We start from the raw sequence: 72,089 nt of genomic DNA on the forward strand, positions 1-72,089 counted from the left end.
ACTATCCCACAACAATCGCAAATCATCTAAAAGAGGTTCCAAATATACATCTATATCATTTCCAGGTTGTTTAGGGCCGGAAATTAACAACGACAACATCAAATACTTTCTTTTCATGCACACATATGGAGGTAAGTTATAAATAGCCAACACTACTAGCCAAGTACTATGTTGGCTACTCATGTTTCCGTGTGGGTTCATTCCATCTGTGGACAGCGCTAGACGTAAGTTTCTAGGTTCATTGCCGAACTCGGGATACTTAGCGTCGAACGATTTCCATTGCATACCATCTGCCGGGTGTCTTAGCTTTCCATCATTTATTCTTCCTGTTTCATGCCAAGTTAACATTTTTGAATCATCGGGATTCGCATAAATCCTTATGACTCTTGGTATCAATGGAAAATACCACAACACCTTAGCCGGGATCCCTTCCTTATCCTTATAATGCCACAACAAACATTTAGGGCAATTGGTTAAGTTTTGATATAATTTCCGATACAATATGCAATCATTTGGACATGCATGTATTTTCTCATATTTCATGCCCACTCCTCTTATTAGTTTTTTCGCCTCATATGTCTTAACAGGTAGAACATTACCATCAGGAAGCAACTCCTTTATCAAGGCTAAAAAACTAGTGAAACACGTGTCACTCACCCCATTTGCCCTCTTGATATTATACAACTTCACCACAGCCGACATTTTTCTGAACCTACAACCAGGATACAGAGGTGCTTCAAACTCACACAACTTATCATACATGTTGTTAAGGTCATCCCAATTACTAGTGTCATCACCTGCATCTTCAAAAGCAATCGACTCATCATCATTCTCTTCATTATCTATAGACCCAACATTCAACTTCTCTACTTCCAACTCTTCCAACTCAAAAACTCAAAGCAAACTCGGGATCATCGTTAGTCTTTCGTGTACCTCAACATCATCTTCTTCAGAATTATTCTCTTCCTCTAATGATTCCCCATGAAAAATCCAACGTGTATAGGATCGACTAAATCTCCACTTTTCTAGGTGTATTTTAACGTCCGGAAAAGCCATATAGCTAATATTACCACATCTTTCACAAGGACATGCAATACTAGAAGAACCTTTCAAATTGTTCGAAACGAATTCATAAAATTCAGCTAAACCATCCTTGTAGGTGCGGTCACTCATATTTGCATCAATCATCCAAGTTCGAGTCATTATTCTACATTCGTAATAATAGGCAACTAATTGAGAAAATACAATAATAAGCAAACAAATAAACGAAATTCAGGAAAGCAATTAAGCTAAATTATTAACAAATTAGATAATAACCCAAAAAATCCTATTTCTATAAGCGTTGCTAAGAAACATATATATATATCTGATTGATAAACACGATGAGGGAGAGAAGACGTTGACAACAGTGACGGAGATGAAGACAGAGAGACGATCAGGGAGGAATGGAGGATGATATAGTAGCAGTATTAGCTTGTGTTTGTGTTTTGTAGCGTATAGCAGAATAAAGCAATCTGTTGTTTTTAAGATCTTCATAACATTAATAACAACGGTTATTGAGTCTACAACCGTTGTTAAAACGTATTAAAAACGGGTTCTAAACAAACCGTTTTAATTACTTTTCACTAATTTTGCGCCAAATTATTAACAACGGTTAAAATGTAACCGTTGTTATTAGTTTTTATATTAACAACGGTTTTGAAAGTATGACCCGTTGTTAAAACCAATAACAACGGTTAACGACACAGAACCGTTGTAATTAAGTTTGGTAAAATTCGCGGCATCAATTCTACAACGTGTTTTGATGATTTTCGTGAATAAGCGTTGTTAAAGGGTCGTTGTAGTTGCCTGTATTTGTAGTAGTGGGCGCAGTGGTCACTGCGTCTGTTCCTGAGGTGAGCTCTGGCTGTGAAGCCGGAACTGCGAATTGTTAATGTTCGTTGGTAATTTTAACGATTGATTACCGATATTTGACTCAAGTGAAGGTAATTTAACATATTATTTACATGTGAATTGGGTCGTAAAAGCGATAAACATGAATTAAAACGAATTAAAACTAACTAAAACAAATTAAGATTAATTGATTACAAATTAATTAAGGTTATTTAACGAATTGGACAAACGCGATAAACTAACGGAAGCATATACAAAAGTCGAATTTCAGAGACTTGATATGAACAAATCGAATCTCCAAAACTCGGGTTTGATTTAATGACGAAAACCCGCAAATATTGATTATAAGGGATTTAGGTCGAGATTAAAGTGATATTTATTAATTAATAGTAAAATAGAACTCGTATTAGAATTATTAGGCATAAAATAAAAGAAGAAAACGAGAAAAGGCGGAACCAAACAACGAACAAAGGAAGAAGAAGAAAGACAGGAACTGTGGCAACCTCAGGAAGAGGTGCAGCAGATGCTGCGATTCTTCGAAGCGGCGCAGCAGTTGCTGCGTTTCTTCTCGACGTCTGCCTGCCGTTGATTCGTAAAAATAGTTTAACAAAAGGGTTTTAGAAATCGGTTTTAAGTATACTTTTGACGTATATCTTACATTAATTAGTACAAAAATAAAATACAATAATAAAAGATGGGATTTACACCCTCAGACTTACATGTTTGACGAAGCGAGATTAACTAATTTAACGTTTAGCGATTGCTCGACTCGAATGTATGAAGAAAGTGCCCTCGTTAGAGGATTTAGATTAAATTGATTGATTAATTGAGGTGGAGTTGGAGTTGGTCAAATTGGTCGGTCATGCAACGTGACTGGTACTCAGAAGGATCCGAGCTTACGTGGTCGATTTGATCAAGCACGTAGACATCAATAAGCTTAGAGCACGGTCTTAGAATGCAAAGGGAGAAGAGAAGGGCGGAAACTCGCGTGAGAAATATGAGGAACGAAGATCCCTATTTATACTAATCACACGGAGGAATTAGGGTTAAGGTAAAACTTTGGAAACAAATCTCGAAAATATTTGAAAATATGCAGAAAAGAGCTGGGGAAGAGGCGCAGCAGCTGCTGCGATCCTTCGAAGAGGCGCAGCAGTTACTGCGTCCTTTCCCCGGAGGTTTCCTCCAGCGGAAGAATGATTTTCCGCGTTTCTTTTATGGAATTGCTGTAGATCTCGACTTCCTTATTCTTTATCATAAAATTTCAGGATATATTTTGCCAAAAGATTAAAAATTTATTTTTATGGAATAAATATCTGGAACATTCTAGGACATTCCGACTCGGCATTTTAAAACGTTTATTAGACAATGAAACGGTTTTCGACCCGGACTCCAAATGAACTCTAATTACTGTCAAAACGACCGCACCGGCGCGTAGATGACAACCAAGGGGTAGACACAAGTATTTGAGCTATCACTTGATGATAGACTTACGAACTATCATAGATCGTTCCGCGTACCAAACATGCGGTCCAATCATCACCGGGTGTTTGGCGGGACGTGCAGAAATGAGGTATCTACAATTTATCATAACTTAAATCATGCCACAATCAAGCTCAATTTACATCAATCTCCACACCATAATTTAATTCATGCTTATACCAATAATGCTACAACAATTCTCCTTTCACTCTGCCTCAAGCCCTTTTCTTACACATTCATCTAAAAATTTTTTACCTTTAAATTTCATATCTTGCAAGCAAGGTTAGTATTTCATAATTTCAGAACGTATGTATAGACCCTTAAGGTACTGCATCAACGCTAACTAATCCACTCTCTTATCCTTTCTCGAGGTGACCAGTTCAAAGCTAAAAGGGCCATAACTCGAATTAAAGATGTCTCCCTAACCGAGTTAAGTAGGGGCTCCTAATAGTTTCTACCCAGGGTTCATTTTATTAGACTCATTCTAAGTTCATTAAATTCATTGATTTTAGGCCTTAGGAACGTTCTCTCTGATACCATCTTGTAACACCCTCATTTATCCAAGAGCCTTTAACAAGACATTCTCAGATAAGTAAGGCTGTTACCATCTCAGTTGTCGGAGGTAGTAAGTATAAAAGATAAACAGATACCAAGTACTTTAAGATAAATAATATAAACTGTCTCAATTGGTTTTATTACAAATCTCCAAACTGAAACTTATTGATAGATAAATTATTATAACGCAACGCAAAAACTAAATAATGTTTAAATGTCTTAAGGTAAATAACTAGACTCTGTGTGCTAGCCAACTCGCGTCCCAGCCTAAGAATCCATCGAAGCATCTCAAAATCTAACATGTAAGTTAATCTACTCCCCATTTAACCGGAAATATTAAATGGTTCATAACAGGACGCCGTCAATTAAAGCAGATATCAATTTTATTTGACATGACAACAAAAACACGTTAACCAAAGGTTGAGTAGGATAGCTAACAGTTTATATAAAGTACCTAACCCAAACCTGCAACAGAAAGTATAACAACAAACAATGAAAGGCACACGACCAGGCCACACCAGACCAAGTGTAACACCCCCATTTATTCAGAAGCCTTAGGCTAGGCTTCCCATGTAAATAAGAGTGTTACCATATCAATTGCCCGAGGTAGTAAGAATATAAGACAAACAGATACAAAGGTAATTTAATTAACTAAGTTTAAATGAATAATAATGCGACAATGGTTTTATTACAATTTCCAACTTAAATAACTTAAGTAAATTACTTTAATACAAAAAACCGGAATTAAAACTAGTGATTAGACAATGTAAATGTGGCAATCTAGACTTTAAAGACAGTGTGATCTCGCTCCAATCCCATCCCGGGCATCCAAGACAGCTTCTAAAATCTAATCTGCTATATAATCTGCTCCCCAATTAACCGGAAATATTAATTGGTTCATTACAGGATGTCATCAATTAAAGCAGGCATCATTTTATTTTATGACAAGACACACAAAACACCGTCAACCAATGGTTGAGTAGAGATAGACAGAACAGTAAGAAAACACAATTAATAAACTTAAACTGTCTAGAACTATTATAATCACAGACCGTTAATTAATGGCATTACCACACGGGCCGATTAACGGCAATCACAGACCAACTTAATGGCAATCACAGACCAATTTAATGGCATACATAGACCAACTTAATGGCATACTCGGATCAACTTAATGGCATAATCGGACCAACTTAATGGCATGCACGAACCAACTTAAAGGCATACTCTTATATTATTCACGGAGCCCAAAGACCAATATTACTTATCTCTTTCCCACATCAATAACAATAGCAATACTAATCACAACAGCATACAATAATAACCATGCGAATTCCCAACTTCCAATAACACAATCATCAATTAAACACAAGATTGAGTAGAGCGTCTTTACCTTTTCGCAAATCCAGCTAAATAGCAATCCGATTAATAATGCTCCTCAACAAATCTGTCACCTAGATAAATAATAATTACACACAATCACTATCTAGACTAATTGTAAGACGATAAGCTAAAATAATAAAACCCGTCTTTGCTAGACTTGTTTCCACAAATGAAGAAAATGATAACATGACAAGTGTTGCCTTCCCATTGGATAACCAAACAAAAAATATAATTAAAACAAAAAGAATGGACCATGTATAAATAAAAGACACAGTTTGAAACCCATGTATAACAACCACAAACGCTTCCTCCTTTCATACAAATACCCACGGCAATACTAACAGCCTGACGCCTCCGTGAACCACCCATACCTATTACCGAGTCACGCACCAGTCACCGGCAATTCTTATATCCTACACCCATGTGTAGGATACTCTATACTCCCTCCTACTCCCCCCACTCCCCACTCATCCCCAACTTCCTCTTTTCTTTTTTTCTTTTCTTTTTTTTTTTTATTTTTTTTTTAAAACAAAAAATTAACTTCCAATTTTAAGAAGCAGTTACCACTATCATATTCAATTTAAGTGTTTTGTAGTATTGCATTCACGATATGACACTGTCATATTCACTTTAATTTTAGTGAATATGACAATGTTGTATAATGAATATGCGCTTTATAGTGTGATATTCACAATATAACACTATTATATTCACTTTTAGTTTAGTGAAGATGATTGTGTAGTTTGATGAATATGTTTATGTAGTGTGATATTCATCTCATGCCTCTATTATACTCACTTTTAGTTTAGTGAATATGGCATTATAGTTTAGTGAATATGATTCTATTTGTTCAAATATATTGAACAATGACGATCTTGAACGTTTTGATCCATATAAAAACCGCATAATACCAAATAATTTAAAGGAATAAAAATAATTATGTGATATGATATGAATATGTCAATTACGTGATGTGAATATATGAGAAAAAATAAAATAGATAACAAAATATATCAAATATGATCTCTATTTGTAGAGAAATAAAAATTATGAGTAATGATATATTTTTTATAATTTTATAATTTATTAAATTTAATAACTATTTATTATAAGAAAAGTTTAAGGGAGAGAGTACCATGCACCATACTCCTGGGTGCATGGTATAATTTACCACACACACACCCGACAATGCTACAAACACCAACCCAACGCCGCATTCCCCACCAACAGCCACCACCGTGATCTCCTCTGACCCACGGTAGGACCACCGGTAGCACCAAAGCCCGAGGTCCAGGTCCTAGTCAGTCACAGTGGAGGTTCAAAACCCATTAATAACGTGGTACAACCATCAACATATACACAACACCACCCTTGGGAAATTCCAGCGAGAACCACCATCGATGGCTACCACCATCAGCTACCCATAACCACCACGAACCACCAGCTGTAACTGTTGCCCACGTTGGGGTCTATCAAGGTCAGCAATACACGGTTTCAACCACACCCTATAACCCTTGCGTAAATCCAGCCACACCGCCACCCTAACCACCACCAACGACCACCCAACACCACCCCTGACCCACGACGCAACCACAACAACCATCCAAAGCCAAGGCTTTGTCCATATAGGTCACAGTGGGGGTTTAAATCCTTAGCCGAACCCGGTATAACACAATCAACAACAATCTAAACAAGCGGTCAAACCACCACCTCCCTTGGTCAACGTCGATCAAAGTCAATGATGGTGGAGTCTCACGGTGGGGGGTTAAGGCACAGTTCAGCCAAGGTGGTCAACGGTGTTAAATATTTAAAGTAATTGCGAGACGAATTAGTTATGAGACGGTTTTATACGAACCAGGGCCGTCTCAAGAAAAGTAGAGGCTCGGTGCAAAAAAAAATATGAGGCTGCAAATTTACAAAATCAAAGAACATTTATATAAAATATTAATAAATCAATAATAGGAAAGAAAAATAAAGACTAGATTTAAAGATATCGACATCATAACCCGAAACAAGATAATTAACCAATTTCACTATGTACATATAGATATGCTACTTATTTTTATTAGGTATACCAACGACCGAATCCCGTAGAATTCAAATACAAAATCCTACATATTACTAAATTCTAAGCTAATAATTACTTGTAAGGTGTACATGCATTGTTGAACTAAGCCTTACACACAAAAAATCAACACATTATTGCAACAACACTACTATCACAAGCATACAACGGCTCGGTTATGTAATGTTATTCAAATAATATTGAAAATATATGAAATTTATTAAAATTAAGAAAAATATTATTATCTATTTGACTATTTCAATCTCTTTGAAATTCAAGTATAACTTCATCTTTCCTTCAAAAAAAATTAGGGGTTTGTATAGAAAATTGAAAACTGATTGTGCTACAAAGTTTTTATTCCAATTTCTCTAATTGTAAATTTGGATGATTTGTGAGAAATTGATTTGGAATAATTATATTTAAATATTTACAAAAGAAACATTAGATAAAGTTTCTAGAAAGATTAAAGAGCAAATATAATTAATTTATTTGGGGAAGTAGATTAATTATTTGAGGAAGGAAGATAATTATTTGTGGAAGAAGATTGATGTTTGGAAATTGGAATAGTCACCGTGAATTCTGCCTCACATCATTGCTTTGATTTTTTTTTTTAATTTCAATCATATGGGTATGTTAAGATTTGGGCCCCAAAATATTGAGGCCCAGTGCCAATGCACATAGAGCATCATGCTCTAGACGGGCCTGATACGAACTTACCTTGAGACAAATAAAAGATGATGATCTCCTCTATTTTTCTCCCTTTTAATTCTCTCTCTCTCTCTCTTAACTGCTCACCATCCCCGAATGGATCATCACAGTTTTGAAAACAATATCGGGGTCAGTCAACTGTATAATCAACATAAGAACTCATAGTTCAACAATACACACAAAAATTGCAATATCAATACCCAAACTCCTTTACCAATCAATATCCGACTACACACTTAAGTGTGTAGTCCTGCCAGATTACTCATCGCAACAAGTAATCCTCACCGCCAGTGGGGGACTGCAACCGTTTCTACCTAAGCCCTGCTCGTCGCAACAAGCGCACCCAGATCATTAATATGCACATCCCCCTTGTGACGGGAGGCACAAGAGGCGAACATGGGGTTGGAACCATCTCTCAAACATGGTCTCATCACAGCAATACCAATCATAATATTACTCAACCAGTATCAATCCAATACAGCATATTAATCAATCTATCAATCACAACAATCTCAAATTAATTACGCAACCGACTGAGTAGGGAAACCCTACCTTATTCGCGAATCTGAAATCAACAAACAACAGCAGAAGCTAGAATTGTTCCTCTACAAACTCATCACCTAACAATAATCACAACAATACTATATCACAATCATACCAATCAATCCTTTTCCCCGACCTAATCAATTAGGGCAAACCCTAAAGGACAAACACAAACTAATTGACAATGTACTAAAGACTTACCAATGAAATCGATATGAAAAAGACGGATTGTAGACTCAAGATCGATCGCACTTGACTTGGGAGTGATTAAGGCGATTAGAGAGATGGTATACGTAGTTTAGGTTTTGATAAAAAAAAGATTATAGTAACTGTTAACACGATGTATAAATAATCTTTAATCACCGTAATCAAACCGCGGAAATAATCCCGTCAGACCGGGTACTCGGTCGAGTACCAGGTACTCGACCGACTACAATCTACTCAGCCGAGTGCTCCTGGACAGTAACCTGACCAAAAGTTACACGATGACCTACTCGGTCGAGTTCCACCTACTCTATCGAGTAACTGAGGACCACAAAACCATGGTATTACAGTCTTCACGCCTATTGTGATGCCGATTGGGCTGGCGATAAAGACTCTTTTGTTTCTACATCGGGTTAATTGTCTATCTTGGCCGGAACCCTCATTCATGCGCATCCAAGAAACAATGAGCTCTGGCTCGTTCATTGACTGAGGCTGAATTTTGTGTTATTGCTGATACAACATTTGAACTTTCCTAGCTTCAATCGCTTCTAACTGAGCTACGTCTCATGCAACTGGGTCCCCCCGTTATTTATTGTGATAATTTGAGTGCTACTCATTATTCTTCGAATCTCGTATTCCATTCCCATATGAAGCATTTAACTTAAGCATTTCACTTTGTTTGAGAAAGAGTTCAAAATGGCACCCTTCGTGTCCAACACATCTCAGGTGATGATCAATTGGCCGATGTTCTGACCAAACCGCTGCTTCGTTCCCGTCATCGTTTCCTTAATTCATGTTTTTTTTAGTTTCCTTAATTCATGTATTTCCTAAATATTGTATCATGTATCTAGACATCCTAGATTAGATTTAGTCTCCCATTCTTTTGTATAAATATCATATCTTGTGTGATTGTTCCAATTGTGAATAAAATCCTAACCATTTAGTCATTTTACATAAACTTTCCCTCCTAATTGCACCACCTTTGCAAAAAATTTCACTGCTGGAAACAATTTTTTAGGCCAATAACCCACATGCACGTTTGTTTGTCACCTAGGTCCCCAAGTAGCTACCAATTACCTATTTTGCGATCTGCAAAACATGACTAGTTAGTTACCTTTGAGGATGCCTTATTTACTCAACTTAATGATGTCTTGTCATCTAATAAATTATTCTCTCTATATTTTAAATAAAGACTACTTAATGAACATAGAAGAAAAACTTCTCATACACCACGCCTCACTCCCTTAGCTACTCCCCATCATCCAACAACCACCGTTATATCCACCGTCTAATGACATCACCTCTATCGCTACCTATATTATTGTCAACTTTCAGCTCAACTCCAATCAAACATAACATAATTAACTTTCAAATGTAACAGATTTTAGCTTTTATTGTATCTAAAACCCAACACTATTTATTTGGCGACAATGGGTAACGTTTGAAGAACAAATGAGTTAGTTACTTTTGAAAGTCATGTATATAAAAAGATAGTCTTACGCTTAATGTACTCTAATGAAAAATTCAGACAAACTTCCGAGAATCATGACTTTGATAGTGTTAGACAAAGAATAAAATTAAGTAGGAGAAAGTAAAAATAAGATCAAAATGTAGTATATTTGAAAATCCAAGAAAATAAAGGGAAAACCTGGCAAAATGTAACATAATTTTCCTTGCCCATTATTTGGTTACCTTTGATTACAATACTTGAACATATATGACGAAAGTATTAAAAGCACATAGAAACAATTTTCATCATAGAATACTTGAACATATATGACGAGAGTCGCAATTAGACGCATCTATCATAAGACATTTGAAGATGCTACTCCCTCTGTCCCGGTAATTTGTTGTCCTATTCTATTTTAGGGTGTCTCAGTCAATTGTCGTCCTTTATATTTTAGGATTGTATTTAATGAGTAATATTATCTTTCACACTCAATTTGGTCAACTTGTCATTTAATAATTAGCCACTTCCACTTTCCTTAGTCTTTGTGCCAAAACCAAAAGATAACAATTAACCGGGACGGAGGGAGTACTTTATATCAAAAATGTCTTTAGCATAACCAACCATGAAGTACTGATTAATTCCACCCATGGATAGAAGTGAGCATTGATTTAGTGGACTAAACAAGGATAGAGTCTCCTCCACATCCAGGGGCGGACCCAAAAATTTGTTTTTGGTGTAGCAAGATTACCGTGTTAATAAAATTAGCGTCTAATTGATTGGACGTAATTAACAATGGCTAGATTTAAATTCGAGCTCACGCTCAGGTCAAAACTAATTAAAATCTACTCTAGAATTTTGAAACTCGAATCAAAATCGATCAAATATATATTCTTTTTACATTTCTCTTTTTAAATAATTTAATTTAGTAAAAAATAAATATGTATGTAAACTCAAAATTCTCCTTAAAAAAACCGAGGGGAGCATATCCAAGCCGAAGATGGATTAGTGATAGTATTTGAGACGAGAATGTGCATTGTAACCAAAGCAATTTCTGTCTTACCATAAATTCACATTTTAATTTATGAGCGGCATTTTATTTATATAATCACGTGATAACAAGAATGAGAAGTCAAGAAAATACCGTACATCGTTAAAATTAGTCAAAATATTATTTAAAATATTTCGTAAATTGTTCAAATTAGTGGTAAAATACATGAGAATTGTTAGGAAATTGGGCTTGGCGAAAAAAAAAATTGATGACGAGATTATTTAGGAAATTGGAACGTTTACAAAATATAAATAAGGTGGGTGTATTAAATTGGCTGAACTTTGGGGAAGTAAGGGAGACCACGCATCTTTTGTGAGTATAAAGACATAATTATTAGTGAAAACATTAATTATTGAGCAATAAATAGATAATTATGGTGTAGCAAATTGAATTATTCTCATGCAATTTTTTTTCTTTGGTGTAGCAAATGCTACACCAAGCTTATATGTGGGTCCGCCCCTGTCCACATCAGAGTATACCAAAAATCGAGCAAGTTTGGGGTATCAATTCATTTGTAGCTTTCTTCCAGTATAAGCCCTTTACCATGCGAACTCGTGCAATGAAATGCTGGGAATCTTTATGCATCTTAGCATTACACATGAAAACCAGTGCAAAACTTTCCAAATTACAAGTTAAGACACCATCTCACAAACTAGATTAATTGTAATAATTGGTAGAAACAATCTCTGCTTTTGTGAAGTTCCTCAACGCACCAACTGTTAATTTCCATGGCCACAAGGAATACTCACAAAGGCCACAATGAATTAATTTTCTAAGTGTGGATGCTTTGACGTATGTAGCATTGCATATTCCGCTTGTCTCATTCACTTCTCTCGTCCAAGGAAGAGATTTTTCAAGGCCGCCTTTTCTAATATTTAAGTCTATCAAGGGACATAAAGCGACGATCTCTAAAGCGACGATTTCTAATATTTTCCATGGCCACAAGGAATACTCACAAAGGCCACAATGAATTAATTTTCTAAGTGTGGATGCTTTGACGTATGTAGCATTGCATATTCCGCTTGTCTCATTCACTTCTCTCGTCCAAGGAAGAGATTTTTCAAGGCCGCCTTTTCTAATATTTAAGTCTATCAAGGCACCCTTCTTAGGGTGAGGCGGCTGGACACCTTCTAAACCGTCAGATCTAATAACTAAAGATACTCCAGATGCTGCCACGTGTCCCTATATTATCCACTAAATGCACAGCTTACATTTCATTTACTCAACTCATTTTACTGCGTCTCCTTCTCTCTCTTCAACTCAGCTCCATCATCTTCTTCTCGTCACTCGCCATTAACGTTGAGCTTCCGACCGCCATTCCTACTAAGCTTTTCATCCGCCATTATCCTCCTCAACTTAGTTATTGTCGTCACTCTCCATTAATAACAGACAGAAGGCGAACAAAGTCCTAGAACACCAAGCTGTCAATATTTACTTTTCCATTACAAATAAAACATCAAGTGGAAGCAACAAAAATAACGACGAACGAAACCGCCTTCTCAATTTCAATTATTTGAATTTTCTACATCTTAATTTCTAGGGTTTCCGATTCTCTTCAATTATTTTCCCCTAATTTTCACTCAATTATCACAATTCAAGATGTCGAGCCCTAAGAAACGATTAGATAACAAAGGATTCTTCGCTTCTGTATCTTCTAGCCTCTCTATGTTTAGTAATGCCATGCATAGATCTGTCAACAGGTATAATTTCTCCTTTTCCTTTTCGGTTTCGTCAAAATCGTTGTCGATTTGTTCAATTATTAGCTGAAGTGCTGGAATTTTTCATTGTTGTTACTGATTTGAATGGATTTGAGCTTAATTATTTATCGATGTAGCCTAATTTATCGTGCTGGAATTCACTTTTACTGATTTGTCGCTATAATTTTCTGCCTCTTGTTTGATCATATGGAGCTAGTTACGTTTTACTCGAATTCGACAGAAATTGGTTGTCTATATTTTTTAACTTAAATTTGCATTTTTTTTGATTGATCTTAGCTGAATGATGTAATTTGCTCTTAATTACAGATTTTTAATGAATTTGAGCTCAAGTATCGATCTCTGTAGTCGTATTTGTCCCTTAGTTGTTGTTGTAGGAAAATTTCATTGCCAATTGATTAGCTTGCTTTGTCAAATCATACTAGTTGAAGTGCTAGAGATTAAGATTTATTCAAGTTTGATTTGCATTTTTACGGTTTTGGATGAATTTGCGCCTAATTATCCATCAACGGTTTTAGGAAATTTTCAATGGCGATTAGTTTGCATATTTTTGTTAAATTATATTAGTTGAAGTCCTGGAGATTGAGATTTATTTAAGTTTGATTTGCATTTTTAAATCATCTTAGTTGTATGTTGCATTCGTTGTTAATTACTGATTTTTTGATGAATTTCAGTTTAGTTATCCTTCATTGTTACCTTACTTGTAGCGTAGATAATTTTTTGCGTTTGTAGGAATTTTTTAATGTCGGTCAATTCAATGTTTTGTCACATCATACTTGTTTTAATCTTTGGTGTTGCAAGTTTTTTCCGGCTTAAATTAGCATCACTGTAGTTAGATAGTTTAAAAGTTGGCGCTTTATTATGAAAAATGAAGTATAAGGTTACATTATTAGGTAGTGTCACTAGATGCGAAACTGAAAAATGTCGCACAGTTTCATATCGAAAATCTGTAATAAGTTTGGGAGATTGGAGTCAGTGGTATAGGTAATGGAATACAAAAACTCATATAAGACGGTTGTATGCACACACTGTTCCAATGTTATACCTGCAATGGCAAGAAGGGCAGAAAAAATGCTTAATTTTTTTCCTGCGGGTAAATGCTTAGTTTTCTACAGAAAAGCAGAGGATCAGGAACACGAATGGCAGAACGATGAGACTAGTTTACAAGTTAGTGGATTGCTCCTCTTATCACCAATTGATTTAAGGAACGAACCTCACTTGACTTGTGACCAGTCTAACTCGCCCGCTTTTATGAGCCAAGCATTTGGTCCAATGACAAGTCCTACGTCATAGTTATTGACTTTACGGACTATAGGTTGGTTTAACTGTCCTTTTTGTCTAACCAAAATAAGAAGACAAGTCATTGGAGGCCTGTGCAATATTTTGAGGTGGGCTCTGACTTCTCTGGTTATAATTAAAAACGGACCTCGTCTTATTGGTATTGGATCACAGAAAGTGCTTTTGCATATATATATATATGTTGACAGATGAGGTTATCAGTTCTTTTCGTCTAACCGAAATAAGTAGAAGACAGCATTGTGGAGACCTGAATGCAATCAGATGAAGACTTTTTGTCTAACAGAAACTAGAAGACAGCATTTTGGAGACCTGAATGCAATGAAAACCAAAAGATACAAGACTTTCCGTCTAACCGAAACAAATAATAGAACTGGAAAAGAGAAGGCAGGCGGGTACTTATGCTGCAAAATGGTAGAAATAGAACTGTATTTAAGTTCGTTCCTGATGCCCGTTCTACAATCACGGAGTCATATGGTAATGAATCTAGGGCAGTTCATCACATTGACAGTCAATCGCAGGTTAGGCTTTTCATTGTTGCATATCTAAAGGCTATTAGCTTAAGGTTCCTCTTATTTAATCTTTGTTATGTACTCGTATATTTTAACGGCTATTAGCTCAAATGGGAGAGCAATGTGCAAATCTTGCACAAAGGTATGAGTTCGAATCTCATATAGCCTAGTTAATTTAAGAATCTAGTGTATTAAACTTAAATACAATAACATTGAGGATGAGTTAGCCAAATCCGTACTCAGATGTGCAAAATTGAGGATGAATAGAAAAAGCTCAAACTTAGATGTGCACAAACGGCGTGCATAAGCCAAAACGTCGTGCAGAGCCACTAAAGGAGCAAAGGATTACAATTTTGAGTCCTTTGTAAAGTCAATGTTAGAAATTATCTAAATTAGGTGCAATTGGGCATGACAGAAAAGGCCAAAACCCAAAAGGCCACTAGAGAAATACCAATTAGGCTTTGAAGTAATGTGATGGCGATCAATAACCAACATGGGAGTCGAACCCACACCTTGTGCATTGCACAACGCTCTGCCATTTGAGCTAATTGGTTTTAAAATAATTAAATCATTCCACTAGTTTTCATCATGTGAGTTGTTCCCTTATCTCTGCTCCCCCTGCCATTAGAGGAACGACTGAAGAAATTGATTCTCGAGGTGTGCTCTAGTCCTTACCTTGGAACTATCCATTTTTTGGTTAACTGCTGTCTGCTACGCTGAAAAGAAATAGTTGTCACTTTGGTATTTTGCTCTGTACTAGTATATTTGTGTATATAGCTTCTGATATTTTTCCACGTTCATGTTGAGGAACAAAATTAATTGCGGTTTTTTTTGAATATGTGCTACTTTAGTTTATTCCATCTTGAAAGAATGTGAAAGAAAATCATACCCCCACTTATTTTAACCACTTATGATGAGCAAGTTTCACAAAATAAGGTTTGAAATTCACCAAATAAGAAAAAGAGCAAAAAACGTGATTTTAACCACTTATGATGACCAAGTTTCACAAAACAAGCTCTAAGATTCACTGAACAAGGTCTGAGATTCACAAAACAAAGTCTGAGATTCACCTAATAAAGAAAAGAGCAAAATAGGTGATTTTAACCACTTATGATGATCAAGTTTCACAAAACAAGCCTTAAGATTTACTGAATAAGGTATGAGATTCCCAAAATAAGGTCTGAGATTCACCAAATAAGGAAAAGAGCAAAAAACGTGATTTTAACCACTTATGATGACCAAGTTTCACAAAACATGGTCCAAGATTCACTGAACAAGGTCTGAGATTCACAAAACAAAGCCTGAGATTCACCTAATAAAGAAAAGTGCAAAATAGGTGATTCTAACCACTTATGATGATCAAGTTTCACAAAACAAGCCTTAAGATTCACTGAATAAGGTATGAGATTCACAAAATAAGGTTTGAGATTCACCAAATAAGGAAAAGAGCAAAAAACGTGATTTTAACCACTTATGATGACCAAGTTTCACAAAACAAACTCTAAGATTCACTGAATAAGGTCTGAGATTCTCAAAACAAAGTATGAGATTCACTGAATAAAGAAAAGAGCAAATTAGGTGATTTTACCACTTATGCTGATCAAGTTTCACAAAATAAGCCCTAAGATTCATTGAATAAAGTATGAGATTCACAAAATAAGGTCTGAGATTCACCAAATAAGGAAAAGAGCAAAAAAGGTGATTTTAACCACTTATGATGACCAAGTTTCATAAAACAAGCTCTTAGATTCACTGAATAAGGTCTGAGATTCACAAAATAAGGTCTGAGATTCACCAAATAAGGAAAAAAGCTAAAAAGTAACAGCAAAAAGTTCTACTATAAAGTTCCTGAAATAGAAACTAAGCTGTAAAACCTCAAACATAGAATGCCCTCATTCTATGTGATTCACAACACAAGGACTGAGATTCCTAACACTTATGGTGACCAAGTTCTAGAAAATTATCTTACAAGTTCACAAAACAAGCTCTAGGATTCACAACATAAGGATTGAGATTCACAAAATAAAGCAAAGAACAAAATAGGTGATTCCTAACACCTATATGACCAAGTTTTAGAAAATTATCTTACAGGTTCACAAAACAAGTTATAGGATTCACAACATAAGGACCGAGATTCACAAAATCAGGAGAAGAGCAAAACAGGTTATCTCTTATCACTTATAACAAAATTTAAGAATATTAGCTTCTAAGTTCACAAATTAAGCTCTAAGATTAACAGAATAAGGTTTGGCATTCACATAATAAGGTTTGAGATTAACAGAATAAGGTCTGAGATTCACAAAACGAGGTCTGAGATTCACCAAATAAGGAAAAGGGCAAAATAGGCGACTTTAACCACTTATGATGACCAAGTTTCACAAAACAAGCCCTAAGATTCAGTGAACAAGGTCTGAGATTCACAAAACAAGAATTGAGATTCACAAAATAAGGCAAAGAGCAAAATAGGTGATTCCTAACACTTATGGTAACCAAGTTTTAGAAAATGATCTTAGAGGTTCACAAAACAAGCTCTAGGATTCACAACACAAGGACTGAGATTCACAAAAATAAGGCAAAGAGCAAAATAGGTGATTCCTAACACTTATGGTGACCAAGTTCTAGAAAATTATCTTACAAGTTCACAAAACAAGCTCTAGGATTCACTACACAAGGACTGAGATTCACAAAATAAGGCAAAGAACAAAATAGGTGATTCCTAACACCTATAATGACCAAGTTTTAGAAAATTATCTTACAGATTCACAAAACAAGCTATAGGATTCACAACATAAGGACCGAGATTCACAAAACAAGTTTAGTGTCATTGGAGGCGAAGCTGCTCATTTAGTCATTTCCTTATGCTGGATGTTGGCTAAGTAATGGCTTTTGCTTAAGATCATTAATAATTAAACATTAAGGGCACAATTAATATTGAGCACACGGCTGAACACTGAATTTGCCGAACTTCAATTAATCACGTCAAATACAAATGAGAATTCAACATAGTAACTAAATTGACATAACTCGGTACAACCTACCTATGCACAAGAGTCACCTGTAAACTTTGCAAACTGCATGTTAGAGGTTATGTTGAGAAAACATCTAACAAATCGTCGATGCTTAGTGTTTACCAGTTTGCCCACCACATGTCCTTGCGTCCACAACATAAACTCCAGCACTAACGGAACACCTTTGCCATTGTTCGTTAGCTCAAAGCCCGCACCAGCACCGTACAAAGGTATTCCTCTTCCTGCAACGTTTACATACATGTTTCTCCAGCTTTTTCTAGGTTGATAATATGCATCCAACTACAAAATTCCATAACAAAAATCAGACATGGCTATCTCAACGACGACAATAGCAACAAAGACAACATTACCCTAATGGCTCCCATTACTGGCGTTTAGGTGGCTATTTATTTATACTAGGCCTGAAGACGATACAGAGAGGTTATTTCTATGACTCATAACAAAAAAAAAGTGTGGTGATTTGCGTCAACGTACTGATGGAATTTTGTGACAAAATCTGTGACTTTCTAGGCCTTAGCAGGTGTCAAAATTGCAACGCACGGGTGTCAAACTAGTAGTTCATGAAAGCAGAGCTAACAAAACTGAATGTCAAAATTTATAAAGGACGCATCTAATCTCATGACAGATTAACCCGTGAGCACCTAACCCTCTAATTTCAGAGCAACAAAGTAGACGATTAACTTACAGGTGGAATAAGTTTTCTCATAAATGGAAAGAGGCTGACATAACCAACATGAGGTACAAACTGTAGTGTTGGCATTTCCGAACCTCTGTACCATCTCTTGACTAGCATAATTTCCATTCACAATCAATTGTTTGTGTAGCAAGAACCTACATAAAGATTGACAATATGAACATCATACTGAGAAATGAGGCGAAGACATACTCGTGCGAGAGCAAATTATGTGTAGCAGTAGTTATAAGGGCATTCTACCATAAAGCAGAAACTAGATGAAAAGAGTGACAAAAAGTCAGGGAAGGTTTAGGAGCTGGAATTTATTATCATGCCCAGTTTACTAAGGAGTAATGGAAAATGCAAGACTTTTCAGTGTGGTTTCCAAAATCAAAATCAAAAGACAACGTACTGATGGAATTTGTGGATGCAGGTAGGTCATTCAATTGGAAAATCGCTACAATTGATCTGAAAATCGCTCAATTGATCAAATTGATCGAAAAAACGCCGGAATTGATCGAAAAAACGCTGGAATAGATCAAACTGATTGGAAAATCGCTACAATTGATCCGAAAATCGCTGCAATCTACGAACAATTGCTTCAATTGATTAGGTTATGGAGATTGATTTGGGAAAGATGGCTGAGAGGAGTTGTAGCTTGATGATGAAGAAAGATCGTGTTTTGATGATGAAGAAAGAACGTTGTGTGTGTTTGTAATAATGTAATTGGGTCAATTTTGATCTAAGCCCAGTAGCGCAATATATCACAGTCCGCTCAATATGTATCATTTTGGTGAGTCCGGCCGCCTCGCCATAATGAGGTGCCTCACCTGATCCGGCCTATATATATATATATATATATATATATATATATATATATATATATATATATATATATATATATATATATATATAGAATTAGGTTCAACTAAGTCCACCTTCCTTAGATGAGTCCCTAAGTCCTATTTTACACCCTTAGATCATAGAAAATCAAAGGCTGAGATTAAAACAAAAAAAAAAGCTAAGATATAAAAGGCACCAAACCCCACTCACTCAGTCACTCTCACAAACCCTAAAACACACCTCTATCTCCTCATTCTCTCTAAACACTCTTTATCTCTCTCTAAATCCTCCTCATCTCGCTGACACCACCCCCGACGTCCTGCCACCAGTCCCTCCCTCCACCACTCGACCACCGCACCTCGCTCCTCACCATTAAAACATCATCATCCTCTCTTCTCTCCGGCATCCACTGCCACGCCACACCTTCTCACACGCCGCCTCCAATTCCTCGATGCCGCTGCCGCCACAAAATAGCCGCCCTTTCTCTTCACACTGCAGATCTACAACACGGCAACCATCTCCTTTGTCGTCGCCCACAAATCAGATCTGAGTTTTGTTTTTGAACTCGTTTTTTTTTGTCTTTTGGTGGTGGTTGGAGAAGGTTATGGTGGTTTTTGGTTGATGGTGGTAGTCGTGGGTCATGGTGTGGTGTTTTTTTTATTTTACGAATCTGAGTATAGTGGTGTTTTCGGTCATGGTGTCTGGTGATTCAGGTGTAGGGTTAAATTTTCATCCTGTAGTTGTCTTCAGATCTGCCGCCCCCGTGTGGTGTTTATTAACCGTAGAGGACATAACTCGTTAAACATTAAAGTTTCGAACATATACCATTAAAGTTTCATCATATACCATTAAAGTTGCATAAAAAAATTAGATATAAGATGACTCTAAACAATAAAGTTACAAACTATACCATTAAAGTTTCACTCATTTAACATTTAAGTTTCATTTACAAGTCAGTGAAATTCCAATTTTTATATTGAAAATGGACTAGAAAAATTTAAGTCACTCGTTACTATCAAAGTTTCACTCAAAAGCATTAAAGTTTCAATCGTAAAAAATTAAAGTTTTACTCTTGTGTCTATGAAATTACAATCACAATTACATTATTATAAAAATTCAAATTTTTATAATTAAAAACGACCTAAAAAAACTAAAGTTTCACTTTTAAGTATTAAAGTTTCACTCGTAAAAAATTAAAGTTTCACCCTTAAATTAATAAAATCAAGTAAATTTTAGTCAAAATTACATTATAACATAAATTCAAATTTTTATATTAAAAAATAACCTAAAAAAATAAAGTTTGATTTTTAAGCATTAAAGTTTCACTCGTAAAACATCAAAGTTTAAATCAAGAAATCAAATTTATATTTAAAATTACATCGTATAACATAATTTTTTTTTTATTTTACAAAACGACCATAAAAAATTAAAGTTACAATTATAAAGAATTAAAGTTACATTTACAGATTAAAGTTACACTTATAAAACACTAAAGTTTCATTTAAAAAATTTCAAATCTCAACCATCAATCTTAGAAGATCAATGGCTTAGATTAGGACTTAGGGACTCAAATATTTAGGTGGACTCATTTGAACTTCACTCTATATATATATATATATATATATATATATATATATATATATATATATATATATATATATATATATATATATATATATATATAGATTTGGGATCCCATGAGAACCACTGACATAATGAGAACCATGAGAACCATTCACAACCATTAGATCTAAGTAAATATTGACGACTCAGATTAACTCGCTTATTCTCCTAGCTAACCCACAAACTCTCCAACATGTCATTTTACACAGTTTGATTTCTCACTCCTCTTTCGTTCTCACTTCGATCTCCTCACTCCCGTATTCATCACACTTTAACATTCATCTCCACTGTACTCTCAACCGCCATTACTGTGACTTCTTCTACAATGATCAACCGGCGTTCTCTTTGTTGCATCCTTCTTCGTTTGCTGATTTGATTTACGGTTCTTTTGCTTTATTCCTTAAAATTTAGGTAATTTCTCAATTTTCCTTATTTCTTTCTTATTCCTCAATTTTTACGATTTTTATGCTTCAGATAAATTGATTAGGGTTCATTCCTGATTTGTTGCGCATTCTCTTTGTTTCTGCTTTCAAATGTCGTTTGCTTTCAATTTAGTTGCATTTTCCGCTTTATTATCTATTAATCTATTCAATTTAGGTAGTTATTCATTGACCTATCATTATTATTGTGTTCTCATTTGATTTTAATTTCCTATTTTGAATCCTAAAAAAGCTATTTAACAAAGGTAATTCAAAGTTATTGGGACGGAGGTCGAACGGAGTAGATAGAACATTGTTAGGGAAAATTGATGAACCGTCCATGTCACTCATCTAGATCAAAGAGTGAAGAGTCCTTGACACATTACCGACAATCTTGAGATAACCGGAAGTTATCCTTTGTAGATATCAGTGGAATATGCTCCAAAAGCAGACAAATAAGAGTTTCGAGGGCGTCGATCTTTGTCATGGTCGTTATGATTCTTATGAATGAGAATATTTAGGCTCTTGATCATTTCTCTGCAAGTACAAAGTAACAAAAGGTCAGAACTGAGTAAAGCATCCTTGAAGCTTATGTAGAGGCCAATTAGTTTAAGGTTGATCAGAGCAGTGGATGCAAAAACTTGCTTCCAAACGAGATTGCATTTAAGATGGCAAAACATTATCAGGGCATAAGAGAGATTGTCAGTCTTGTGGCGTTACCAACGTGGCCATGAGGATCACCAGATAACAAAAGTTAACAAGGAACATTGTTAGGGAAAATTCAATCAGGTGTTTAGGAACATAGTTAGTTTTAGTTGGGGTTGATTAATGTCTTTGAATCTGATCGCGACGTAGGCATTACTCTTTGTGAGATGGAGGGAATTTTTATTTTCATTAAATTGAAGTTGAAATTTTGCCTAATCTCTCTTATTCCGTATTCATCAACTTGTGTTGCGTTTTTACCTTCACTTTGCAACAGTTTTATTGTCTCAAAATCTAACCGAATTGATTGTGAAGTCATTATGTAACAATTTGTGTTTGTGTTTTTACTATCTTAAAATCACAATCTCACTCAAATCCTTGACAGATATGAGGCTACAAAAATGAGGCGAAAGACTGTTATGATCAAGAAAAAACCACCAATGAAAGGAGGTGAGTCAATTAAAAATTATGTTTCACCGAAATAAACAAATGCAACGAATAAGAAAAGCATGAATGGTAAGGGTTTATCCTTAAATAGCCTTATCAGTGCATAGAATAGCCTTGTAGATGCATGAAAAAACGATATATGTGCATTAAACAGCCTTGTACATGCATTAAATATGTAAAATCTGCATCGTTTCGTCTTTTTCTTTTTGGGTATTTGATCCCCAATTGAATGACTACTTGTGTTTTTTAGTTTTTGATCCTCGGCTCAGTAATAATGGTAAGAGTTTAGGGTGCAATGGCCCTATCAGTGCATGAAGTAGCCTTCTAGGTGCATGAACAAACAATATATGTGCATCAAACAACTGTGTACATGCATGAAATAAGTTTATATGTGTATGAAATAAGGTTATATGTGCATTAAAAAGTTCTTCACCTGCATCTAATTACTATTGGTTAAGGACATTAATTTTAAGTTAAACCAATTCCGATAATAAGGGAAAGGGTTTAGAGTTGGATTAAGCGCGTAGCGGGCCGCCTAATCCAACCTTAAACCCTTTTTTATCCTAAATTTTAGGACAACATTCCCCCATCGTTTGTCCCAATAATAATGGTTAGGAGTTGGGGTGCAATAGACTTATCAATGCATGAATTAGCCTTGTAGATGCATGGAAAAGCAATATATGTGCATCAAACAACCGTGCACATGCATGAAATAAGTGTGTTATATGGGCATGAAATAAGATTATGTGCATGAAATAAGGTTATATGTGCATGAAATAAAGTTACATGTGCATTTAAAAGTTCTTCAGTTGCATCATCTAATTACTGTTGGTTAAGTACATTAATTTTAAGTTAAACCGAGTTCGGTAATAAGGGAAAGCGTTTGGGGTGGATTAGGCGGCTTTGTGTAGCAATTGTGATGCTATTAAGGAGCCTGAGTTGAGCAACTCTACTTGATTTTTTTCTTCTATTACTTGCTGGGAATTTGGACTTTTATGCTAGATTAGGTCTTTAAATTTTATGCTGTTAAGGAGCCTGAGTTGTGATGCTGGTGAAGGGCCTCAAGTATGATGGAAGTGAGGGGTATGAGGGCTGATAATTTGTGTACTAATAGATGTTAGACATACATTTCTGACACTTTTTCTCTAAAGACCAACTAATGATTTTTATGATCTTTGTTTCAAGTTTTTCCTAAATATGGGACAACTGCTATGAACTTGTCACTCCCTTAAATTGTTAGACATATCAATATATCATATGTGTGTTGCTGTTTATTAATTCAATTGCTATTTTCCTGTTTGAAGTTTTAACTGTTCAAAGATATAGGCATGGTGCTCTTTAGAGTACATGACAAATTCAATGCGATTACGAACTTGGAATCTGAAAACTAATTTGTAGGCATCATGCTTAGTTTTAGAATGTGTACTGGTTACGAAAATTTGAGCAAGTTGTGTATATCTCTAATTTTATCTTTGTTTAGCGTATATTAAAGGCTATTAGCTCAACGGTAGAGCGAAGTGCTAATTTTGCACAAAGATATGGGTTCAAATCCCATATAGCCTATTAAATAACTAATTCCATGATTGCATACTGTCAAGATGTAAGCGGTACAATATAACTAATATTAAGCATTCTATAATCATAAGTGGGCAAAGTCGAGCATACCATAATTTTGGCTCGCGCTTGCAGCAAGAATTTCATGGAAATGTCTTTCTAGTGCTCAGAAGTTCAACGACTAGCTGATGCATAGAAACTATGACCATAAATTCTGGTCCAAGGCGATCTCAATGTAAAAGAAACACTGGTATTTCCTTGCCAATGTGGGAGTCGAACCCACATCTTGTGCATTGCACAATGCTCTGCCATTTGAGCTAATTGGCTTTCAAAATAGGGCAACAATAACCTCATCTTGCTCCTCTGCACTTTCAACAGTAACATGTGCAAATTTATTTCCATTTATTTCCTTCGTACTTGACACCATCAAAAGAGTGAGCTCCATCAGATAACTTATCGTTACCAAAGAGATCCATACCAGTGACATAATCAGTACCAATGACATAATCAGATAAAGGAATAAGAGAAGTAGAAAATGAGATGAGGAAGCATAATAAGTTTAAATCAGGAGCGATAAACAAGCAGATGCAGCCAATAAGCAATAGTTACAATAACTGAATTAGCTATAAATAGAGACAAACCTGGACATAAGCAGGCTGAAAGTAGAACTAATAACCAAGAACAAGTTCAAAGCTGCTTCCAAACCCAAAAAAAAAACCCAATATTGTACTCATTATCCCATTTACAAATTAAACACCTTCCTTCCTCTAATCAGTCATATCCAAATCAAAGTATGTTCACAAATACTCCACTTTACAGTAGTCACATTTGATAGTTTTTGAATTGGGAAAGTAATTAAGATTCTTGTTAAAATCTTATTATTGTATCAATAAAAAAACAAGCTGATTAGTCCATCAGTAATACAAAGAAAAAAACAAAAGTTTCTGATTTGCTTTGTGTGACACAAAATATCAACACAATATCCACTAAACAGTGAAGGGTAACATAATATTCATCTTCATAATATCCAGTTGAAGGCCAATTTGAGTGCAATCGGAGCGTGAAGCGGATACAACAGAGAGACAGATGATATTCGGCATCAAGCAAAAAAGGGGGCTATTTACTCGTCACCAACGGGTATTTGATCCTAATAGCCAAACACCGGGTTCTTTTGACACTACGTTTGCTTTCGGTTCAATAACCATAAATTGCCGACTTATAATGACACTGCAGATGAGAACCATGGAGGTAAGAACATTCCTTTAAATAGCTATCTTCATTTTTAAGGTTTGATTTTATGAAAACTAGACGTTACTTATCTTAGCTTGTTTAAGAACCAATGGTCCGAAATCTCATGATAAACTTGTCTTCTGATAAATTTAGCGATAAAGCATAAGCTTAACAAGCTTTGTCTTTCGTAGATTTATCGAAATGCCCAATATGAGGTCACGGAGTTTTGAGCTTTGCGAGTTAATTCGCTATTTATCATAAAACGGATTTGTGAATATGCGGGAAGTGGACTAACCTTCTTGATCGCCCCAGACGAGTTCACGATGTAGGCCGATCGGGGCCATGGTTAGGAATCTTTGAATGACGCTTGTGATGACAACTACTACATGTTCTTCGCCATTGAATTTGATACCGCAAAACCCCGAGTTTGGTGACCCAAATGACAATCACATAGGCATCAACTTGGGCAGCATCATATCCACTATCATCAATCAACAAGAAATACTCCGTACAAATTAAATTGATGAATATAAACCCTAATTCGACTAATTTAATTGATGAATCGTAAAATTAAAAGACATAAAAAATAAACCCTAATTTCACTAAAATAAAAATCAATTTCAAGTCTTTACCTCGACGAATCCACATACTGCTTCCATTGATGAAGAAAGCATGACAAAGTTGAATTCCCAAAGTCTGGATTGTGATCGAAGAGAGAAAGGAAAAGATTCATAGCTGCGAAGTCGCAAGATTGATGTTCGAGCATAGAGATAAAAAATGTACTGTGAGGTTTGGAGAGAGAGAGAAGAAAATGTGAATGAAAAATGTAAAATGCCGGGTTTGGAAGGTTTGGGTTTGGCTGATCTAACGGTTCTAGGTGGTTCTCATGGTTCTCATTATATTAGTGGTTCTCACCGGATCCCGACCCTATATATATATATATATATATATATATAGGATCCGGTGAGAACGATTATTCGGTGAGAACGGTGAGAACGAACTAACTACCACTTTTATTAAACACTACGACATACAAACCCCATTGTAAACCAAAATCCCATTCATCCCCATCTACCCCATTACCAGAATCCGGCGACCACCACCATCGCCGACACCGAGCTCCGGCACAGACCGCCGTTGTTAAGACGTTGGCAGAGACCACCACCGTCGTCGTCCCTATCTCGCATCTCTCCTCTCCTTTATTCCGCACCCAAATCACCGACAGTGTTTGATCGGGAATGACAGAGTCGCCGGTCGTGATCCTTTTGCCGTCGATAGAAGCAGATGAAGATTGGGGATGAGAGAAGTTCACCACGACGGCACGAATCCCCAAAATTTCGGATTCTTAAATCACAGACCCTGATTCTCCTTCCTTTGATTTTGAAATCTGCCAATCAACTATCCAATATGAACTCCTTACCTTAGCCGGTTCCCACCGATATTACTCGCCGGAAAATAAAACTAAAAAGTGAATTTCAAGGAATGAGGTATTGTACTGTATACTGTATGTAGTAGTAGTAAGGCTAACTTCCAATTCATGTTGAGAGTAGCATGTATAATTCCAAGGAATGAGGTATTGTACTGTATACTGTATACCGTATGTAGTAGTAGTAGTTAGTAGTAAGTAGAGACATTAGGGATTCCAAGGAATGAGGTAGTGATATCATAGTTGGACGCTTTAACATTCATACTGGACTTCTGTGATTTAATTTGCATTCGACAGTTTACATTTGTGTATCAAGGTTTTAGCTAGCCCAATCTCTCAAGTGTTGATCCTAACTTTGAATACTAATCCCACGTTTAATTAATGATGAAAGGGTGAATGAGATATTTCGTTATTATTTCTAGTACAGTCGAATAAGTAATCACAATTTTATTGTTATTTGTTTTTGCTTTCAGGGGAACAGTTTCATGAGAATTGTAAATGTTGCAGCTTTTGCTGTTTCAGGTTATGCATTGACTGAGGGACGGCTCTGTAAACCATTTAATCCTTTGCTAGGAGAAACTTATGAGGCAGATTATCCTGAGAAAGGGTTTCGATTTTTCTCTGAAAAGGTAGATTCTGTTACTTATAAAAATCATGCATTGCTACATTTGATGGTTTACAAGTCCGACTAAGTTTTTTATAACGCATGTCAGTAAAAGAAGTGATACTCTGCAGATGGTGTTCTGTTTTCCAGGGTGCTAATTTCTGGAGTCTCGGCTTCGTTTAGAGGACGTTTTCTAATATTCTATACTTTGTTACAGGTCAGTCACCATCCGACTCTCGTTGCCTGTCATTGTGAAGGCAGGGGGTGGAACTTCTGGGCAGACAGCAACATCAAGAGTAGATTCTGGGGTCAATCAATTCAACTTGACCCAGTTGGACTTCTGACACTTCAGTTCGATGACGGAGAAATATTCCAGTGGAGCAAGGTGCTGTCTGTGATGTTCATGATTTTGCAAATGTTCTGCTCTAATCTGATTAGTTTACTATCTTCTTATATCTGTATGAACTGTATCCGTCATGTTCTGGGAAAGAGATTTATTTATGTGCTTGCTTGATGGTTTCAGGTGACAACAAGCATCCATAACCTAATCATCGGTAAACTATACTGTGATCATCATGGAACTATGTCCATACGTGGCAACCGCCAATACTCTTGTACACTTAAATTCAAAGGGCCATCCTTTCTCGACCGGAACCCTAATCAATTCAGTTCCCTTATCCAGTTATCCTTCACTGGAACATTTCTCCTTTTCTCGGGGTCTGATGATGGGCACATACACATGTATGACGCCGAAGGAAAGAGCTTGATCGGGTCTTTGTCGGGCCACTCAAGCTGGGTTCTGAGCGTGGATGCAAGCCCGGATGGAGCTGCTATTGCAAGTGGGTCAAGTGATAAATCGGTGAAGCTGTGGGACCTTGGCATGCGAGCCGCTGTACAGAGCATGACAAACCATACTGACATGGTTTGGCGTGTTGCATTTCGGTCTCTTGGTGGGACTGGATTACGAGCCGGCAGACTCGCAAGTGTTGCAGATTATAAAAGCATCTCACTATATGATTACTCTTAAACTTGGTTATTTCTTCAATAGAATGATTTTCAAAAATTTGTGTTTTTGTTTTGGGATCTGTTTATTTGACCATCTTATGGCATTGTTTATTTTAAAAAAGCTTATTGATTGGAGCTTGCTTGAACCCGTTGATTATGTGGTTCTCCAATTATCTAAGTGCGGATGGGTAAGGCTGTATATGTTTGAGATGTATAGTAGTGTGCAAATGCCCTTTATAAAGTGTATCTAGAATTCTTGAAAAAAACGTACCTAGGAGTGTCTAAAGTGTGTATAAGATTTGGTAAAAAAAAAAAAAAAAAAAAAAAAAAAAAAATTGTATCTACTATGGAAAAAAATTGTATCTGCATCGTCATAAAGTGTGTATAGAATTTATGTAAATAACGTACGTATAAATGTATAATATTGTAAAGTGTATTTGGATTTACCCAAAAAAAGAGGCGTATTTGACATGTATTTTAATGTATCTAGTAGCTGTAAAAAAAAGGAAAAAAAATGTATTTGTATTGTTATAAAGTGTATCTAGAATTCTTGAAACAAGCGTACCTAGGAGTGTCTAAAGTGTATCTACGATTTGGTGAAAAAAAAAGCGTACCTATAAAAAATGTATCTGTATTGTTATAAAGTGTATCTAGAATTCTTGAAAAAACGTACCTAGGAGTGTCTAAAGTGTATATAAGATTTGGTAAAAAAAAAATGTATCTACATTCTTAAAATGCGTATATAGAATTTTGGTAAAAAAGTGTACCTACTTTAGTTAAAAGTGTATATGAGAATTGGTAAAAAAAAAAAAAAGAAAAAAAAAAGTGTATCTACATCCTTAAAATGCGTATATAGAATTTTGGTAAAAAGTGTACCTACTTTAGTTAAAAGTGTATATGAGATTTGGTAAAAAAAAAAAATTAAAAAAAAAATTAAAAAAAAAAATAAATAAAAAGTGCACCTTATATATATATATTTTAATTTATCTAGTGCGTTCTCACCGTTCTCATTTTGAATGGTGATTCTCAGGATCCACATATATATATATATATATATATATATATATATATATATATATATATATATATATATATATATATATATATATATATATATATATATATATATATATATATATATAGGGTCGGGATCCGGTGAGAACCACTAATATAATGAGAACCATGAGAACCACTTAGAACCGTTAGATCAGCCAAACCCAAACCTTCCAAACCCGTCATTTTACATTTTTCATTCTCACGTTTTCTTCTCTCTCTCTTCAAACCTCACAGTACATTTTTTATCTCTATGCTCGAACATCAATCTTGCGACTTCGCAGCTATGAATCTTTTCCTTTCTCTCTTCGATCACAATCCAGACTTTGTGAATTCAACTTTCTCATCCTTTCTTCATCAATGGAAGCAGTATGTGGATTCGTCGAGGTAAAGACTTGAAATTGATTTTTATTTTAGTGAAATTAGGGTTTATTTTTTATGTCTTTTAATTTTACGATTCATCAATTAAATTAGTCGAATTAGGGTTTATATTCATCAATTTAATTTGTACGGAGTATTTCTTGTTGATTGATGATAATTAGCTTTTATATTCATCAATTTCGATGACGATAATTCATCGCCGTCCTCTTATGGTTGTCGAATTATGGTGTTATGATTGAATTCTAATTTTATATCATATTCTGAACTTAAAACTGGCTAATGTGAAGTGATTTTCTACCTTGATTTCCTCCTACAATATGGGTTCTGTGAATGGTTATTGAAATCTTAGTTGTGCTCAATTACTTTCGAAGAATGAATTGATATTACTGTATTAGTTCCTTGCAGAAGGAAGCATTGAACCAGTAACATTATTTGTGGAAGCTCAAGGGGTCTCAATTTGAAAGTTGAGTGATAGTTTGAGCTTAAACTAAAAGTTTTGTTCTTTGAACCGAGCTATGTTTGCGCAACATCTTTGTTTTCTTGAATTTGTAGGAGTTCAATTATGAGAGTATACCAAGGGATGTGTTCAATAAGCTCTTATAACCAACCACACATAGTTGCTCTTCTATCCTAGTTTGCTTGCATTTTCTTTGTATCAGAGAATTGCGTGTAGCCGTGTAATCTAGTCTTTTGGGCTCCGGTTTCGAACTGAGTATTGACTTCACAAACCTATGGGAAATTGGTCAAAACTCCCGAGAGCTTAACCGCAGATTTAAAACTGTCTCATTTGGTTATACGATTCGACCTTCATTCGAAGATTCTTAGGACCATATCTTTGAGCGGTTTGTGAACCATAAATCTTATCTAAAACTAACGAAAAGCTGGACCGAATGAGAGCCGCCTCCCTCTCTCAAGCAACGAAAGGAGCTTGGCATGCGAGTGAGTGGTAGAGGCAGGGAGTCAGGAACGACTGGTTCAGCTAACCTATAACTGGTTCAGCCGCCTTCTGATTATGGTTTTCTTCAACCTTTGCCTGCACTTTCACCGAGACTTAAAAAAAAGACTCGCCTTATCCTCATTAGTTTATAGACTTGATTATGGTTGAGAATTGTTGCTGAATTTTGATAAATAATTTGCTATTTGTTGTAGAACATTTGAAATGGACGACATATACCAAGGGTGTTAGTGCCATGTCAGTATCGCTTGTTCTCTACATTATGAATGTTTACGTTTTACTTATTTTGAAAGTCAATTAGCTCAAATGGAAGAGCATTGTGCAATGCACAAGATGTGGGTTCGACTCCCATATTGGCTATGAAATACCAAATCTTTCTTTTATTCTAAGAATGAAATAATGTAATTGGTAATCCTATTTCCACTTCTTATCAAGGATCTAAAGACAAAAAAAGATGAGGAAATTGGACACTTTTTCATGCATGTACAGGGTTGTTTAATGCACATAGGTTGCTTTTTCATGCATCTAATAGGCTATATGGGACTCGAACCCATACCTTTGTGCAAAATTTGCACATTGCTCTACCATTGAGCTAATAGCCTTTAAAATACGCTAAAAAAATACGAGTATCAAATAACGAGCGTATCATATGTTTATTGAACAAAGCAAATTCCCTTATTATCGGAACAAGTTTAATGCACATAGAACCTTATTTCATGCATATAAAACCCTATTTCATGCACATAGAACCTTATTTTATGCACATAGAATTAAAATTAATGTCTTTACCCAACAAGAATTAGTATCATAAGATAACAAACTGATGTTATTGAAGAACTTTTTAATGTACATAGAACCTTATTTCATGCACATAGAACTTTATGTCATGCACATAACACCTTATTTCATGCCCATTTAATACTTATTCCATGCACATAGAACATTATTTCATCCACATAGAACCTTATTTCATGCACATATAAGGTTAAAATGCAAATGCTTGATATTGAAATTAGAACTCCTAGTACAATGTTGTTAGCCCAGACGACAACAGCTTCACGGGTGAAATACTGATAGAACTGGGTAATTGCAGAAACTTAGTTTGGCTTGATTTGAAGACTAATAATCTCACTGGTGAAGTCCAGCCTCGGCGACAGGGACAAATTCCAGATTCATTTTCAAATCTCTCATTTTTGGTGGAGATTGGTTTGTCTTTCTCTACACATGGTAAGGGTAGAGTACATTTAATCTCCTTTCCTAACCATAGGCAGGAGACTTTGCATCGAGAGTATTGGTCATGTAAAAAAATAAGCAAAACAGTTACAAAGGGGGGGAGGGGGACAAAGCATGGATCTATCCAATTGTGAATTACTTTATTAAAGGTCTCGCATGCCAAAAGAAGATATCTTAGCTGAATGATAAGAAAACCCCTGATAGCACAATCCTCAACAACTGCTCATAAATATATATTGAAAATTAGTCAATTACAACATATAAGCACCAGAAAAATAAAGCACAAACCTGTGGCACCCATGCTCTGATACTACGATCCCATTTGTACAAAGTCCCATCATCATCAATGAATTCTTGTTCTCCTTCAGGGGGTGTTGATGGTCTATCATGCTCAAAGCCCTCCAATTGACTTGATGCAGTGCCATTTTTTAGCAATTCGGCTTCAGCCTCGACCTTCTTCACTTCATTTTGCCATTTCTCAAACTCATCATCATTGCTTACTGGAGCTGTACCAGATTCAGAATATGTAGAAACTGTCTCCTGTGGACAAACATTCGATTGTTCTTTATGTCCTGAAGACAAAGATTGAGTTTTATCCCCATATACTTCAGCCATTAACTCAGGAACTGAAGAAAGTTGCTGCCACTCAGATCTTCCTTCGCTCCATACAAAGGTACTCTCTGGCAGGTATCCATTTAAATAATGTTCTGCCAAAGTGAAATAAATATGTAAGTACATTTTATAAAGTGTGATACAAACAGAGATGATTTCACATAAACGTCTACCACTGCCATTGCAAGCAATAAACCAAAAGTGAAAAGAATCGAAAAGGAGATGATTAATGATTAATCTCACCACGCAACTCTGATATTGTGTATGGCCCAATCTGCTGCTGATTTGCATCCAGGATATACCATCCAACTTCCGTATAAGCTTCGTTATTCGTTTGCACAGGTTGGCTCGTCATGTTCTATATGAGGCAGAAGTCTCTAGCAACTAAGCCACTATGAGTCTCAGACAGTTACACCAAATGGCGAACTGATTCTAGTTCAGAAATATAGCTAAATTTTTATATGAGGCAGCATGATCTTCACAATAGATATACCACTGTTCTTATCTCTATCCATTATTTTGCAGGAAAATATCACTTTACGAACATTCAAGATCTCAGGAAATCGATCACCAAAGTCTACTACAATATGATTTATATGCATCTCTTTTTATTCTATATTCATTGTAGAGTTAAAGCTAAATTGTACTATGAAAAGAGCCCAATGACCTCAACAAATAAGTACTGATGACTACCTAACTTTATAATTTCCAAAAGAAATGGCATTAAATACTTTAGAAACACAAACAAAGATGTGGAACCTTATTGAAATAGAATTGAAATGTCAGAATCATGAGTGGAATTTAGAAAGACAAATTTAGGGTTATGATTCTAAATAAATTAAAATTAGCAAGGAACACAAGAAATTATAGTGATCGATCACTAATTAAGTACATAAAATGAAGAAATTAATAGGAAATTAGCGTGCAGATAACTTGAATCGAGCAAATCAACGAAAACAAACAAAGCAAATTCAAAAGAGTAATACAACCTTAATCAACTAATTGAATCATAAAAACTGAGGAACAAGAAAAAAATTGGGGGAATTGAGGAATTACCTAATTGTAATCTACTCTAAATCAGAAAAATCGATGATGAAATCAGCTGAGAACGAAGAAGGAAGCATAATTGAAGTCGGATGTACGAAGTAATTTGGTCGAAATCACAATAATGGCGCTCGAAATTAACGAAATTGAAGAAGGAAGGATGAACATAAGTTAACGCAGAATAGAGTGTGTGATGAAGGAGGAGAGAGAAAGTCGAAGAACGAAAAGAGAAAAGGAGTAAAAAACTTGATTATGTTTATTCTCAGCCCTTGGAGAGTTCAAAGTAAGTTTAATCTCAGCCCTTAAAAGAGGTTCTCATAGTTCTCATTATCTTGATGGTTCTCACAGGATCCCAAATCTATATATATATATATATATATATATATATATATATATATATATATATATATATATATATATATTGGTCTTTGTAAAAAGATCCGTTTAACTTGGTATCAGAGCCATGGAAGTATATATAATTTAGGATAGTTAAGTCATAATTCAACATTTTCACATCTTATGAGTTTACGCGTACTTAATACGGGTAAGTCTACTGTGAAAAACAGTATGACTGAAGAGGTTGAATATCCTCAGAATTTAGAGTTGCTAAACAAATGGACAATTCCAGAAGTTAGCAAAAGAACTATTTATAATTATGGGTTTTTTGAATATATAGGGTTAAAACACAGAGTTAAAACCACAGAGGAATCTATTTCTCTAAATAATGAAGAAATGTATCTTCAACTTTTAAACAATAGTGACTTAGAACCACTAAGAAAATCTAAGCACCAATTTATTCATATTGGTTTAGTCCAAGTGGCTTTTAAACCACTAACTCTGGAAGGATTACCAGAAAGCTTTATTGCCGCCTTAAGAGATGGCAGAAATTTGAATTGGCAAAAGTCAATTATTGGAGTTGTTAAATCCAGTCTGGCTCATGGTCCAGTATATTTTGACGTTTACCCAAATTTACAATTATCTTTAACAGATGCTAATATATTAGATGCTTTAACTTTGAATGTTAAAACTCATGGTTACAATTATGCTAAAGGATCTGAATTAATTTGTATTTGCTACAGGATTTATTATAAACCTTTATATACTTTAAATCCTCACTGTAGATTAGCTGATAAAGCTATAAATGAGACTATTATTATCGAGACTAATTGTAACAGATCTAATATCACTACTAGAAAAGCTATTAAATGGGAAGAAATATCTTTCCCTGAGAATTGGACTATTACCCAGGCTATGCCTCCTCAACCTATTATGGAAACTAATTTACTTGATGTACAGCAAACTCCTGAAGGAACTGTTACTTTAAATTTTGGCAATAACCATACTAGACCGAGAAGTAGTACTTCAAAAATGACTAGATCTTTTTCTAATAGGACTTTTATTTCAGCCCTTGATCAAAATTTAGATATGCCTAGTACATCTAGGTGTTCAACTTCTCAATTAAGAGATGAAGATTTTATTGAAACAGATGAAGATGTTTTAAGAATGCATTCTGATAAAATTTTAAGACGACATTCTAAAAAAGAAGCGGACACATTGTCCCAAATAAGTTATACTGATGATTAAGAAGGCCTTACAAGATTTTTCTCCTGGTTCAATAACCAGAAAATTAATTAGTAATGAATTTCAATCTCCTATTTGGGAAAAATTTAGAAATTGGTTTTTTCATAATTTTGATGAAAAACAACAAGACATCTTGCAAGATGAGTTTTATGAATACGCAAATCAAGTAAATGCGAGTTATTTATTTTGTCCCTTGGTATTGTTCAACTTATTTATATAATCATTTAACTATTCTTGAAAGAAATTTTGAACTTCTCAATGGTAATGAAGTTAAGGGAGTTTATCCTCCTCTTAAGAAATTTAAATTAGATGGGTGTTCTTACATGCCCCTTTCAAAAATTTATGAAGACGGAATTATTACCACGACTACTAAACATTTAAATTATTTAAGTGAACAAAATAATTATGCTAATCTATCTTTAAAAATTCTTGGTGAACATGTTACAGATTTACACCATAAGGCTAATAAAGTCATAAATCTTCTTAATCAAGTCATTCAAAATACCAAGACTGAAGACCCTTCTTCTTCTTCGCAAGAAATAACTCCTATTATCAAAAATCCTCCTGAAATAAAGAATTTTAAATTTTTATCTGACATTAAAAACGAGCAACTTATAAGTCAGTTGGCTGATAAGGTTGCAAATTTAAAATTGCAAACTCTAAATGAAGAAATCAATCCGAATTTCAAAGATGATTTGAATGTTGTTTCAAAAAATAAATGGGGTCAAAAACCTATTAATACTCTATATTATAATAGAAGACCTTCACCTGTTGATATTGGGCGGGGAAGAAAATCTTGAGATTATTGGACATAGTTATAGTGGATCTCATATCTATGAATGGAATATAGATTATTTCTTTGAAAAACAAATTCATAACCATTGTCATAGAATGCTTATGTATTCTCAAGTTTGTAAAAATGCTAATAATAGTGATTCCACTGTTGCTAAAATGATAGCATCGGGATTCACCTGGTCAACTTAAAGGATGGTGGGATAATTACCTCACTAATGAACAAAAAACAGCTATTATTACTAATACGGAAATTAAAGATGAAGTGCCTACAGAAACTGCGGTTTACACTTTACTTGTCAATATACTTGATCATTTTACTGGTCAATTGGGGAATAATTATGATTCCACAAGAACTCTTTTACAAAATTTTAGATGTAAAACTTTAAGCGATTTTAGGTGGTACAAAGACACCTTCCTTAGCAGAGTCATGCTTTTACCGGAATGCAATAGCTCTCATTGGAAAGGTAAATTTATTGATGGTTTACCACACTTATTTTTGAAAGAATTAGAAAAATTCTTCGTGGAGAAAATCCTTCTATTAATTACGAAAAATATAATTATGGTCAACTTATTAAAGCTTGTACATTTGAAGGAATAAACCTTTGTAATGAGATTAAATTAAACCAAAGACTCAAACATCGAACATTATTGAAAGAAACCAATTAGGTGAATTTTGTGAACAATTTGGTATGGATATGCCTTCTACTTCTCGTAGAAAACAAAACAAAAGTAATGATAGAATCTATTCTCCTAGATATAAAAAGAAAAGATATTCTAAAGCGAAACTTGAAGAAAAAACTTATCGGAAAAATCAGAGAAAATTCCATAAAAAGCATTATAGGAAAAAGGGTTATATACCTTCAAAAGAAATAAGGTGTTTTAAATGCAATAAAAAGGGTCATATGGCAAACAATTGCTGGACCCAAAAACAAATTAATAATCTTGATATAGATGATGATCTTAAAGACAAGATTTCAAAATTATTTCTTAATGAACCAGATCTACAGAGTGAAACAGAAACTATGTCTGATAATTCTAGTAGTTCTAGTAATAATTTAAAAATCCTTAAAAATGATTCTTTTTACACAGACAGTAGTTCTGCAACTACTAATTCAGAATGTGAACCCTGTGGACAGGGAAAAGCTTGTATTAATCCCAAAAGAGATGAATTCTTTAACCTTTTATCCAATTTTCAAGATGCCAATTTACAGGTTCTCACCAATAATGATTGGTTGGATGTTTTAAAAGCCATCCCAAGTGCTGATTTAAGATCACAAATTATTGAAAATATACCTAGCACTTCTTATAATAATTTTGATTATAAAAAACAGAGTTTTACAGAAGAAAAACCTTATTCTTTAAATGAAGTTTATAAACGTCTTCAAAATAAAAATACAACTTCTAGTCCTTCTTCTTTACAAGATATTTTGAAAGAGATGGATAATTTAAAATCTGAGATTAAACTTCTAAAAATTGAAGAACAAAGAAATGATACAAGAATTTCTAATCTTGAACAACTTTTTATTTTTCAAAATGATTTGCTAATTAATGATCAAGAAGATAATGGCAAAAAAGATGATAACCATGAGATTCCTATTCTTAACCCTGATGGTAAGGATCAAGCTATGCAACTTGTTGATACTCTCCCAAAGCTTGAGAAAAATAAAAAATTTCTCCAAACTATAAATATGGTTGCTGGACAAAAATGGTATGTTAAGATTCTTCTTAGAATTAATAATCAATTTTCTAAAGAATTTATTGCTTTAATTGATACTGGAGCAGATTTAAATGTTATACAAGAAGGAGAAATTGACTCCAGGTATTTTGTCAAAACTACTCATAGTTTATCTCAAGCAGGAGGAGATAAATTAGATATTAAATTTAAACTCCCAAAAGCTGATATATGTGTTAATAACACCTGCATTCCTTTAAGCTTTCTTTTAGTCAAAAATAAACTTTCAGTTCCTATTATTCTTGGAACACCTTTTATAACAAAAATTTATCCTTTTACTGCAAATAATAAGAATTTAACTGCAAATTATCAAGGAAAAACTATTACTTTCAGTTTCATCATGAAACCTTTTATGAAAGCTATAAATGAGATTTATGATAGAATTTCTTTAAAAGAAAATCAATTAAGTTTTTTAAAACATGAAGTTAACATTTTGACTATAGATCAAAAACTTAATAATCCTAGATTAAAACAAAAAATTATTGATATTGAAAACCAATTTTCTTTATCTATTTGCAATGACCATCCTAATGCTTTTTGGAACAGAAAAAAGCATATAGTAAATCTTCCTTATGAAGAAGATTTCAGGGAAGATAATGTTCCTACTAAGGCTAGGCCTTGTCAAATGAATTCAGAATATTTAGAATTTTGCAAAAAAGAAATAAGTTCTCTTTTAGAGAAAAAGCTTATTGGACCATCCAAATCACCATGGTCTTGCATGACTTTTATGTTAACAAAAATCTTTGAAAAGGAACGAGGAGTTCTAGATTAGTCATTAATTATAAACCTTTAAATAAGGTCTTAAAATGGATTAGATATCCAATACCTAATAAAAAGGATTTATTAGACCGTTTGTATAAAGCTCTAATTTTTTCTAAATTTGATTTAAAATCTGGTTATTAGCGATTCAAATTGACCAATGAGACAGAGATACAAAACTGCTTTTAATGTTCCTTTTGGACAATATGAATGGCATGTTATGCCTTTTGGTTTAAAAAATGCTCCATCGAATTTGAAAATTATGAATGATATTTTTAACAATTATAGTCATTTTATCATAGTTTATATTGATGACATTCTCATTTTCTCTATGAATATAGAAGAACATTTTAAACATTTAGATATTTTCAAAAAAATTGTCATATCTAATGGTTTAGTAATTTCTAAAACTAAAATGTCTCTATTTCGGACTAAAGTCGATTTTTAGGTCATAATATTGAGAAAGGCCAAATTATTCCTATTAATAGAAGTATTGAATTTGGGTCTAAATTCCCAGATGAAATCATTGACAAAACTCAACTTCAAAGATTCTTAGGAAGTTTGAATTATATTTCACCCTATTATGATGACTTGGCAAAAGATACTGGCTATTTTATATGACGGGTTGAAGAAAAATCCTGTGCTTGGTCTAATGATCACACTAGAATTTTGTCGGGAAAATTAAGAGTAAAGTTATATCTTTACCATGCCTTAGTTTGGCAAACCCTCATTAGGAAAAAATAGTAGAAAGCGATGCTTCGGACATTGGTTATGGAGGGATTCTTAAACAAATAGATCCTAATAATAAAAAGGAATTTTTAGTCCGTTTTTATTCAGGAAAATGGAATTCTGCACAATCTAATTATGCAACGGTTGCTAAAGAAGTTTTAGCCATAGTCAGATGTGTTTTAAAATTTCAAAATGATTTATATAACCAAAAATTTACAATAAGAACTGATTGTAGTTCTGCGAAATTTATGTTTCAAAAAGATTTTAAACATGATGTTTCCAAACAAATGTTTGCAAGGTGGCAAGCTCATTTAGCCCCTTTTGATTTTGAAATACATTATAAAAAAGGATCTGATAATCATCTCCCTGATTTTTTAACAAGGGAGTATTTAACTCTATAAGAGTTTGTTAATTGTTTCAGGAATGGAGTTTGGTCGAGGCCGTGGTCGTGGCCGCTTTTCTTATCCTTCTAATAGAGGGAGAGAAAGACAATCATCCTCAATTATCAGATATGGGAATACCCATAACACAGGACAATTATCCTCAATTATTGGATATGGGAATAACCCAGGACAATCATCCGAAATTATCAAAACTGGGAATAACCCAGGACCAGGATCATCATCTGGTTATATAAGACCAAATAATATTTTGGCACAATATGGTGGAAAAAGGCTAATAGCCAAAAATTTATGTGATAATATCACGAAAGAAGATTATGATGAATTCCAAATATGGAAACAAAAAGAACTTAATATAAGTTCTCCATCTTTCAAAAAAATTATGAAAGATTCTCTTGATGAAAAAGAGAAAATGGTGAAATCACCAGAAGAGAAGGAGATTATTATACTCCAGAATTCTGATAAAAAATGGGAAGACAATCCCTGGTTATTATATAACCGCTATTTAACAAACAACCATTATCCTATGGAGACTTATAAAAGTCGGGGTTTTTATGAAGGAATCCTTTCTGAAAATGAGTGTAATTTTTCTCATTGGGAAGATCCAGGAAATTTCTGGAAATTTTCAAAAATTAATATCAAAAGGATAATATCCATAGAAGAATGGGGAATAACTCCATCTACTTCCAAAACTTTGATAAACAAAAATAATGTCAAAGTTGAATATAATTACTGGGATTATATCCAGGCATTTGATAAAGTTTTCTTATATGAAAACCCTACAAAAAGCCACACATGGCTAATAAAGATTTATCCGGAAGTTTTTGACCAAAATTTACCAAATTGGTTAATCAAATGGTGGCAATTTTATGGTACTAATGAAAACATTCTACCACCAATGTTTAAAAATCTTTATGACGAATGGAAAGAGTTGCTTCCCGAAACTGATCAGGATAATATTCCTGGAATTATTCAATTAAACTTCTTTATTGAATTTTCTATTCCCTGGATTTGGAAATTTATTCCCAAAACAAGTTATAATGATCTCAATTTATTTTGTTTAAAAAGAGAATCTTATTCTCGATTTTGGGATGCAATGATGAGACAAGATAAAGATACAAATGAGTTAAAATGTATTTACACTATCAATTTAATCCAAGACAAGATTGATAGTTTGATCATTTTCAATGCTGAAGAATCTGGTGAATTAGAAGAACACCAGCTATCTGGAGAATTATTTCAATCAGAAAATAAAACTGAAGCCGAAATTGTTAGCTATTATGCTAATTTGGCAAAAAAGGCTTTAGCCCAAAGACAAATGCATGAGGATAATAAATCCCAGACAAGTGATGTGTCAATGACAAAATCTACAGCATCCAATGGCAAAAATAAGTTTGAACTCCTTCAAGATGCTCAAGAAATGGAAGCGGAAATAGAGGTCCAGTTTTTAATCGAAGAAGAAATACTCAATAAAAAGGCCAAAGATGCCAAAGACAAAGGAAAAGCAGTGGAATAAAAGCCACTTTAATTGAAGACGCATGCAATGATACAGTTTTTCGCACTAATAAAGTGCAATAGTGAAAAAACACTAATAAAGTGTATTTGTACTATTCATAAATAGTTTTTATTTTTGCCTATATAAGAAGGCATTTGGTGTAGTTTAGAGGCAGGCTTCTCCTACCCTCTCTCTTAGCTCTCTCTCTCTCTCCCCATTGTAAATCTTCTTTCTTATTAATAAAATCTCGTCAACCGTTAGTCTTCTATACTGAGCACAATCTAAGTTTGTAAGTTTTCTTGTTTTTATTTTTATTGTTTTAAATTTATTTTAATTTACTCTAAAGGATGGGCCTAATAGGCTAAATCCTTTGTTGAATTATGACGACACTTGATTAAGTTATATATTAAACCATGGATGTGTTATTATTTTAAGATGGTTTTATTACCTATCAACATAAAATAAGAAGGTTTAGTGAGGGTACGCATATTGTTCAAACTGAATTGATAACTGCGGAAGGAGAGGCACCGTTTTGCCGTTATGCCGTGGATAGGCGCTAGGCGTTTTTTGTCATCTCCGTACAGTTACCAGTTCAGATTAAACAATTTCGTGGTAATATCCCAATCACTTATAATGAGCACTTGGGTGTGCGTCCTCGTTCTTATACTATGTTGGTACTGTAAAAAGATCCGTTTAACTTGATATATATATATATATATATATATATATATATATACAGCAAGGATCCGGTGAGTCCGGAGTTTTAAATGAGTCCGTCCTACAATTATAGACCGTAGGATCTAATAGATTAGACGCGCCAGATTGCGCCACGTCGCCCCTGTTATTTCATACCCCACGACGAAATCGCCTCCTTCCCCTTCATTCATCATTTCACTTTCTCTCTCCTGTTGCCCATCAAATCTCCATCGTAATAACAGTAATCAATTTCTTTTTCTCTTTATTGTTTTTCATCATTTATTTTCAAACAAACTGAACATCATCACTCGAAAATCAATAATTGAAGTGTCTACAAATTCTGTTACTTGTATTATTTATGAAACTCCAAAATCAAAGAGTTGAAGGTTTGAATTTACAGCAAGTATGGTAACATTCCTTAAATTTAATCACTATGTAATCCTTTTGATATTCTGAAAATTAGTACATGATGCCTTACTATTTCGGTAGATGTACGTTTGAATTGTTTGATTGAAATTCCATTTTTGATTGATTTCTTATGAATCAGGTTTCCTATATTATAAGTTGAGTAGTGATTGTTATCTAGCATATAATCCCTCGAAAACAGGTATTAGTGTCTCTCTTCCTTACTTTTTATAAAAATGAAGTCAGAAATCGATATCGTAGAACTATTAGTCTTATGCTCGACGAATTTCACGATCTAAGTAAATTTTAGTTAAATTTTAATTTTATTTGTCCTTTTAACGATTTTAATTTGTTTTTCATAATATTTAGTATATAAGATCATAGATCCAAGATGTTTGATGATATTTCAGCATAAAATATCTCAAACTCAACTTAACAAACTTCTAATTTTAAGTTTCAATTGAAATCAAGAGCAGTTTCACATTTGTCGCAAGTTTGTTATTCTAACACAAATTTACTGTTATTGTAAACCTTACTATAATGTATATAATATATTTGAGCTGTCATCGTAACACATATTTGTTACTACCATTGTAACACAATATCTGTCTGTGAAAACCCATAAGTATTGTCACCATAACATACATGAGTTGTCATTGTAACATAGATGAGCCGTTACTATAACACACATTTTTTCCATCATTGTAGCACATATAGTGGTTATTCTAATGATTTACGGGTGTTACTCTAATGACTTAAGGGTGTTATTTTCAGCTTAAAGTTGTTATTTTCATTATAAATTGCGTTATTCGAACTTTGTAAATTAGTTTTGTGGTTATAGTAATACATACTCCGTATATCATTGAAGGCTATTAGCTTAATGGAAGAGCATTGTGCAATTTTGTACAAAGACGTGGGTTCGAGTCCCTCATAGCCTATTTTAAATTGTGACTTTTTAAGGTAGCTAGTGAAACTCTATTGAGTAATGACTAATGAGTAGTACTTCTACACTAAGTGAGTGTGACAGTATAGAGTAGTTAGTGTTACTACATTCATAGAAAAGCTAGTGGTACTTTATAAAAAAAAAAAATAGTGCGTCTATAGAAATGTTGATGCCAAGTTGGCCTCTCTTAAGACGGTATATCCGTCGTCTTAAGGCTAAAACGGGTCAAATAACATCTCAGTTACTTAGATAACGCAATTGCTTTGCTAGTCTCTAGCTAGGAGCTCCGCTTTTCTCTTATCCCTTCTATTTGACCCGTCTTAAGTTTAAGACGGATATGCCTTTCTTAAACAATAATTTGTGATACCGATGTTACTCCAAAAAATATCATTAACAACATCACCAACAGATAATTATGCTATGTGGGACTCGAACCCACACCTATGTGAATAAGTTCACATCGCTCTACCGTTGAGCTAATAGCATTTTAAGAAATTCATATTCACATTATTCATTGATGTATCTCATACTTCAAACACCATATTACATAGTACCTTCCCTTTGACATGCAACACAAGAGATACAAGTTTGGGTCTATCTTACTAGCCTTGACCAACCAAAAATTCAGGAATGCAATTTTGAGCATCAGTTACTATCAGTCTCACAAAAATTAAAGTGGTGTTACTCCACCACTCTCTAAAACAACCAATGTTATTTTTCATCTTCACACAACTAATATATGAAAATTATACCACTACGATCATTTCTACTGCAGCTATTATGGTAATGTATGATACACACGCATACAAAGTTGTTTATGTACTCACAAAGTCACAAGTCACAACCGCATTAGGAAATATTTACACCATTATTATAACACGATAAAATCATTACCGAAACACAATGAAACCTTTATTGTAACATGCTAATTCACTAACTACCTTAATTGTATCATGCTATTTCTAAACTGGTATCCACTATTGTAACACAATAACATCGTTATTGTAACACAACTACACAATCATAGTAACAATAATTAACCATTATTGTAATAATAGTTGAATCATCCATGAAACTGCATTTGTTTTACATATAAAAATCAAAACTAAATGCAAAAAATATAGTGGCAACTAGATTAGATAAAATTAACTTCTTACGAGTATTTGAAATTGTAGGCTGAATGCATCACCTTAAGAAATGTAATACTGAGTACTTTGATTTCATTCAAAATTTGTAGACAAAATGACACTAATATAGATATAGAATCATTGTAACATGGTTAAACCATTATAGTAACATAGTTATACCGTCACCATAACATATTTAAAAAGCACTTGGCTATGTTGTTCACCATTGAACTTTGTCCATGTGCACACGATTACGTCTTCCTCCATAGACAAATATGCAAAGCCACCAGATTATTAGGGAAAAAGCAAGCGAAATAAAAATATACCATTACACTATTATACCAACACTCCTATTATACCTAAATTTTGAAAGGTTGACGTGACCTAGTAATGTTCACTTTGCAAAAGTGAATCGCACTGTGATTGATAAAAAATGATGAAGAATGATAAAAAGTAAATCGCACAACACAAGTAATTACAAAGAGAATGAAGAAATTTAATTGAAACTTAAATTGAGAGACAATCACCAGAGAACTAGAATATTTTGTTACACATGATATACACAAACTCTAAAACACGATAAAGTTAGGGTTTGAACATTTACACTAATTGAAAGGAAAATTAGAAGTGCAAATAAAAAATTTAAGAAGAAAATTATGAGAAAACTTACCATATTAATGAATGAAACGAAATCGAATTGAAAATTTGAACCGTGCTTGAATGAAGAAAACAAAAAGAGGAATCAAAAATCTGCAACTGAAACTGCAATTAACAAAAAGATAGAACACTTGCGTAATTTGTAATCTAAATGAAAAATTGAATATTTGAGATAATTACCAGACAAATAATTAACACGGAGAAATGTACCGTAGAAAGTGACGACATATGTTTCCAGTAGGAGAGAGAAGGAGATGCGGAGAGAGAGGATGGAGAGGAAAAAATGAAAAGAGGGAAGAGAAAGTGACGAGGAACATATAAATTTATATCAGGTTGTTAAGTTACAATTTTACCCTTAAAGCTAAAGATTGATCCGAGCAGTTGATCTATTATAATCTGATGATCCAGATTGGTAGGACGGACTCACCCTAAGAAGCTAGACTCTCAAGATCCTAACTCTCTCTCTCTCTCTCTCTCTCTCTCTCTATATATATATATATATATATATATATATATATATATAGGAATGGGATCATGTGAGTATTAGTTATATATTTGAGGATTGAGGATTAATACTATGATAGGTATTTAGGGTAGAAACAAGGAAGGGCAAATCTGTAATTTAACACTCCCCTATATAAACCACGTTTTAGAACAAATACCGTTATTTCCTCTTTTTTCTTCTTCTCCCTTCAACTTCTCTCTCTACTGTAGCTTCTTCCTCCATTGTTGAGCTGGAAAACCCTAGAATTTAGGCGTCATCTCCGTTTTTCGTCGTCATTCTTCACAATTATCATATTATTCCAATTAGTTCGTTTGCTCAGGTACGTAATTGGCGTTTTTCGTCCCTAAATTTCGAATTCGTTGTAACATTACTCTGTTTGTTCTTGTTTCGTTTCTATAATTTGAATTTCATCTTCCTTTTGTTTGTTATTTTCAATTTAATTTTGTGTTTCCTCAAACTTTGTGACGTTTTTGTTGTATTTCCAGGTTTTTTGCTCATTCTTCACAATTATCATATTATTCCAATTATTTCCTTTGTTCAGTACGTAATTCTTTGTTTTTCGTCCTTATGTTTCGCCTTCGTTCTTATCTTACTCTGTTTGTTCTTCTTTTCGTTTATATGCTTTGAATTTCATCTTGATTTATTTGTTATTTTCAGTTTACTTTTGTGCTTCCTTAAAATTCGGTACGTTTTTGTTTGATTTCCAGATTTTCCTGCTCAAATCTCTGCGTATTCAATCCTCATTGCGATGTCTGGTATGTTATTCTTCTTAATTTTGTACTTTCAGCGTATTCTGAAATCTCTGTGTATTCTCTCTTTATTTTGTGCTTTCAGCTTTCAATCACATGTTCGTTATACTTTTGGTAAATATTTTTTGTTCATTGACGTTCTTATTTTGCTCAATATGTGATATTGTCTTCTACAATTTGGTGATATTGTTTTGTTGATCGTACCATTGTACAATGGTGATATTGTTTTCAACTTCATGTGTGATATTTGTTCCAGAGTACGTGATATTGTTTTCCTGGATATGTGATATTGTTCAGGCACTTGTGTGATATTGTTCCTGCAACATTCCTTGTGATATCGTTTTCCATCTCATGTGTGATATTTTTCCCAAACAACGTGATATTGTTTTCCTGGATATGTGATATTGTTCAGCCACTTGTGTGATTTTGATTTCGTCCATATCTTTAAGACTTTTTCTTGTTATTTTACATTTTACTTTTTCTTGGCAGATCCTACAAGTAATGTAACTTCTTCTTCCTGTAATGATCTTCATGTCTCTGCCATTACCTCTAAAGATAGTACTGATATTGTTGAGTCTTCACTTACTTCTACTGTTCTGATTGAACCACCTGATGCATCTAGTTCTACTCCACATGTTGAACAAAGATTACATTCCTTCTCGTGTGCATCAACTACTTTTGGACTCCACACCTGGTGGTAGTGAATTGTGGACAAGGAATGTTGCACCTGAGTTTAAACCTTATATTGGCCAGTTGTTTGGGACGTTGGCAGAAGCTATTAGTTTTTATGATGTGTATGCAGAAGCATGTGGTTTTGAACCTAGGAAGTCTTCTCAAAAAAAAGGTCTGCATTTACGGTGATGTGAAGTATAAATTTGTTGTTTTGCAACCGTGAAGGTTTTAGAGATCGTAAGAGGAAGGCTATTATTTTAGATAGTGGAAAGGAGTAGGCAACTCCCAGGCCTTTTGATATCAGGAACACTAAATTAACTAGGATTGGTTGTACTGCTATGATTGAGTTTCGCTATAATGGGGATGGTTATGTTGTTTTTCAGTTTCGTGAGTGGCATAATCACCGTCTTTGTTCACTTAGAAATCAACAGTTCCAAAAAAAACACAGGCACCTCCATCTTTACCATAAAAAGACAATTATTGATCATTCAAGGGTTAATCAAGGGCCAACAAGGGCATTTAGAAATGTCAAGGAATATGTAGATGGCTATGAGAATGTTGGAGCTCAACTGGTTGATTTTAAGAATTTTGGAAGGGATATCAAATGTTTCATAGGAGACCGGGATGCTCAACTGTTTGTTAACTATTTTGAGGATAAACGTGATACCAGTGAAGGTTTTTACTTTGCTTATGAGGTGGATTCTGGTAAATGCTTGGTTCGTGCGTTTTGGTGTGATGCAGAGTCTCGTAGAAACTACGCTTTGTTTGGTGATTACATTACTTACGATCCAACTTACAATACGAATAAGTATTGTATGCTTTTCACTCCTTTTATTGGCGTAGACCACCACAAAAGGTCGATTTACTTTTGCTTCGCCTTGCTATTTCATGAGGATGAAGATTCGTTCACGTGGGTCTTTCAAAAGTTCCTTGATGCTATGGGACAGCGAGAGCCACACCGTATAATAAGCGATCGGTGTCTTTGGAATAAAGCTGGGTTTGCGTCTTTGTTTTCAAACATGCTAAGCGCAGATATTGCATGTGGCATATTATGCAAAAGCTTGCGATAAGGTTGGGCTGTAATATCGAAAGAGACCGATTTTGTCGGCCGTTTGAATGCTATTGTTTGGGATCTTTGAGTTAGAACCTCTTGAATTTGAAGCAAAGTGGTGTCGGTTGGTCAATGAGCATAATCGGAAGGTAATTCTGGTTGTCAACCATGTTTAGAAAAAGGAGAAAATGGATCCCGGCTTATTTTCGTGATGTTCCTATGGGTTGTCTATTATGAACAACTCAACGTTCGAGAGTCGAATAATTTTTCAAGCGTTTTGAAAATGCACATGGTACACTTGTTGAATTCTTGATGCGGTTTCAAAGCGCCATTGATGTATAGCGCCATACTCAAAAACAACTTGATAGAGACGATGATTGTACTCTTCCACAATTAGCGACTTCTCTTAAGTTGGAAGCTCATGCTTCCAAGGTTTATACAAATCTTTGCTTTTGCAGATTTTCAAGTAGAAGCTTCGCTTCTATTTGTTCCCTTAGTGTTGGTGGCTTCACACCACCTGCAAACGGTGTAGAATTAATTGGTATTGCTGATGCCAGAACGCAGAAGACCTACCAAGTTGTCTACAATTCTCTCACGAATGACGCTGAATGTTCTTGCAAGCTGTTCAACAGGAAGGGTATTATTTGACACATTATCTGGGTTTACTCTGGAAAACAAGTACACACTTTACCCGATAAATACCTTCTTATGCAGTGGACCAAGAATGCACATAAGATCCCTCTTTATGGTCCACATGGTGAGTTAATTGAGGATTTTGATGCCACTGATTTACGAAAGATGGAAATGTGCAAGTTATGGTCAGAGTTCTACGCGACCATCAGTGTGCTCAAGAATGTGTCTACGAAGGATATCACTGATCTTGTTGACACACTTAAACAATTCAGGGTGAAACTCAATCCGCAATCAGAGTCAATGACCAAAGAGCAGGAGTTGGAGATGCTTCTTGGGTGCAATTCCTCAACTGAGGTGAGGATTCTACCACCTCGTCAGGCAAAGAACAAGGGTAGCGGCAAGCGAATGATCTCCAAAAAGCAACAATGCATAGCTAAAGCGGAGAAACCTAAAAGGCTTTGTCGTAATTGCAAACAAATGGCTCACCATGATAAACGAATCGTCCTAATGCTTTTGTACCGATGCCGACAATAAGGTATGTTCACTATGAAAAGTCTATGTATGAAACTTTTATATATATCTTTGTATGGTCATGAGTCAGAAACAAAATCACAGGTTATTTTAAATAATATCACCTCTTATACTAAACAGTATCACTATTTGACGATAACAGAATGTGATCTTAGTTGAGGATAACAGAATGTGTCAACACATATGTCTCAACTTTTTAAAATATTTTCCTGGTAATTTTAGAAACAATACCACACCTTATTATAAATAATATCACACCTTATTATAAATAATATCACACTTTGTAGTACACAGTATGACTGTTTGAGGATAACAGAATGTCACTCCTTATATAAACTAATATCACTGTTTCACCTTTTTGTATTTTCAGGGTAGTTCAGATGAGGATGATGCTGATGATGGTTGATTGGTCGAAGGAGTTTTTGTTGATGGCGCTCATTAATTATAGCAGCAGCAAATAGACGACATTCTTTGTGCCTAGTATATTAATATAGACCACAACATTCATTAAAGTATAGATTATACTTTATTTTATATAGAAAATACTCGTACTCGGAGAATATTTGATTATTTTAGTTGTCTCAGTTGTCTTGTTTTTGTATTTTGTGATACTGAGAAACAATATCACACCTTACATTTATATATTTCACATGTTACTCTAAACAGTATCACTACATCATAACTACAATATATGCCTTTTGCTTTAAGTTTTTCTCATCTTGTGTTTTGTGTTGTCAAAATATGGCAGTTCATAATATGCTTCTGCATTTTTCTATAACAATATCAACCTGTGTGCACAACAATATCACAACATTGTGAAAACAATATCAACGTAAGATTTAAACTTTCATATTCATAGTGTGATATTGTTTAGTACTCTGTGTGATATTGTTTACCAAACTGTGTGATACTGAGAAGCAATATCAACCTGTGTACACAACAATATCACAACATTCTAAAAACAATATCAACGTGAGATTTAACAATCCATATCCATAATGATATTTAAAAGTAAACAGTGTGGTATTGTTTTAGCCATGTGTGATATTGAGAAGCAATATCACAGCAACTATTACACAATATCACACCAAACGTGAAATAATATCACACTTTTAGCAAGAGTTAGATGAGATCCAAAATAGCCATCACTATTTTACCATTATAAAGAGTTACCATTAAATTCATTGTTCTACTACCATTACATACCATTTAGTTTAATTACAACTTTGTTCTAACAAATATAGTAGTCCTAATTCCTTCCTCAACCTCTACCTCTACCGCGGTTCTTTGGATTTGCAACGGTCTTAATCCTACCACGTTTGTATGTTCTTGTGGGCTCGTACGTACGATCTTCACCATCTTTTCCGGGATCAGCTCTCTCTAAAAGCAAATCCATACCAACAGTCAGTTATTATTTCTGGACACCTTTTGTCCTAATTATTTTCTATCTTTTTGTATATGCAATTGTAAATGGTTTTTACCTTTTCCTAGGAGATTGCATAAGGATTGGCAATTCTGTGTTAATAATCGGTTTCTTAGTACAATCCTCCTTTTTTGTTTTAGGAACATCTTCTTTATTTGTCTCCTCCACAACAACCTCAGCATTCTCTTTTGTTTGAACTTTACGCCATTGGTACTTCCACTTGATGCTTCCTTTCGCCTTTTCGTTGTTCTTCCTTTGTTGCTTCAATGTCTTCCATATTTCATCCTTCCCATCTGAAAATTCTTTTACCTTTTCGATCAAAGGTGTTCTGTTCTCATTTATGTCAGCTAAAAGCAATCTGCTTTGCCATTTCTAGCCGATAGTATCGCCTATACACTTTTTGGTTCAGGTCGGCTTCAAACATTACACCCTCATATCGAATCATGTGCATCATTAAGAAGTTTCCAGACTCAGTATTGTTCATCTCTGTCTTTTGCCAAGGGAAGTTGATGTTGACAACATCAAACGTTATTATATCATCTGCTCTTTCCACGTTCTTCTTCGCTAAGTAGTCACTCATGTGCTCCGCCTACAATATTACGGTTACCCATTAGTGATAATTTCACAAACACAGAAATCCATTATTTCAATGTTAATATACACCAATACTTTAAAGAACTATCAATTACTCATACCACCAAATCTGCAACTTTGTGTATTTGTGTTTGCTCCCAGTCAGCGTACTCTGTGTTGTCCAGCACTTCCACTGTCTCGGTTTTGAAATTTATACAAACACAGAAATAATGTTCTTTCCATACCATTGGAATAAAAACCAGATCTGCTTGCAGGTTACAGGGAACTGTGTTTCTTCTAATGAATTCGTCCCATTCTTCGAACATCTTTTCTTTGACCAATTCTCTGTCTCCAGCTCCTTCGGTTTTTATTTCCTGTTTTGAATATATATGTTACAAGTCCTATTTTTGTTTTAAAGAGTGATTATATTTAATCAAACTAAATGGACAGCTTACCATGTGTCGAATCCCAAAAAACATCAAACTTGTTTCACATTTTTCAGTGTGCTCAATATGGTTCAGAATGAGGGACCAACATTCAATCACATTGCTACTGACGTGCTCATTTGGAAGCAACGACAGTATATCGTTTCTGACAAGATATTGATCATTACTGAATTTGGCAACCACCTCACTGCTCCAAACATTAACACAAACCAAATTAAAATTGTGCAGACAATATCACACTTCTCTTAAAACAATATCACATCCCTTAAGAAACAGTATCACAAAAAATAGCAGTTATGACAAAATAAAAGTACCATCAAATTTAAATAGTGCAAACAATATCACACTACTCTGAAAACAATATCACACTCTTCAAGAAACAAAGATATCACGTAAACATACTCTAATGGGAAACCGTGGTCGTCCAATAGGCGAGAGTCAAGCACTTGTTTCCTCATTGTCAACATTTTTGCACACAGTGATTTGTTCGCCTTCATAAACCTTGAGACGACCTCCACGTTAGAATCGCCACACCACGGTTGTATGTGCTACCAAGGCCATCCGATTTCCCCCTCCTCGCTTCCCACCACACTTTGGCAGAACCATCTTCTACCACACCTACAAAAATATTTATTTTTGTTATTTGAATATATAATGCTTATATATAATTAAAATAAGTCAGTGTTGAAGAAAATAACCTTTTTTTTTTTGTACGGGAGTTTGAACATTCTTTTTCCCACCTTTCCCTCTCTTTCTTTTTTTGCTTGCTGCGCTTTCCTCTTTGCTACTAATTTAGGCAACAGTGTCCCTTTGATTGCATTAAGGTTTGTAACCTTCCTCGGGACCTGACTCCTACATTTATTTAAATCGCTCAACACAAGCGTTGCTGCAATCTCCCCCCCCAATGCCTCTTCTTTTGATCGTTCAGTTCACATTTAAAATCTTCACCCACAAAAAACATCATGTGGAACATCATGAATAATCCACAATCCAGGTTCAACTCTTTTGTTTGCCAATCAAAGGCGACATTTGTCAGCACATAGTCCTGTACTTTCGCCCCACTTGCATAACCTTTCTTTGTTGAGGTAGTGCCCGTAAACATGACTCCTGTTTATGTTTATAGAAAATACCTATCAAATTTCATTCTTTAGCTAACAAAAGCATTATATCCTTAGTTCTTATTTTTAAATATAGTACTTACAGTTAAATGAGCAAGGTGTACATGCTCCTCGTCTTCAAAATGATCATAATCTCGGTTGTCCAAGTAGAACATTTTTTCCCTCTTGCTGTCAATACAGACGCAAATGTAGTGGTCTTGATATAGCAAAGGTATGAACACCTATAGAAATATTTTATAGAAAATAACACTGTCATTCACAGACCATAGCATACAATATCACAAGTACTTAGTAACAATATCACAGAATATATAATACAATATCACAACTAAAATAGCTACCTGATTTAAGAAACAATTTCAGACTTACTTCGACAATATCGGATAATTAACTTAATAAAGTATTAGATAATTAACTTAACAAGATCGAACTAAAAGTACTTTTAAATTCTTACCATATCCGAATTTAAATTCGGTGGTCATTTATATTGATTTGACCACGTATCCCATGTCCTCCATACGTCTTCCTTCAGTCTTGTCAGTTCATCAACATTTTCTTCATCTACCAATAAGATTTTCTCCATACCACCCTGTTTGTTTATAACAGAATTGATTAGTCGTGTTGACAGATTTTTCCACGTAATTTAAAACACAAGGAACACATGAGGTTTATGTTTTCCATACCGAGTGGGCAAGGCCATAGAAAATCCTTGTGGGTCTGTTGCTGTCTTTTGGCGCCATTTCAAACTCATTGAGCAATATTGCCCATGCCTCAATAACCACTGCTTCTATTTTAGTGTCAGGCAACAAAGACTCAATATCGCTCTTTGGTATGTTATGGTAAATACCAAAGTCACAGACAATCTCCCTGTACCATTTTCCAAAAAAATTAGCATATTAGTTTTTAAATTATTATTATGTAATAGATTAATTAATTTCTTATATTCAAAAAATAAACTTACGTCTTCTTAATCGCATGATCTGTAAGGAAGCAATAATCCATTACTTCCTTCCGACGCTTCAAGACAGTCTCAAATAATTGGTCCTGTCTGAACATGAAATCTGAGACAAGTGCAGCATCCCTGTCTGGTAAACCACAGTCCATAGTACACCCCAAATTATGAGGTACCATATCTGCCGATTCAGGTATTTTGTTCATGCTGTCTGCGTGCAACAAATAGTCATTGATGCTCCACGTTCTCTCTGTTTCCAACTGAACATTTGGAAGAACCTCCTTCTTATGAGACCCCACACTTTTATCATCATTTTTCTCCCCAGCCTCTTTTCCAGACTCCACGTTCTTATTATTCAGGTCCTCAACATCTTTTCCAAATCCCTCCTTAACATTTGTTACGTCCTCAACATTTGCTGTCTTCCCATCCCTTTTTACGGCCTCCTCATTCATTTCTTGAACCTTCTCAACAGTCTTGGTCCCTCCTAAACCAACATTGATTACACCTTCATCAAGCTGTGTCAACACATCTGTCTCCTCATTTATTTTTCCACACTGTTTTTCACCGTCTTCTTCATTTAGTGTATCACGATTCAACTCTTCAACGGGACTTCCTACTCCTACACCAATACTGGATATAACATCATTCAATTTTGAATTCATGTCATTATCCAGTCCATCATCTTCGTCTTCATCATCACCACTGTCCAAGTTAGTAACATCATTAATATCATCATCCTGTTGTTTGTCATCACATTCCAAGTCATCATCACATTCGTAGATCTTTATACGTACATCCACCGTATTTTGTGTTCAATTCCTTGTACTTGCACTTTCAACATTTCAGTCCAAACATCAAATGCTGGCATCCCTTCTTTTGCTTTCTTCACTTCATATGACCTCGCTATCAACATGTCCACCAAGTTATGATACCCAACATCTTTCATGAAAGGCAGCGTTTGAGTCTCTGTTGTACTCTTTTCAGGATTCCCAATTTCTTCTTCCGCACCATCTACCTTCGCACCAGATTGTGTAGATGTAGTTGCTTCACCCATTGAACTCTTTGCTTTCATAGTGATCAGTTTTCTCATGTTACGTACATACCTACCTATGAACAATTCATTGTCCCTCTTCATACGTAGATAAATTTCATGAGCACGCTGCCAAATTACAAAATAAATATATTAAACACTAAAATACACTCTTTGATAATAAGAAGAAATGACACAATAATAAGGTTATTTAATATCAACTTTCATAACAATATCATGACCTATTACAAATAATATCACACTAGTGCAAAAACAATATCATAACAATTTATAAATCAATATCACAACAATCTGTTATTCAATATCATTTGCTTTTCTAAACAATATCACAATTATCAATTAAGAATATCACAATATCATACAATATATCAAACAATATCATATCTAAAATAATTATCAGAGCAAATGCTTTTATTCAATATCAATATCATAATAATATCACAGCAGACTCAAAACAATATCACACTAGTTCAAAAACAATATCACAATAATATTTTAATATCATAGCTAAAATAATTATCAGTCATTAGTGCTTACATCCATTGCCCTTGCTCTGATTTGTTCATCAGTTTCAACAACACTAGGCAACTTCACCATCATATACCCCTCTTTTGTTTCCACTTCAGCTTCATGATCGACGTCCGAGTCGGTAATATCTCTGGAGCTGCTGAAGAATATGGTGTTTTTTTAGGGACTTCTTGTTCTGACGGATGGGGTCTTGAATCTTTGATATTGGAGCATTCCCCAAAGATCTGTTTTTTTCTCATCATCCACTCTCTTTGACAATTTTTTATCGTCCCAATGTTGGATGAGTGGTAAAGTGTGTTCCAAAACATCACCCTTGAAATCAAACCTATGCATATATGCTAGCATAATAACTATTACGCATCCACTAACAGTTGACTTTCCCCCTTCTTTGAACACCCTAACACTTCTAACCATTTCCTCAAATACGTATTCACACCAATCAAATTGGCTTATCCTTGTCACATGCTCAACAGCCTTTACCAGTTTCAAATCCAGAGATTTATTTGAAGACGGTGCTAGGAAAATAGACATGCTGTAAATTACAAACATTCTTTTAAATTCATCCCCAGCATCATTACATTCCATCAGTCTTTCATGCACATCTTTGACCATAATTGAGAGTCAAGTACTCTCCAATCCAAACTTTGCCCTCCATGCATTTTTCAGCTTTTGTGTCATCACAAAGAAGTGGTGTTTCCCATGTGAGCGACGTCCACTTTCCGACCTTGTCGAGGAAGTTGAAATATGTCATGCACATCGTCTTTCGTCAACAGAAAATCAAATTTCTTTGTTTTGAACATGTTGCTTGTGTGATCAAATGCCTTCAGCAGCATTTTCAGAATTCCATGTGGAATTTTTGTTAGTTTCAACTCTAACAATCCACCAAAGCCAACATCAGAAACAGCCTTCCTTTGTTCTTCATTTAAGTTGGCAATCAACTCAACCAATTTCAGTGGCCTACATTTAGTTTGAAACGGTTGCACCTTCTTCTTTTTGACCTCAGGCTGCTCTACCTCTGCATCCTGTACCACCAATTCGGCATCTTTGTTTCTATCAGTCTTTGATTTCTTTTTTGATGGTTGGCCCTTTTTTTGTTGACGGCAGGATGCTCTTCAATTTCATCCTGTAACACCATTTCGTCAGCTTTACTTTTATTTTCATTACCATTTTTTGACCTCTTGCTTGGTTGTTCAACCTCATCATTTTTTGATCTCCTCTTTCTCGTGTATGTTTTTTCAGGTTGTTTTGAAGCTGTCAAGTCCATTCTGCTGAATCAATATCACACTTCATTAGACATAATTTCACACCTTATTCAAAACAACATCACTATTGTATGTCACTGGTAATAAGTATTTTAAAAGGAGTATACAGTTTTGTATTTTTGTAAACACTATCAATAATAGAACTACACAAAATTCATGAAGATTCAGTACCACTAATATTCAGATTCAATATCAGACCATACAAGTAACAGTATTACAAGTTTGTCTTCCTCATTGCCAACACATATATCAACGTTATTCATTGTACTGAACAGAAACTCTCAATTCATGGACCTCATTGTCAAACAAATTCAATTCAGTGTTATGAAATTGTACTCGTTCACATTTAACCAAACGTTTAACCCTAATTTTCGCGATTCAAACAATTTGCAACCGTTTTTTTGACAAATTCACAATTTCGAACTTTCAATTTCACAATCGAACAGTGTTCAAACGAATAATTAAACGGTTTATTATGTTAAACAGTTTTTTAACCAGTTTTAACCCTAATTTTTCACAATTAAACAATGTCGAACTTTGAATATCACAAATAAACAATGGAACAGTGTTTAAACATAAATTTCTTCATTGAATATGTTAAAACCTATTCTTAATTGATAAAAACAGTACGAAATACTTATTTTGCATTTCGAACAATGTCGAACCCTAATTTTTCGATGCACAATATTCAACGCTAATTTAGCAGATTTAAAGAGGAAAATATGCAATTTCAATGTAATGAATGAGAAAAACATTCAATTAACAACTACGAAGTTGTACAATTATATGAAAATTATTGGAAATTAACGAAGTTTATCAATAATTTTGATACTTAAACTAACAAATACTCGATTTTAACAATGATTTCACTAAAATTGAAGTCCTCGAGAGAATTAAGACATAAATTGTACCTGATTTTCAGTGAAAATGCAATTGAATTGAACAATGATTAGTATTTTCCCGTAATTTGTTGTTGATTCGCGTTAATAATCGGGAATTTTAGTGGTTTTTTGAGTTTTTAGAGAGAGAAAGTGAGAAGTTGAAAAAACTGTTGCGCGGTTATGAATTTGAAAAGGCGTGCGTGTCTGTTTTGTTACCTTTTTTTTTACGTGATATTGTTTAGTTTAATGCGCGCTATTGTATCCGTTACTCAATCCTCAAATATTTAGGGGTTCTCACCGGATCCCGACTCTATATATATATATATATATATGGACTGAAGTCGAAGATTCATGAGAGATAAGCGTATCAGACTCATTATATGGGATGTTCAAATTCTCACAATTCATAACATTCGGTCATTTTGTACGAAACATAATCTTGGGCATCCTATAGCCCGGTGAATATATTGTAATCTCAATATTCTTTGAATCAAAATTAATATAGGAAAGCCTTTTGTATCTTTTATAAATTGAAAAAACAAAGAAAAGGTTACAACATCCACGATTGGTTATAACATATCGCTTATTTATATAACTCCCTCTGTTCCAACCATATCACTACAATTCTAAATGTGTAAGAAGGAATATAAATAAAGCGGTGAAATCGGTTGAATAGCTTAGGCATTATTCGACATGTGGTCCTCCAAACAAGATGGTATACCCTCTTTGAGGATGATGTTTGCTTACATCTCCCAAATAAGAAGCCTTATAAGTATTAGGAATATCTGCTGTGACTTTCATTGGCACATTTTTTGGAACATAAAACTGGTTATTAGAGTTAACAAATTCAATGTTGGAAGCATAGCAAGTTCTGGTGAAATCATCAGCGATAAATGCTCCAGATCCCATTGGTGTTTGTCTAGGCATGTTTGGGGGACTATAAACCTTCCCTCCTATTTGCACCACCTTTGCAAAAGTTTTCATTGATGGAAACAATTCCTTGGGCCAATAACCCACTGGTTCGTTCTTTTTGTCCCCTAGATCCTCAAATAGCCACCAATTACCTGTTTTCGGATCCTGCAAGATATGATTAGTTAGTTACATTCAAAGATTTAAAATGACGATTTTAGATCAGTTAGATTTAGGACAGCTTTTATTTTACTTTTGGGGACCGGTCAATATATAGAGGTATTATATCCCTTGATATTAAGATGGATATGGGTGGATTTGGATTTAGTTTTATACCTTCCCAAGTTTGTATATGGATCTGAACATTTTAGTCCGCGGGAAAACAATGTAAGTTGTCAATCACGAATTTGAATAGGAATTACATATACTCCATATTTGTTTCCAGACCTACACTCATATGATCTTTAACATACTAAACTTTAACCGAAGGCTACTTCAATGTCGGTGAACTGGCGGACATAGCATGTTATGATATTATACAACTAGACTACTAAATGATGTATCTCTTATGGACTACTTTCAAGAAGAAAGAATACTAAACTATGAATCCATATAAGAATCATACGGAGTACTTTGTAAGTAATATTTAAGTACTTACCCTGAAGATACTAAATACCATGGCGTATACTGATTTTCCAAAAATAGATACAGGTTTATTAACTTCCCCCATAATCCTTTTTCGGCTTACTTGCACATAGCCTGGGCAAACAGCATTGTAGCATCCTGTGTGTTGTTGACCATCTGCCTGAAGTTATACAAAAGAGCAAATAATTAACAGATGGAATAGAAGGCCTATTTTTAGTCTATATATTTCAATTTGTGCAAAATTAATTAATCTATTTCCTCGTTATATTGACAAAGCGTTAAATCTTACCGTCCATGAACTATATGTTCGTGGTTCATGGTCCCTATACAGTACTGGATTGATCTGAAAAATACAAAAATTTCTCAGTAAAATATGTAGAGTTGTATAAGATTGTGTTTGTGGAAAATGAATTCAAGTCCTTCCGAAATTGATATATCTTTTTTTAATTATATGTCTAACTAAGATGATTTCGTAATGAGACATTATTATACAAAATTGATATAATTTTCAAAAAAGATTATAAGAGGCTATAGATGATAATGACTTACCGTCCACCCATATTCTATACTATTGTATGGACCATTAACACCAGTTCCAATCCATAACATAGCCTCTGTAATTTGAGGAGCGACTACTGTCGAATTATATACACTGATTGTTGTTTTTGCTCCAAAAAATTGCAGCGACGGATTATTCTCCGGTGTTGTGACTGCTGCATACTGTTCGTGTACAACATGGCAATATCATAGTCAATAGCAGAAGTTAGAATATGAATTTCGGTCGGCAAAAAGTCAAGTAAAAACATTAATAGGGGAAATTAGAAAATATTTTTATTAGATAGAGTCATAAGTTCTGTGAAACAAAGATGGTTGATGAATATGGTAAAGTCTAGCAATCCTACGATTTTGAGGACATGGATTATTAAGCATATAGCTTCCTATAAAACAAAGTCAAAGGTATTAATTTAAGACTTATGGAAATCATAAGTAGTTGTTGTGAATTGTTATCAAACTTACATGCATACTAGGTGCAAGAGCTGCATTTGGAGATCCAGGTCTAGGGTATCTTTGGTTTATAAGAGCCTTTCCCCTAAGCAAATCATCTTGTCGAATTCTCATGAATGGGACTGTTCCATAAGGACATTCTACAACTTCATCTCTCAATCCAACTGTATCGTTTGTCTGCTTTCTAGATATTAGTTCTGTTGGCTTGGGCAGAGAGCTAGGTCTCCTCTACTCACGAGCAACACATTTTATTAGTCAATAGTCAAGACTCAAAATACCTTAATTATATTTAATAACGGAAACAAGTCTTACACCACCTGATAGATTACTAAAAAACTTAAACGCAACATTCCAAGATATAATTATATATTACTATATAATATAAATATATTATGAAATTAACCTGATTTTGGTAAGATATGCCTTGCAAACTCACATTTAATTACAACAGATAAGCACCTTAATAAGGTTGGTCGGGCATGACTCTCCTATGTTTTAGGTTTTACATTAATATTATTCTTAGATTCAAGTCCATCTCCACAACTTTTTTTTAGTCCAAATTCACCAATACTGATAACCAATTACAGAGTACATAAATAAAAAAAAAAACATACCTGAAACTTGTGATTCTTGAGCAAAGGGTGATCAAAAGCCGGTTGCTTATAGATATCAAAACAATCAATTATATCACCATTTTTCTGCCAGAAACAAGGAAAAACAAAGTGTCTCAAGTTTCAGAAAATGGCGCGCGTTTAATATAGTTCAAAAATAAAATTCCCAAAAACAGAGGCATAGATTAGAAAAAATAAAAGGCATATGTGCACGTCATGTGTTCATAATAGGTAATACAACTAAGCCTATTTATGTTATAAAACCAATTGACAAATGCATCAAAACAAAATAAAAAGTCGTTGCCGTAACTATATATACACACTTTTTTGTATGTAGGTTTTAACGTAAAAAGAGAAAGGTTTAACCTTAAAGCTCTTAATTGGTGGCTCATTCAAACTATTAAGCTGCTCTTTCATACTTGCATTATTCTCTTCGGATTTTGACTTTGTATTCCTTCCATCAATTCCATGGCTTATCATACTAATCAGAATGATAAAATGAACTATTTCTATTGGAAACTTCATGTCTACAAGTAGGCTAATTAATTATGTTTGCTTGGATTGTTATATCTCAAGAGCACAATGGGTATGTGTACTATATATTTGGATGTTTCTAACCTAGGATAACAATAAATCTGAAAGAAAACTAAAATTAGTAATATATATGAAGATTCCCATCAAACCAAATATTTGTCCCATAATACCCATATCATACTAAGATCCTCACTTACATTTTTGGGGTACTTTGTCAGAGCCCAAAGGCTATCTTTAGTTAGTTTAGTCCGTGAGTTACAAGGTCTAAGGAAAGGATGTCTTTTTGTATGAAACACATTATCAAATAAACCTTCCACTCCAATTTTAAACAAAGATCACCTAATGAACATAGAAGAAAAACTTCCCCTACTGCCACATCCCACTCCCTAGATACTCCCCACTCTCCAACAACTACCATTATCTCCACCATCCACCGTTATCATTTCTACCGCAACTTATGTTATCGTCATCTTTCCCTCGACTCAGATCAAAACAACATTGTTAACTTTGAAAGGTAACTGGATTTAGTTTCACAAGAAACCATAACTAATTTATTTAGTGACGATGGGTTACTTTTTAACGAATGAGTTACTTTTAAAGGTGATGTGTACAAAAAGGCAGTGTCACCCTAGACGTACTCTTTGGCAACAATAATCTCAACCTCCAGAACACCCTGCAAAGGTTAGTTAGAACTTAGAATTAGGAATAATAATATGAGGTGACGTGGGAGGATAGAATCCCAGCCATATCCTTAAATTTTTTTTTTCTTTTTTATTCTTACCTTCATCTACCAATTCTAAGAAACTAAGGAAAGTGATAATCATAATCCCTATGATTCATATGGGCTCTAAGGATCTGAGTCATACATAGTTAAAAATCACTAAGATTCCTTTTAGTAATAATAAAGTTTGAAGGTAAAAATATAAAAATTAACAGTGCATAAACATATAGACATGTTCTCATCTTATATCTATATATAAAATTTGGTTGAAGCATTGAGGATTCGACATGTGTCATTCCAGCCTTAATACACGCATTAATTACACCTCAATTAATAAATAAATGTACAAATTTTAGCAATATACTAATTACAATTTTATGAATTTTTTTATTATTTTACATTAAATAAGTATGAGGCTTTAATTTTAATTTTAATTAAAAAATATTTTGAGAATAATTTTGAAACATAATAGTTAGATTAATCGTAAAAATTACTTTCATATGAGTATAATTCCATTGTATTTATTAAAAAAATATTAAGATTTGAAATATTAAGAGAAGTTAAGTGAGTGGTATCACTATTGTCCGTTCAATAAAACAGTATATGGAGAAAACTCAATTTATGTCATTAAGTCCTTCACATAAAAAAAACTTTTATAAGAGTATACATTTTATTTCATTTATTTAATAAATATTAATTGCATTGATAAAATAAGTTTTTAAAATACGAGAATCACCTATATAACAAATAAAACATTATATGTGTGTGTGTTTACACGTTATCAAATGTTTGAAAATAGGATTTAAAAGTAGTACTTCGTAAATTGTGTATTATTCATATTAAATTTTAACTAAAAGTATGTGTATGAATTATAGGGTTTATAGTATAATGCCAAATTTTATTTCGAAAAAATAAATGTATACATGTTGATGCACAATAACCAATGAATATTTAATAAAAATTTATATTAGTATTATTACTATTATTTAACAACTTATTCTCTCTAGAAGTAAGACTACTCAAGCATTTATAAGAGAGTTCCGGGACCCATGCCTCAAACGAGGTCCATGTGTGTTGCCTGTCTAGGTACCTTCCGAGGCAGCCGAGTATCAACCCAAAATATATCCAAAAGGAGTGCATTAACCCGACCCAGACTCGTGCAACGCTGACTTGATTGTTTTGACCCGAAAAAGTTATATTAATATTATATTATTAGATCTATTATTATTATTATTATTATTATTATTATTATTATTATTATTATTGTTATTATTATTATTATTATTATTATTATTATTCATTATATTATTATTATTATTTATAATATTTATAATATTTATATTATTATAATATCTATTTTTTAATTATTATTATTATTATTAATAATAATATATTTATTATTATATTATATTATTATTAATAATGTTATCATTTATATTACTATTATTATTGTTGTTGTTGTTGGTTGTTATTGTTGTTGACTGTTGTTGTTGTTGTTATTGTTGCTATTGTTACTATTATTATTAATAATAATATATTTATTATTATATTATATTATATTATTATTAATATTAATATTATCATTTATATTAGTATTATTACTATTATTATTGTTGTTGTTGTTGCTGCTGCTATTGTTGCTACTATTATTATTATTATTATTATTATTATATCATTATTGTTAATATTTTTACAATCTTTTTATTATTATTTCAGTTCAGTTCAGTTCAACTCACACAATTTCAGTCCAAAAGAACCATACCCTAAGACATCTCATAGGCAAACAAATGACCGGGACAAAGGGAGTAAGGCTCTGTTCTTTTGGACTTCAAGTTGCTTAAATGAACTGAACGGAACTTATAGGAACTGAACTGAACTTATAAGATCTAAACTGAACTGAACTTATAAGAGCTGAACCGAACTTATAAGAGCTGAACTAAACTTATATGAGCTGAACTTATAGAAGTCGAACTGAACTTATAAAAAAAATTATACAAGTACTACAATTTTCATCCTTCTCGTCACTTTCATCTTCATCTTCATTTTTACTGATATCATCGAATCCATTGTCTCACCAAATGTATTTTATTATGTTATTTCGTACCTTGTACATAGCATCCTTACGCTTTGTTTCAGACATGTCTTAATCTGTTGAGATTAATGAGGTATAGGTGACATAAGGGTAAAAATATTAATGAGATAGGTGGACTTGTGAATAAGTAACTAGTTTTGTGACTCGTGAAATTCACGGGTTGTTCTGTTTCTAGTGTAATACTTTAGTGATTTAATATAATAACATACTACGATCAATTTAATTTACGGTTTTCATGTTTTAAGGGTTGTATAATTTCAATTAGTCTTTTATACAACAGTTTATCAGAAATTAAAATCTCATACATTAGATATACTAAGATACCCCTATCAAAACTAAAGTAACTCAATGCAAGCTAAAATGAATTAATAATATAAGTATTCATATAGTCAAATTAAACAAAACTATATTATCAAACAAAGATCCCCAAAGATAGAGCACCCTCACAAATTAGATATCAAAATTTCATCAACAATTCTGAAAATAACATAAAACATACAATTAGAAATGTTATGACAAAACTAACATTTCATACCCCCATAAAATTGAAGCTAATACAATAATAATTTGCGGAACTAAAAATTTTAAAGTAGCAACAACTTGAACAACAATTGGATCATTATTGCCGAATACTTCACCTATTAAACAATATTATACAAACAATGCTATGACATCCCCTCAAATTTTCCACCTTTTAGCCATAATTTTGTGATATTTCAAAATATATATAATAAAAGCTCAAAAAATTATTAATCATCCACGATTCCACGTTGATGTCACCAATCTTTAGTTAGTATGTAAAATATAGTTGTTTAAGCAATCTTAGTATTTCACTTCTCCTTATAATCTTCTTTCTTCAATAAATCATACCTATTAAAAAAAAACACAATAATAGTGGAATTTGTTTTATGTAATATTATCGTTATTAACTTAGTTTCACCTTAAGTAATGAAAAAAAGAGGGAATGATAATCAAATCGTAGAGATGTAAGTATATTTACCTTGGAAGAGCTTAACACAATAAATAATCTTGATAGCACCTAAATGAGAACAAAACAAACCCATACGCGAAATTGAAAATGTGATGAACACTTCATAACCCAATGAAACTTCCATAAAAAAAATTATTTAATAATATTGGTGACACATACCATTCTACTAACGATAGAGATAAGAATATTTTTGATTACAAAATTTGCCTTCCATAAAAAATATATAAACAATTGAGGATGCGTTTTATGGCTATTAAATATTATTTTTTCATTATTATCAAATTTAATATAGGTATAAATAAAGATCAAGTTCATGACTTTTGAGCATCCATTTTTCATTATTATGAAGTTTAATATAAACATAAATATGGGAAAATGAGAAATGATATGTAAAAGGTTTGCATTATTATTATTATTATTATTATTATTATTATTAATTTTTTTTCTTACAAACTCCACTTTGCATGAAAGTCGTTTAAAAAGTTATCTTGTATATGTAATTAAAATATGACATATTGATGATGATAGATATTTTGGTTTTCCTTTTAATTATATTTATAAATTTGTAGATATTAGTAGTTTTATAATCCAAATTATTAGATTTTTTATTTACTACATATCAGACCTTTTAGCTACTATCTTTATGGTTAAGGAGGAGTTAGATGAACAAATTGAATGATTTAAATGATGAGAGTAAATTCTTAATTTAATTTTATAATTTAAATCATGATCTTATGGTTTCCACACAAAAATAAATATTACTAAACCTTATAATGAGTTTTAATAAATTTATTAAAGTAGCCTTAATATTAACAATATAAATTAATAGAATTTAATTATGATAATCCTACATGGCAAAAAACTAAATGTATTAAGTTGCCTTTTAACTATATAGTTAAAATATGACATATTGATGATGATAGATATTTTGGTTTTCCTTTTAATTATATTTATAAATTTGTAGATATTAGTAACTTTATAATCCAAATTATTAGATTTTTTATTTACTATATAAGACCTTTTAGCTACTATATTTATGGTTAAGAAGGAGTTAGATGAACAAATTGAATGATTTAAGTGGTGAGACTAAATTCTTAATTTATTTTTATAATTTAAATCATGATATTATGGTTTCCACACAAAAAAAATATTACTAAACCATATAATGAGTTAATAAATTTATTAAAGTAGCCTTAATATTAACAATATAAATTAATAGAATTTAATTATGATAATCCTACATGGCAAAAAATTAAATGTATTAAGTTGACTTTTAACTATATAGTATAGATGAGTAGGCGATTTAGGCCTTGTTTTTTCTGGCTTATTTTCAGCTCACTTTAGTTCAGCTCGGCTCTATTCAGTTCAGTTCAGCTCAGTTCAGTTCACCTCAGCTCTATTCAGTTCTGTTCAGCTCCACTAAATTCAGCCAATTTCAATTTCTTAAACTTACTTCTTTTTTATAATATTATTAATTTTATACATTTATTATTATTATTATTATTATTATTATTATTATTATTATTATTATTATTATTATTATTATTATTATTATTATTATTCTAATAATAATAATAATATTAATAATAATAATAATAATAATAATAATAATAATAATACTAGTAATTATACTAATTTGAGTAGGTTTCGTACCCGGACATGTGGTGATTGATGTTGTTCGGCGCAAATGCGCCAAGTACCAGGGCTTATGTTCGGCGATCGGTTATGGATTCTTACCTTTTTCTTTCTCTTCTTTGGGGGAGTTGGAGGCGGATGCCATTGCACTGCTCAAGCGGATTCAAAAATATTCTCTGTCTCAGAATGCCGGATAGCGCGCTACTGCTTTTATTTTTACCTGACTTAGTTTTGCTATTGCTAAGGGAGTGGGCACCGAGATTGTATCCCGGATGCCTATCAATTTCTTGTAAAGTTTTGATTGATTAATAAAAGTTTGCGTTCATAATAATAATAAATAATAACAACAACAACAACAACAACAACAACAACAACAACAACAACAACAACAACAACAACAATCTATATATATATATATAAAAGAGAGTTTTTTCGAGCGATCTGAGAGCGTCCACATCATCAAAAATCAATTTAGGAAAGTATAATTTTTGATGTAAAAAATAAAGTGGAAAATCTTTTAATTATTATAATATGTATATTTACTAAATTATATTCAAGTGATATTTCCAATTTTTTTTATCAAACTTTTACATTTCATTTGGCGAAAAAATATCGTTAAAAAAATTATGAAAATAATATAATTAGCTTTGTGGAAAAAAATGCTATCATTAGAGTATAGATTTCATATTATTTGCACATATTAAAGATAATATACTTCTTAATACGTAAAATTGTGTATTTTTTAGTATGTTTTGTCCCACATTGGAAAATAAGTAGGAGGGGTGAATATACTACATATAAATAGTAGAATTGTCCCACCTCGAAAGATTAGTATAAGGTGATGTGATCCTATGATTATAAATAGGAGGCATATTTGGAACTTATGTATCCACCCAAAAATTTTGAGTCTCATAAATATTGTTTTAAAGAGCTCTTAAGATTTTCTATCATTATCTACGATATGATATAAAAAATAAAGTGGAAATCGTTGCAGGGAACTACCCGGGAAAGAGTTAAGAACATGAACAAGAAAATCAAAAAATACAAAACTAAAGGTTTTACTAATGACAGTCTTCTGACACAGTACAAAACTAAAGATTTTACTAATGGTTATCTTATGAATGCAGTAATAGAGCGTTAATGAGTCGTTATATGTACGATGTAGAGATCCATATCTAATGATCGAGACTAAGTGGTTTTACCTTCAAAGAAAAATAATATGTATACAATAGTAGTTTTTTTAAGAAGAGACATGTATTTCTTGGTATGTTATATCTTTCACATTGAAAAATAATGTAGGCATGATGAACATACTACATCTAAATAATTAAATTATGTATCTCACATTGAAATAACAGTATACGGTAGGGTGATTCTATAAATATAAATAGGAGGCATCCTTGAAACTTAGGTATTAACCCAAAAATTTTTGATATAAAAGATATGTACTCCGTACTTTTTAGTATGTTATATGTCTCACATTGAAAAATAATGTAGGTGTGATGAATATATTATGTATAAATAATAGAACTGTCCCATACATATACATTTTCTATATTATATTAAAGTGATGTTTATAATTTTGATATAAAAACTTTATATTTCATTTGACAAAAAAGTATCGTATGAAAATTATATAATTAGATTGTGACAAAAAAATGCTATCATTAGAGTGTAGATTGTATTGTAATGTATTTTCTCATTATTAAATCGGGTTGATGTCAAAGTAGGTGCAAAAAAAATGGTGTACTTAGTATGTTATTTGCCCTACATTGAAAAGTAATGTAAGTCTGGTGAATATACTATGTATAAATATTAGAATTGTCCCACATCGGAAGATTACCATAAGGCAGGGTGATCTTATGATTATAAATAGAAGTCATAACCCAAAATCTTTTGATTCTCTTAAATATTGTCAGAGAGAGCTTTTAAAAGAGTTTGTATTACTGTCTCTACAATAATGATTTCTAACCTAAGTTAATCTTTGGAAAATATTTTAGTTATTATAATATATACTCTTTATTTCTTATTTTATATTCAAGTGATGTTTCTAATTTTTATATAAAAACTTTTACATTTCATTTGGCAAAATAATGTTGGTAAAAAAATTATGAAAATAATATTATTAGATTCATGGTAAGAAATGCTATCATTAGAGTATATATAGATTTCATATAATTTGCACATATTAAAGATGGTGTATTTCGTAGTATGTTATATGTCGCACATTGAAAAATAATATAGGTGTGATAAATATACTACATATAAAAAATAGAATTTTCCCACATCGAAATATAGCATAAGATGGGTGATTCTATGATTATAAATAGGAGGCATCCTTGGAACTTAGACATCAACCCAAAATCTTTTGAGTCTCTTAAGTATTGTCTTGGAGAACTCTTAAAAGTTCATATCATTATATTTTCTACCTATAGATTTTATATGTCACATATTGAAAAATAATATAGGTGTGGTAAATATACTACGTTTAAATAATATAATTAGAATTGTGTTAAAAAAATATTCTATCATTAGAGTATAGGTTCCTATCATTTGCACATATTTCAATTATCATAAAAAAAAAATAGAAAACAAACGTTCATGGTAGCATGTGTAATCTGTCAAAGAGGTTACCATGAAAAATTTCCAATATTATAATGATATAGTTAATTAAATTTTCATTTAAAAGAGAGATATCCGTACCAATAAAACAATAAAGGGTATTATTTTTTAATTGTTATTTTATTGTCACGCCATCAAACTTAACGTCCATTTAACGGCCTTTATATTAAGGGGTACCATGGGCAAAAAAATGGAACCTCAAGGGTACCATAGGAAGATTCTTAAAAGTAGGGGTAACGTAGAAAATATGACAAAATTAAGGGGTACCATGGGAAATTTCCGTATCTAAATTATGTTAACATTTTTTTGAAGAAAAACAACGTACAAATATTAATGGAGAGTACTTGATCATATTATTAAATTTAAATATAACTATTAGATATAATGAGTAGCAATTGTCTATATTCGGTATTCGAGATCTGGTTAGATGTCGAACTAAGTGCAAAAAAGATGGTGTAATTCTGAGTATGTTATTTGTCCTACATTGAAAAACAATGCAGGTTTGATGAATATATATTACGTATAAATAGTAGAATTGTCCCACATCAGGAAAAAATCCAAGTTTGGTGAATATATTACTTATAAATAGTAGAATTGTCCCACATCGAAAGATTAGTATAAGGTGGGATGATTATATGATTATAAATAAGAGTTAACCCACGTATACATTAATCTTTTATTTTTTTTTAAAGAGATATTGTAATAATATGTAAACAAATCATTAGACATAGAATGTAAACATTAAACCCTTATAATGTTTTTTTTGGCATTATAAATAAGTTAATTACCCCGTTGCAACGCACGGACATTCAAACTAGTAATAATAATATTGTATCTCGGCTGCCCACTAATTTCTTGTAAACATTTTGATTATTCTTAATAAAAGTTCCGGTATTTTAAAAAAAAATGAAAATAATAATAATAATAATAATAATAATAATAATAATAATAATAATAATAATATTATTATTATTATTATTATTATTATTATTATTATTATTATTATTATTGATTCAATTCGGCTCAATCACTTAGTTGATTCGATTCGGCTCCATTCGATTGATTCAATTCACTAAGCTCCATTCAGTCGATTCGGGCTCACTTCATTCGATTCGATTGATTGATTCGGCTCAGTTGATTCGATTCAACTTTATTTAGTTATTTCAGTTGATTCGGACTTTAAAAAGGCAGAAAGAACATGGCCTTAGTATAAACAAATTGTAAGGGTCATCATTTTTTTTGTTTAAGAATAATGTGTATTGGATAATTTTAATATTGAATTTTTTTTTACATTGATTTAAATGAAAAGCGTACTATTTCGTTTCAATTTGTCAATATTAAAAAACGGGTATGAATTTGTAGTTAATATAAGTTGTATGAACTTGTCTAAAGTGAGTTTATAGGAGCTGAACTGAACTTATAGGAACTGAACTGAACTTTATAGGAGCTGAACTGAACTTAACTTATAAGAGCTGAACTTAACTTAACTTATAGGAACTGAACTTAACTTATAAGAACTAAATAGAACTTATATGAACTGAACTGAACTTAAAGGGGGTGATTTTAGGTCCAAAAGAACGGGGCCTAACATATTACTCCGTATTTAACTCGAGACTAGAATATTAACTATACATATTAGTTTCTATGATAAGTTTTAAACCATTGATTTTTTTTATCTTTTGTCAAAGAAATCAATAATTTTCTACTCCGAATATATACATAGCGTTTACAAATTTATTATGCAAAGCACGGGATTCTCCCTAGTAAAAATATAAAATCTTTCCACCTTAAGAATGCTTGATTGCCTGGCAAAGTGCATCGTAGCGTATGTAAGAAGTTATTGAAGGAAGGGAGCCTCTAGAATATACATTTCCTATATTTTACAATATGAACATATCATTTGATTGATTTTGTTGATTTGTTTCTTGTATTTGCAGATTCCGAAGATATGGAGGATATATTGTTGATAGCGTACTGTGTTCTGTTGGTCATACTGTAACACCCCCGCACACCAAGATGCCTTACCAAGGACCATCCCAGTATATGAAGGTGTTACCATCTCGGTCACCCGAGGTTGTAGATCAAATAAACAATAAAAGAACATTTATATTATAATACTTTACGTCTTTACAACTCAAAACAACGTAACGGGATACAAGGTGCTAGCTACGACAACTATTAAGCTCATGCATGGGGAGTTCTACTCCGGTAGGGTGGTGACTTGACTCCCCTACAAGCCCATCAGCAAACAGACCAACTGTACCTGCTAAACCAACTGCTCCCTATCCCCGAATGAATCACCACAGTTTTGAAAACACAACACGGGGTCAGTTACTGATTAACCAAAGTAAGACAAGTATAAAAGACAACCAGCTGATCATCATCCACCTCCGGTCTCCCGATCTCACACAGTAACCGACTACACACCGAAGTGTGTAGTCCTGCCAGATTACCCATCGCAACAGGTAATCCTCACCGCCAGTGGGGGGCCGCAGCCAATCCCCACCTAAGTCCCGCTCATCAACGAGCGATATCCATGTCCCTTAATGCACATCCCCTCCCATGGCGGGTTCCACGAAGGGTGAACTAGGGTGTGAAGCCACTCCCGCAAATGACTTCACCACAATCATCACAACACCAACACCACACCAACACTCCAACAATGATCAGCAGACAAACAATCGTACGCAATACAACATAATCTCAAATCAATTAAACAAGAACTGAGTAGGGAAACTCTACCTTATTGCCAAACCATGAAAATGCATCCACAATTAGCCAAGCAAGACTCCGAGACACATCCTACAAACGGTAACCATATCCTATTACAAGACTACTCCAAAAGCCTACTGAAAAAGACAACAAAACAGCGACTTACCTAGTGACGCGGACCGACGGTGACAACGACGACAACCTCACACGCATCCTTCATGTGGAATCCCGTC

At 33.5% G+C, this 72,089-nt stretch overlaps 4 protein-coding genes across 7 annotated transcripts; 2 read left to right on the forward strand and 2 right to left on the reverse strand.

Annotated features, from left to right (window-relative positions):
- The first annotated feature begins 26,357 nt into the window (after window positions 1–26,357).
- Window positions 26,358–28,706, forward strand: LOC141617975 (oxysterol-binding protein-related protein 1B-like). Of its 4 annotated transcripts, none has more exons than XR_012531265.1 (4): window positions 26,358–26,858; window positions 27,305–27,426; window positions 27,619–27,786; window positions 27,925–28,706. XR_012531265.1 is itself a non-coding variant. In XM_074435103.1 (4 exons), the coding sequence occupies exons 2-4, from the start codon at window positions 27,283–27,285 to the stop codon at window positions 28,426–28,428; spliced, it is 816 nt and encodes a 271-aa protein (XP_074291204.1). In that variant the 5' UTR covers window positions 26,358–26,858; window positions 27,271–27,282; the 3' UTR covers window positions 28,429–28,706. The 4 variants fall into 4 exon arrangements, 2 of the variants coding, with proteins under 2 accessions (XP_074291204.1, XP_074291205.1); XR_012531266.1 differs by having other exon boundaries at window positions 27,320–27,426; window positions 27,925–28,705; XM_074435103.1 differs by having other exon boundaries at window positions 27,271–27,426.
- A 2,113-nt stretch (window positions 28,707–30,819) lies between these two features.
- Window positions 30,820–32,995, reverse strand: LOC141620681 (uncharacterized). Its single transcript, XM_074437489.1, has 3 exons — window positions 32,884–32,995; window positions 32,317–32,735; window positions 30,820–30,873 (listed from the first exon to the last, which is right to left on the reverse strand). Exons 1-3 carry the CDS (start codon window positions 32,993–32,995, stop codon window positions 30,820–30,822), a joined length of 585 nt encoding a protein of 194 aa, XP_074293590.1.
- Window positions 32,996–47,268: 14,273 nt separating this feature from the next.
- On the forward strand, window positions 47,269–49,551 carry LOC141620682 (protein FAR1-RELATED SEQUENCE 5-like). Its single transcript, XM_074437490.1, has 5 exons — window positions 47,269–47,974; window positions 48,075–48,130; window positions 48,324–48,618; window positions 48,661–48,968; window positions 49,516–49,551. Exons 1-5 carry the CDS (start codon window positions 47,269–47,271, stop codon window positions 49,549–49,551), a joined length of 1,401 nt encoding a protein of 466 aa, XP_074293591.1.
- A 6,362-nt stretch (window positions 49,552–55,913) lies between these two features.
- LOC141620683 (protein neprosin-like) lies at window positions 55,914–61,074 on the reverse strand. The gene is made up of 8 exons (XM_074437491.1): window positions 60,916–61,074; window positions 60,553–60,636; window positions 59,951–60,166; window positions 59,483–59,653; window positions 59,223–59,276; window positions 58,947–59,093; window positions 58,127–58,456; window positions 55,914–56,258 (listed from the first exon to the last, which is right to left on the reverse strand). The coding sequence occupies exons 1-8, from the start codon at window positions 61,072–61,074 to the stop codon at window positions 55,914–55,916; spliced, it is 1,506 nt and encodes a 501-aa protein (XP_074293592.1).
- Window positions 61,075–72,089: the final 11,015 nt, after the last annotated feature.

The sequence above is a fragment of the Silene latifolia genome, chromosome X (assembly GCF_048544455.1).
Source record: "Silene latifolia isolate original U9 population chromosome X, ASM4854445v1, whole genome shotgun sequence".
In the NCBI taxonomy this organism is placed as follows: domain Eukaryota; kingdom Viridiplantae; phylum Streptophyta; class Magnoliopsida; order Caryophyllales; family Caryophyllaceae; genus Silene; species Silene latifolia.

Excerpts from the sequence above, each read along its gene's own strand:
- LOC141620681 (XM_074437489.1), bottom strand. The coding sequence starts at position 32,995 with ATGACGAGCCAACCTGTGCAAACGAATAACGAAGCTTATACGGAAGTT. Across the intron at positions 32,736-32,883 it reads CACAATATCAGAGTTGCGTG|AACATTATTTAAATGGATAC; the intron begins GTGAGATTAATC and ends TCACTTTGGCAG. Across the intron at positions 30,874-32,316 it reads TCAGAGCATGGGTGCCACAG|GCAAAGGTTGAAGAAAACCA; the intron begins GTTTGTGCTTTA and ends GTGAAAGTGCAG.
- LOC141620683 (XM_074437491.1), bottom strand. The coding sequence starts at position 61,074 with ATGAAGTTTCCAATAGAAATAGTTCATTTTATCATTCTGATTAGTATG. Across the intron at positions 59,277-59,482 it reads GTATAGAATATGGGTGGACG|ATCAATCCAGTACTGTATAG; the intron begins GTAAGTCATTAT and ends TGTATTTTTCAG. Across the intron at positions 59,094-59,222 it reads GAACATATAGTTCATGGACG|GCAGATGGTCAACAACACAC; the intron begins GTAAGATTTAAC and ends GTATAACTTCAG.
- LOC141617975 (XM_074435103.1), top strand. The coding sequence starts at position 27,283 with ATGAGAATTGTAAATGTTGCAGCTTTTGCTGTTTCAGGTTATGCATTG. Across the intron at positions 27,427-27,618 it reads TTCGATTTTTCTCTGAAAAG|GTCAGTCACCATCCGACTCT; the intron begins GTAGATTCTGTT and ends ACTTTGTTACAG. Across the intron at positions 27,787-27,924 it reads AAATATTCCAGTGGAGCAAG|GTGACAACAAGCATCCATAA; the intron begins GTGCTGTCTGTG and ends TGATGGTTTCAG.
- LOC141620682 (XM_074437490.1), top strand. The coding sequence starts at position 47,269 with ATGATTGAGTTTCGCTATAATGGGGATGGTTATGTTGTTTTTCAGTTT. Across the intron at positions 47,975-48,074 it reads AAGCGCAGATATTGCATGTG|AACCTCTTGAATTTGAAGCA; the intron begins GCATATTATGCA and ends TCTTTGAGTTAG. Across the intron at positions 48,619-48,660 it reads CAAGCTGTTCAACAGGAAGG|TACACACTTTACCCGATAAA; the intron begins GTATTATTTGAC and ends CTGGAAAACAAG.